Source organism: Cornus florida, unplaced genomic scaffold, assembly GCF_030987335.1.
Source record: "Cornus florida cultivar Cherokee Brave unplaced genomic scaffold, ASM3098733v1 CherokeeBrave_3.0.0_Hap2_Chr08, whole genome shotgun sequence".
In the NCBI taxonomy this organism is placed as follows: Eukaryota; Viridiplantae; Streptophyta; class Magnoliopsida; order Cornales; family Cornaceae; genus Cornus; species Cornus florida.
Window position 1 is genome coordinate 16,964,243 of NW_026775578.1, and position 61,660 is coordinate 17,025,902.

General features: G+C 33.2%; 6 protein-coding genes across 7 annotated transcripts; 2 read left to right on the forward strand and 4 right to left on the reverse strand.

The window, feature by feature from the left end:
• The first annotated feature begins 8,561 nt into the window (after nucleotides 1–8,561).
• Nucleotides 8,562–9,729, forward strand: LOC132269697 (zinc finger protein ZAT5). The gene has a single exon (XM_059770954.1). The coding sequence runs from the start codon at nucleotides 8,750–8,752 to the stop codon at nucleotides 9,653–9,655; it is 906 nt and encodes a 301-aa protein (XP_059626937.1). The 5' UTR covers nucleotides 8,562–8,749; the 3' UTR covers nucleotides 9,656–9,729.
• Nucleotides 9,730–14,960: 5,231 nt separating this feature from the next.
• Nucleotides 14,961–18,859, reverse strand: LOC132269699 (large ribosomal subunit protein bL9c). Its single transcript, XM_059770956.1, has 6 exons — nucleotides 18,598–18,859; nucleotides 18,341–18,468; nucleotides 17,075–17,120; nucleotides 16,137–16,234; nucleotides 16,007–16,054; nucleotides 14,961–15,322 (listed from the first exon to the last, which is right to left on the reverse strand). The coding sequence occupies exons 1-6, from the start codon at nucleotides 18,751–18,753 to the stop codon at nucleotides 15,202–15,204; spliced, it is 597 nt and encodes a 198-aa protein (XP_059626939.1). The 5' UTR covers nucleotides 18,754–18,859; the 3' UTR covers nucleotides 14,961–15,201.
• Nucleotides 18,860–23,326: 4,467 nt separating this feature from the next.
• On the forward strand, nucleotides 23,327–24,993 carry LOC132269707 (protein SENSITIVE TO PROTON RHIZOTOXICITY 2). Its single transcript, XM_059770963.1, has one exon. It carries the CDS (start codon nucleotides 23,372–23,374, stop codon nucleotides 24,701–24,703), a length of 1,332 nt encoding a protein of 443 aa, XP_059626946.1. The 5' UTR covers nucleotides 23,327–23,371; the 3' UTR covers nucleotides 24,704–24,993.
• A 123-nt stretch (nucleotides 24,994–25,116) lies between these two features.
• LOC132269706 (pheophorbide a oxygenase, chloroplastic) lies at nucleotides 25,117–30,748 on the reverse strand. Its single transcript, XM_059770962.1, has 7 exons — nucleotides 30,080–30,748; nucleotides 29,747–29,982; nucleotides 29,448–29,574; nucleotides 27,891–28,027; nucleotides 27,288–27,447; nucleotides 26,034–26,312; nucleotides 25,117–25,580 (listed from the first exon to the last, which is right to left on the reverse strand). Exons 1-7 carry the CDS (start codon nucleotides 30,509–30,511, stop codon nucleotides 25,326–25,328), a joined length of 1,626 nt encoding a protein of 541 aa, XP_059626945.1. The 5' UTR covers nucleotides 30,512–30,748; the 3' UTR covers nucleotides 25,117–25,325.
• Nucleotides 30,749–33,580: 2,832 nt separating this feature from the next.
• Nucleotides 33,581–34,968, reverse strand: LOC132269710 (cyclin-dependent kinases regulatory subunit 1). 2 transcript variants are annotated; one of them, XM_059770966.1, is made up of 4 exons: nucleotides 34,896–34,968; nucleotides 34,652–34,781; nucleotides 34,455–34,515; nucleotides 33,581–33,997 (listed from the first exon to the last, which is right to left on the reverse strand). In XM_059770966.1, exons 2-4 carry the CDS (start codon nucleotides 34,702–34,704, stop codon nucleotides 33,845–33,847), a joined length of 267 nt encoding a protein of 88 aa, XP_059626949.1. In that variant the 5' UTR covers nucleotides 34,705–34,781; nucleotides 34,896–34,968; the 3' UTR covers nucleotides 33,581–33,844. The 2 variants fall into 2 exon arrangements, with proteins under 2 accessions (XP_059626949.1, XP_059626950.1); XM_059770967.1 differs by lacking the exon at nucleotides 34,896–34,968 and adding an exon at nucleotides 34,864–34,885.
• Nucleotides 34,969–35,734: 766 nt separating this feature from the next.
• On the reverse strand, nucleotides 35,735–45,311 carry LOC132269709 (uncharacterized). Its single transcript, XM_059770965.1, has 18 exons — nucleotides 43,999–45,311; nucleotides 43,814–43,900; nucleotides 43,488–43,692; nucleotides 43,285–43,393; nucleotides 40,803–40,889; nucleotides 40,583–40,664; nucleotides 40,154–40,213; nucleotides 40,022–40,074; nucleotides 39,709–39,875; nucleotides 39,085–39,298; nucleotides 38,499–38,556; nucleotides 38,326–38,382; nucleotides 37,960–38,211; nucleotides 37,031–37,098; nucleotides 36,870–36,926; nucleotides 36,667–36,760; nucleotides 36,383–36,523; nucleotides 35,735–36,306 (listed from the first exon to the last, which is right to left on the reverse strand). Exons 1-18 carry the CDS (start codon nucleotides 44,983–44,985, stop codon nucleotides 36,208–36,210), a joined length of 2,877 nt encoding a protein of 958 aa, XP_059626948.1. The 5' UTR covers nucleotides 44,986–45,311; the 3' UTR covers nucleotides 35,735–36,207.
• Nucleotides 45,312–61,660: the final 16,349 nt, after the last annotated feature.

Sequence of the window (61,660 nt, forward strand, 5' to 3'; positions counted from 1 at the left end):
CAGACAAGAGAAAAAACCTAACAATGTAGACAACACGGCAATTGTAGTGTAATACGATTAGATAGTTAATTATTAGTTACATTTATAGAGACAAAAAAATGTAAGTATAAAATTAGGGCAGATGAAAACTTCACTAAAGGCCTAAAATGGTTTTTTAATCACATGACAAGGAAGTAACCATGGTTTTGCCATAGCTTCTCTGGTGTGGTTTAGTCTAGTGATTAATGAATATGAAAATCAAATCATCAACAACATTCTGAGTCATTTGATTCAAATGACTACTAAATGTTATGCTTTGAATTTGAATTAAAAAAAGGTGACTTGCACAATACCTCTTATATGCCATCTAAAAAGATGGGAAACTTCTTTGAGTGAATGATAAATTGAGTAAGATGAAAGACAAATGAGTGTGTCAAGAATGCTATGAAGTGTAAATACGTACCGAGAAAAGGTGGAATTAGAGAGAGCATCAAGAAGATCTTAGATTAATATATATATATGTGTGTGTGTGAAGTAACTATAGAATAAGGAGCTCAACAGTCGAATTGTTATTACAATGATCGATCTATACTGACTGTCTTACTCTAAATCATTTTTTATTGTATAATTTATAAATGTTTGGGAACTAAATTTTCACAGTAGGCACTGCATATATATAGAGAAACAAATCTGAGTAAAAAGTTAATGAAATTCAATCAGAAGAATGTATATATATTCATGTCAAACAAGCTTTGCATGGTATGTTAGCTAAGAGTTTCAGATATTTTTATATTAAAAAAGAAAAAGAAAAAAGAAAGTATATATTGGCAGATTGGTCACGTGTTAAATGAAAACCAAATTATCCCTATCATCAATTGTTGGGTCATCCACTGGGCCTTTATAGATCTGATAAAGACTAGCAGAAACAATACTTAACAGGAAAGAAAAAGGAAAAAAGAAAAAAAGAAAAGAAATCATCAAACAGAATTTTGTTAGTCTATTATGAATGCTCAAAGCTGATTACATAATTCCTGCTGGACCCCGCATTGGCGGGAATTTTTGTGCATTAGATTTGCCCTTTACCGCACATATGGTTTCATTAAAGAGCGTTTTTACGGATAGAACCTCCACAAAAAATATAAGGTTTGTTAAGAAAAGATCTTTTACAGAAAAGTTAGATATTTCTTATAAATACACTAGCCCTACTCAGTTCATAATGAGAATATTTTCATTATGCACGGGAAAAAAAGGAGACGTATGAAATGATAATTCCACGTTCGCATATAGTAATATTTTGTAATGCAATTTCTCAAAACCATTTAAGTCGAATTAAATTAAAACACATTGACCAAAATTGAGAAATGTGAAGGACAAACTAAGAAGCTAATTGAACATATGTGTCGCATAATATCATTATAGACTTTTTTTTTTTTTTTTTTTGAAAAGCTTTTTTTTTTTTTTTTTTTTGAAAAACTTGGAAAATAGAGTTTCATCATAGACTACTTTTTTTGTATACGTTTATCATTTTCTGATTTGTTTGGAGTAAGTAATCTGCCCTTTTGTGAAAATCAAACACTATTTATATGTTGTTGACTTTTGAATAGAGCATCAACATTCCAAATGAATCAGTACTCTTAACAATCCTTTTCAAAGTTAGTTACAGTTAGCTCAAGTGAACAACCATGAAGGGAAAAAAAACTAAGAAAGGTGATTGTTTGTTACTAAAAGTAGTTGCAAGTTGCAACAAACATGTTATTCGTATGAGTGGCTCCGAAGCTTCTCTATGCCTCCTTCCGTGGGAGTGGCACAAGTATCAAAAGCTCATATAGCTTTAACAAAAGTCATAGACAGATACATCATTCTATTTCCTCCTAAACATGAAGATGCATCGCAAAAATTAATAGAAAAAGGGAATAATAATGCGCCAATTTACGTAATTAACTAAAAATTTAGGATCCGTTTGATTTACAATTCTGAAATAGTTCTCAATAATTTAGAAATTAAAAGACTGTTTTCAAAATTAATAGAAAAAAGCAAGTAATGTGAGGATTTACGTAGTTAACTAAAAATTTGGGATATGCTTGGTGAAATAGTTCTCAATAATTTAGAAACAAAAATTTTTGTACATCTTTTTATTTTCAAAAAATTTAAAATAAAAAACAGTTTCCAAAGATACAAAAAAAGGTCAAAGGGCACATAATGATAATATAGGGCTGTCCCTATTATATCTATAGAATTAGAGCTAAATCACAAGTGAGAAAATACAATAATACACCCCAAAAATTTAAAAGTCAAACTAAAATGTACATTATTATCAGGCATACATATGTAGCACAATATTCTATATATATATACACACACACACACACATATGTAGTAAAGTCTCATAGGGACAGCTGCTAATTTTATTTATTTATTTATAAAATTACTTATAAATTTTGTGAGAATTTTAAAAATATTTCAAACTTTGGTGTGCAGTTCTTAAAAATGCTACACTAAATTTCTAATGATACTTCATTATATATTATTGTTGTTGTTTAAGACCGCGGACTCTCTTACAATTCTCTAGTCCATCATTATATATATATATATAGGTGCGGGGCGGGGTAGAGGACTTGAAATTTGTTAGTCGACCCTTCACTCTGCTTCTCAACACAGCCATCAACTTAGAGAAGTGGTTGTTGGTTTTTTTAGTTATTTTGTTTGGGAGAGGTTACTTTTGTCATTTTGTTACCAAATATATATATATATATATATATATATAGGGTGCTGAATATGGACAATGATAGTGGAGGAAGAAAATAGAGCCATGGCATAATTTAGTTGTCCAACCACCGAAACAACAACGGCGTAACGGTGGCGTAGCAGTGCCACCCAACCTTACGTGCCTCCCACAACCAACCCAATTATTTTGTTACGCCACCAACAATATATCTGCCCTTTCTCATCAACTCCACTCCTCTTCACTTTTTGCTCTGCCATTTCTTACCGCTCTTTAACACTTGGTTCTCAATTAATTTCTTAGTAATTAAACTATTCCTACTATCACCTCACTACTCATCTGGGTACATAAATTATTTATTAATTATGACAAAAATGTAATATATTTTATTACTTATTAGATTAATATTATATTATTTGGTCAACTAAAAAATTATCTTTTTGGTAAGAGTGAGTGATACTTACAGTGAATATTATAATTTTTAATTGATTATTTATACTAAATACAATAAAGTGGAAGGTTCTACTTCCTTATTTGTTACATAATTGACCAATTAAAAAAAATAGGTCTACCAATTCACTGCAAGTATTTGGTGCAAGAATCATTTTCCTTTTGGTAATTAATTATTAGGGAAATGCTTTTCTATTTGTTCCTTATTTTGATGGAAAGCAAAATTAGGATTATTAAAGGAAATTGATTCTCTCTCTGTCTTTATATTATATAAAGTGCATATTTCTCATTAATTATACAGACTAATGAAACACCACTTATGCGTGCAAAAGATTAAGAGAGAGAAATCGATTTCTATACAACATTTGACTTTATCTCTATAAAGTTTGATCTCTATTTATTTAATTTATTGAAATTATGATTTGTGTTTAATATTCTCATACAAATATTATTGTATGTTTATTTATAAGTAATATTTGACACGAATAATTATACAGAGTAGTTTACAATCATGACCCATAATTTGTGTTTTAATGCCTAACTATGTCTAACTTGACTTGTTTGATTCATTTGATTTGCTTAGTCTCCCCTTTATTTTAGTTATTTATATTTAAAGATTTGACCATGACATTATAGATGATAGTTGGAGTGCTAAAACGAAATGGATAGCCGGACGACTTTCCATCTGTTGAATGTGCTTCGTTATGTGAATTCGAGATGAACATATTCAACGGATGATGAGTTCTTAATTCCTCATTTCGTTTTAACTAGTTGATTGTAATATCATTATTTTTTTAAAAAAAATTGGTTGAGAAATAATAATAATAAAATCATCTACAATCTTTGTGTATATATATATATTTTTTGTAAATATGATATGTCATAATAAATTTATACAAAAATTTTGAATTATTTATTTTTAGTTTGAGCAATTGTTTTATACATTTTGTGTAAAAATAAATCCCTAAATAATAACCAATAAGTGTTGTGTATAGATTTTACATAATTTTTATGGTTGATTCGTTATGGAAAGAGAAAGAGGGAGATTAGTTAATGGAAAGAGAAAGAGGGGGGAGAAAGAAAATATGCTTGAATGTGTAAAAAGGTTATGTGTGTCATGTTTGGACTTCACATAATTTTTACAAATCTACTTAATATATAATTTAATTCGTTAATGGAATGAGAAAGAGGAAGGATAAATGAAATATGCTCATATGGCGTAAAAAGGTTGTATGTGTCATGCTTGGACCCCACATAATTTTTACAAACTTATTTAATATAGGGTTGATTCGTTAATATAGGGTTGGAGGAGGGGAACAGGTGGAGAAGGAAATATGCTGATGTGGCTTTGTAAAAAGATTGTGTGCGTTATGTATATAATTTTTACAAACTTATTTAATATAAGGTTGTTTTGTTAATGGAATGAGAGAAGGAGGAGAAAGAAATATAATAATGTGGCTGTATAAAAAGTTTGCGTAAAATGTACAACAATTTTACACATGTCAATAAAAAAAATTTACACAATCATACGTGACCGTGTATATTTTACAAAAAAAAAAAGTATTTTAAACTAAGAGCATCTCCTGTCTATATATATATATATATATATATATATATATATATATATTTTTTTTTTTGTGCACAAAAAATTTGAATTATCTATTTTTAACTCCATTAGTTGTTTTATGCCTAAACCCTATATAATATTTAGTTGATTCTTTAATGGAATGAGAAATAAAGAGGAGAAATGAAATGTGTAAAATACATAATAATTCATTGGTGACGTTACAGTATATCTTAATATATTATTGAAGATAAAAAAAAAAAAAAAAAAAAAAAAATTATACATCATACATTGCCGTTACACAAAAGAACAAAAGACAAATTTTGTTACCAATAAAAAAAAAAAAAAAAAAAGACCAAATCATATCCATGACTTTTGCTTAAACATAACAATTTTTTACGGTTTCTTTTCACATGAAAAGGACTCGCCCCATGCGAGAGGTTGTGAGTGCAAACAAAATATACATATTGATTAGAATTGAGATGGGTTAATTGTGTGGTTCCTCTGCGTTTCTTTGACTTTTTAATTTTTTATATATTCTCATATTTGTGCGTTGATGATGATGTGTATATATATACCTACTTTTCTATTAATTAAAAATTTTGAAGTTGTTAAATATATATATTCAACCAAAGTGACTGCTTTGGTAAACCCCTCGTTACATGGGGATTGCGGAGTTGCTGAAACAGCCATTTAGGCTCTGTTTGGACACATTTAAAATAATTTAAATATATATATATATATATATATATATATATATATATATATATATAGTTATCCTAAAATATTTGAAAAGAAAAATATTAAAAATATAAATTTATAAAAATAATTTACCAATCAATTTTCAACAAATTATTTTACACATCCCACTCAATGGAATTGACCTGAATCTCGACGTAAATATTTATTCAATACTAGAAATTTATATATATATATATATATATTTTATAAAAATATTTTAAGGGAACTTAATGTAATGAAATTATTGTCCCTATAAAATTGTAATTAAATTACTTTTTAAGTAGGAGGGCTGTCGTGTATAAAAAAATCTGGCGGCTTGGTAATAAACAAATTGTACTAAATTGTAACTAGCAGAGGGAATATGTGAAGTTCACTTTAGCATGTAAAAAGATTCCGAAAGCTCGACATTGCTTTAGAGTAAATATTAAGCATATTATGTGTGCTTAGGTTCCATTTACACCACTTTACGTGACTATGCTTTCTCAGTTTCTCAATTATTTGGCATGAATAGTTAATTTTAAGTCACACAAGAAAACCAAGGACAATTGTGACCGTTCATTTTCGGCCGTTTGATTACATATATGAAGTTCACGTAAAAACTACATTATGCATCCGTTAAGGATAAAAAATTATAACTAGCGAATGTCCTTAACACTCCTCTAACCACTTGTATCCATTATTAATGTGAGAGAGCAAGCTCAAATTTTAATTATTATTATTATTATTATTATTTTTATTTTTTTTTATTTATTTTTTTTTCTGGTTAAAACTTTTTCTTTTTTCTTTGTTGCTGAGTTATGAACGTTTTTGTAACTGGTCTTTGAAAATTGATTGATGCATGTACCTAATACCATGTTCTCACACACACATTGAGAGAGAGATAATATACTATCACAGAAAAATCAGATCATCAATTAATCTCTCCCCCTTCCGGTTAGATGCTATTTATCTTTGTATGTTATGTTGGAAGTTTAACAATGTGGTGTGTGTGTGTGTGTGTATATATATATAGAAGTCTATATGTGTATATATATATACACATATAGATAAGACATTAACATGCTCTTCCAACATCCTTACCCACCCACTAAAATTCCTATTAGCCATCTCTCCATTGGAATGAAGAAGAGATATCACCTGAAGATTGATGAATGTTTCATTGAATATATTGAGATAAATATATATAATACTAGTCACTATCATTAACAACCTTTATATTAAATAAATTAATATGATTCAGGAAACAATATATATAAATTTAAATGGAGTTAGACATATAAATTCCCTCCTTTAGTCCATAGTTTTATCACGAGTCATTTCTTTTATTATATTATATTTTTAAGAATTATTTATAATTACTTCATTTCATGTTACTTTTAGTTGATTTTTAAATTGATCTTCATACACCTGCTTTCTCTTTCTATTTTGTCACTAAGAAACACCACTCTAATTTCTCAGCCACATATTAAATTAATATTAATTATGCTATTATTTTTTGGATTTATAATGCAATTGTCCAATAAAAGCTATGCTATTTATTCAAATAAGTATGAGGCCAGATTTGCATTCTCTAGTAGATAAATACAGCTGTGTACCTAAGTTCGGGTTGCAACCACTAAAGTATGAGGCCAATTTTGCATTTTGTAGTGTCACACCTAAGTTTAGGTAATTACTTAGGAAGCAGGAAAATGATCTTAACTAAATAAGGTGTGATTTAAAATAGGTTTTTTTTTTTTCTTTTTTTTTTTTTTTAGTTATCAATAAATCAAATGGAATGAAGTTAATATATGGAGAAAAAATCAATTAAGCGACTTAGAACACTCATAAAACAATGGTCACTAATCACCATGTGTCCTTATATGACAGGTACATGTGTGGTGGGTACACTCCTCACCTCACGGCTGAAAACCCACTTGACGTGGGCACTCATCTGTGTCGCCCTACCCTACTACCCCCTTATTCTCTCACCAGATTTGGATCAGAGAGAGACACTGTGTGTTTTAGAGAGAGAAAGGGAGAGAGTTTTAGAGAGAGAGAGAGAGTCTCGTGGCAGGCACCAGGCTTGCAATACAATACAATTTCAATTAGATTAAGAGAATCGTTGAGGAAAAAAAAAGAAAGTAATGGGCTTGCTTGAAAGCCAACCGAATCTCAGTGATTTCTCACACAGTCACACACCACCTCATAGTAGCTTGCATCTCTCTCTCTCTCTCTCTCTCTCTAAATTGGTACTTTTCTTTAAGAGGACATGGAGTGAATGAGGGGCAGCATGTCTTTAACGTGCAATCCCTTTGCTTTAATGGTTGTTTTATTCGTGACTTGCTTGCCTAACTGTGATAAAGAGATTGTGAAATCGACCTAAAACGATATCTCCAACCTTTCTTCACACCTATTCTTACCCTAACTTCACCTTCGTTTACCTTCCTCTCCAACCAACTATACTTTCAATAATCGTAACCGTCCAATTTCATCTATTAAATAAGTCAAGTCCCAATAAACTGTTCATAGCTCACAAATTGAAAATTATGAATATTGAGATGAATCCAACAATTTACAAATCAATCTAAATATTAGAAAACTTCGAGTCTTTTTAGACTTCTACCAAAATTCCGAAATATTCAACAATTCAGAAAAATGTGAGTTTAGGGTTTTGAATGTGAAAATTCAATCCTCAACAGTGAAGATATTTACCAAGTTTTTCGTTTCTGATCGAAAATGATTCTTCCGGATCAAAATGAACTTGTCAAAACTGTTTCGAAAAAAAAGTGTCAGCCCACCTATTTGACCTTTTAACAATTTAAATTGATAGTATAGATTTCGACAATTAATTCATCATTAATAGTACTGCACTCTATAAACAAACAAGTCGTTCATTTCAATTTTTTAACCATATAGTTTGTCAATTAATTGTGGAATTTGTAGGAGTAACTTAGCAGTTGCGAGAATAACATTAATTAAAAGCTAGTGTAATTAACATTCTAGGCACATTAAAAATGCGTAAAAAGGAAAACAAAGTCATGTTAAAAGCGCTTGTTTTAATTAAGTTAGAAACGCAAGGAAGATACATTACATAATATTGGTGGCAGACTAGTTCACGGTAACTGTTCACAGGGGCGGCTTTTTGACTCCAAACACTTGCCTACCCATTCACTATATATATATATATATATAAACAACACCACCCACTATCTCACCACTCTCTTCCTCTTCACTATATATATTAGCCCTCTGTGCTTTCTCACTTTGCTTGTCTTCTCAATTCATCAATTTTCCATTTCCATTTCTCTAAGCTTATGGAAGCCATAGAAGAATTCACAGGTTCCAATGATCACACCATCGTCGTTAAAGGTAAGCGTACCAAGCGTTCAAGGCCTTTGTCCCCATTTGGCATGGCTGTCACGAGCTCTAGCTCATCTGGAGGCGGCGGCGGCGGCGGCGGTGGAGGAGGCGGAGATGTTTGTTATTCAACTCCTTCTCCTACAACCTCTGGAGAGTTTTCTACAACCACGGATGAAGAGGAAGACATGGCGAATTGCCTAATTCTCTTAGCACAAGGTGTTGGTCCAAGGCAAGTGGAGAAGAAGGCCAAGATTGAGAAGTTTAGTAGTACTGATCATCATCCAAGATTAGCCATGGCCACCGCGACAACTGGCGGCACCGGCATCTATGTCTACGAATGCAAGACTTGTAACCGGACTTTTCCATCGTTCCAAGCTCTAGGCGGTCACAGGGCGAGTCACAAGAAGCCCAAAGCCATGGCGGCGGAAGAGAAGAAAGTCATGTCCATGCCACCATTTGATCATGATGATCATCACAACAATATTATCGAAGAGGGACATTTCATTAACATCAGCCCACCTCTCCCTCTTCAAATCGTCAATAAACCCTCTCAGCACCAACAACACATGAATAGCAACAAGGCCAAGGTTCACGAGTGCTCCATTTGTGGCGCGGAATTCTCATCAGGGCAAGCTTTGGGTGGTCACATGAGGCGACACAGGACTCATACAAACACTCGACTCGACACAAACACTACTATCCAGTCTCATGAAGATGAGAAGCCAATTAGGCATGTACTGTCACTGGATCTTAACCTTCCTGCACCAGAAGACGATCACCGGGACTCCAAGTTTCAGTTTGCATCCAACCAGCAACATCTAGTCTTCTCCTCCCCGGCCTTGGTGGATTGCCATTACTAAGAATAAAGGGTCATCAAATTGGATCAATGTGAATTATTATCATTATATATTAAGTTTTAGTACTATTATTCATAGTTTCCAATTCTTTGAATAGTTTTTTATTGGGTTCCATATTGGTGATCTACTTGTTGAAGTTGAATTCTTTGAGTAAGTGGTTAGTGTTGTTGGTTGCCTTTGATTCACGAAAAGTGAGTACTGATGAGGCATCTTTATTTTTTAACCTTTAAAATTTTGGTTTTTGTTCTTTGTTAGTGGGAGAGCGATGCGTAACATTGTGTGAGTGTGTGTGTGTGAGAGAGTGATGGGGAATGGGGAATGGGGAATGGGTAGGGGTTTTTTGGCATCACCAGCACCACAACTAAAAGTCGTGGATTAGGTTCCTCTTGCTTTTGATTACTGCAATAAAGCTATAAAAAAAAACTCACTCTACGTTTGTTCCATTAAATGACAAGAATAAATGGTTAGGAACATGAATTGGTAACTGCCTTTCCCATATTTATCCATCTCTACTTATTTTTCATTCATACATATAAAGACATCTGTGTGTGTAGATAAGCTCAAAAGCATTTGTATTCATGTGTCATGTGTGTGTAGATATATATATATATATAAAATAATGTGTCACTTCTGTTTTTTTCCTTCTTATTATTAATCAATGGTTCACCTCACTTGTACTTAGTTACTCAAAGGTAGCCCATCCATTGTACCTAATTACTCAAATCAACTGAAGCATCCCTTACTTCTAAAGTTACTCAACTAATTTGAAATGATATCTTAGTATATTAGTTGGGTCCAACCTCACAGTGTTAATTGTCCATTCATATACCAAAATTAGGGTTTATTCTCTTATCTACAAAAACAGTTGGGTATGATGTATATAGAAGGACAATCCTGAATACCCATTTTTTCTCTTTCTCTTTTATTTATTTGGGGGTTTTGGTAGGTCAGGATTAGGTCACTAACTTTTGTATTAAGTGTAGATTAAATGTTAGCAGGTGTTTTAGTGTTGAGAGAGAGAGAGAGAGAGAGAGAGAGAGAGAGTCTCTTATGTGTTTGTGCACGTTTTAGTGAAAATTGGTAAGCTAAGCATGTGAACGCACATTGTGTGAGATGTCCAAATACAATGAGAGAGAGAGAGAGAGAGAGAGAGAGGGGTCATTGACATTGGCACATGGCTAGCTACCTTGTCAATATAATCTTCTATATTCTCTATGATTATTCAATTCTTATCTAATAACAACTAATATATATATATATATATATACATGAAATAATCTCTTACAAGAAAAAATTTATTCACATTATGCATTATGATAGTTGATAGTTGGATGTGATTGTTATCTTATTTTGGTAACAATCTTTTTAACATTATGTATAGTGCGAATGAATTTTTTAAGTAAACAAGAGAACATTACTAGATATATATATATACACATAATTATGTGTGTATATATATATATAAAGGTTTCCTTATTTGTCACACTTTTACTAGCCAGCTGCTATCGCCAGTGAATGTGAATATTTGACAACTACTCAAATGCGAATGGGTTCCAGGGGTAATTCAGTAAATTAACATCCTATTGGTGCCACTACACAATCTTGAGGTGGCATGTTTTGACGATTTGACAACTGGTTGGTCATCAATACTGCAGGTTTTCAAATTGGAGAAGAAAATTAATAACCACAAATTTATTTATTTATTTTCCCTTAATATGTCAAAACAGAATAAAAGAAATGCCCATCTATCAACAGATATGCCCTAATTCCTCACCGTAACATTGACTAAAAATAATTTGACCATATCCTATGGAAACTACTCCTTATAATCGAGTCATGATCCTCTAGTGTAAAACACCATACATTAAAATTAGATTTAATTATGTTAAAAATTATTTTAATATTATAATTTGAAATAATGTGTTGAAACATGATTTAATTAGAATAATTAAGTTCACATGCATAATTGAAAGTGTGTGTATGTGTTATGTGGTATCTAATTTTATAAATAAATATGTCTGTGTCTATATAAATAAATATATGTGCGTGTTATGTGGTATCTAATCTTACTTAGGATTATTTTTTTAAAAAAATGAGAGAATGAAAAGACAAGAATATAGTTATCTCTTCGGGCTTGGGATATGAAAAGCTATTTTAGCACAGCGATGGCCGGTGGCAATACTGACATGACCTATGATCATCAATCCCATAAAACAAAAGGCCCAAATGACCGACAAAAATTACTCAACAATTTAATAACTAGATTGGGCCTGCCAATAGCACAATAGAAGTTGATTGCTGTTTAGAAAATGTCAAATGGGCCCACCAAGTTGAACTGAAGTATTATCTTTTCTTCTAATCTCTCCTTTTAATTAATTAATTTATTTATGTTTTTTGGTCTTCTAATAATTTTATTACAATGCTTTCCACATGATTTTTATTTTTATTTTTTGTTAATTTTTATTTATAATTATTGAAGTGTTTATATCATCTCAAAACTGCGTGTATCGAATAAATTCATGACGGAAAACTTTATGTTAATTTAACAATTTCATAAGATTGTCTTTTTAAGATACAATACTTACCTCCTGATGTGACACAATAATAGAATGATGTATTTTTAAAATGAATACGTATGATTCTATCATTATGCCACACTCATAGTGAGTTTTTTTAAGTCTTCCTAAATAAATTATTTTCTGATATAAAATGATTTAGTCCAGTTCCATGACGAAAAATAAAGTTGCAATCCTTTACCACCTCTTTCTTTCAGATGCAACAGATTCGATGAATGGTATCCCTTTCCAATCACAACAGAGAATCATGCTTTTCCCACTCTTTTCCAATTTCCACACCATATTGTAGTGGTCAATTCATTTTAGGAATGTTCTATTTTTGGATCTCAAATTCCTTTCTGATTCAAGAAAATGGCCCCAACTATTCAGAGTCAGAGTTTCATTATTCTTCTCTCTCTCTCTCGTGATGTGGAAATAATGAATAAATAAATAATTTTTGTTTGCAAAGAATGCGATTATGTTTAGATCAGAGTAAACATAATTTTATTTACTTAATCCTATGAATGAAATCTGCCATATGAATTCTCTCTCCGTATTTTCTATTACATGTTTTTCTTTTTTTCCTAAATTCTATTACATGTTATTTCACCTACCATAAATATAGCTCACTCCATTCTATTTTTGCTTGCCCTTTCAGTCTCTTACCTTCTATTTCAACTAATCTTTCTCGCGGGTCTTAAGTTTATATATGTGTCTACTAATGGGTACTAAACCTAATTTTCGTCTCATTTATAACAAACACCTTTCGTCATATTTGCCTCACTGCTCAGATTTTGAAAAGCCAATTCTCAATATAAATAAAAAAAAACTATGACCAAGGAAAAGGAAAATCTATTCTGGTGAGGAGCTTCTATGCATTTAGGTGGGCATCAAATTCATGACCAGATATACTAGTCGCAAGTGCCGTGTTGTCTGAGTAATTTGTGTTCAAACCTTGCACCCTTCCCTCTCTAAAAACTAACTCCTAACATTCTTGCCATGATCCAAAAAAAAAAAAAAAATACTAGTAGATAGTACAGAGGATGTTCAAATAACCTCACCCCTCACCAACAAAGTTTTCACAAGACAAAGCACCCTGCATTCAACTAATTGCAGTCACTTCTTAATTTCTTATACTGCTCACTACCTGGGGATCCTAGTTTGCTAGATTGGATGACATTAGGTATCCACAACTGTTTCCTATCATCCATCTTTAAGTCTCACTGCAACTTTGAATCGTCACTTGACCATGTCAATCATACGAGGTGGCCACAACGATATAACAAACCAAACCGGATAGCAACCACAAAAGGAATTTCTATAAAATGCTTAGGGGGGTTGCATTTTGCACTGCTTCGACGGTCCCTGTCCAGTCAGGAGAATTCATGGGGCAACAGGCAGTTGAGACAGAACGGACAGGTGAGAGTTTTACATCACTTCAAAACAGCAATGCTGTCACTCAACTGAACACAAAATTGCTTTCATTCATTATGAAAATAAGACAGATGAAAGACGGCTTAATCAATGAGCAGAAGCTAAAACTACACCAATAGAAGTAAGAAGATCACGAAAGTAGTGAGATAGTTGATCACCAGCAGGCGAAAACTACAAAATTGAATCACAACACCCTTCTTCAATTATCAATTCTCGCAACAAAGTTAAGCAGAGGGGGCAAAAATCAAGCAGAAAAGCATCATATCAGATTGACCATTTACTTCTATGTGAGATTATCTTGTGATTATATAAGATAATTTTTCATGTTGAAGTTATTAACAACAATAAAGCTCTCAATAATCATAAAAGGTTGCACTAGAATAAATTTAGTGAATCTGCATTTCTTAAAGAATACTACAATCAGTAGATGGTGTAGAAGGATAAACAAAAGAACACAAAAATGACATGGCCAAGGACAGGTAAACCTAATATTATACCTCCTCACAGATAAAAATAAAAAATAAAATAAAAAAACACACACACACGCACACTTAAATATTGGTGGCCTCCAGAGCGCATTTATGTGAATTTTGGTAATGACAACGTTCCTCCTGCAAGGGAGGAACCTCCTTAATATAGAGACAACTCCATGAATTCTTTACCATGAATATCTCACCCCATAAGTCCTTTTATTTGGATAGTCCTATAAATAACAGTCCAATGGTAAGGTGAAGAACATTTTGAAGGGATGAAAATTTTGCGGGTTGTTTTTAAATTAAACATATTATGCTTTCATCATTTTTGACTTAATTGAAGAACAATATCAGAATGAACTCACAAAAGCTTCTTGTTAGAAACAAAATCACAACTTTGTTTGAAATCTTGAACAAGCATCTATGTCACTTAAACTTCTCATATGAAGCTATTTAGGCTAAAGTTATCACATCTAAACAAAACTGAAAAATAACTGGAATCAGCCCAATACTTTTCTTCAACCAAATTGAACCTAGACACAAATTAGGCAACATTTCGTTTTTCCTTTCCTTTCCCAGCTAACAATAATCCACTGTTTCTATTACCCTAAAATAAACCGAGAAGCTAAGCAACCCATTAGTTCATTTCATTTCTGTTTTTTAGGGTGGGTTGAGAAAAATCATTTGATAGCTCTGGTCAAATGTTTTAGAGGTCAAATGGATTTAAGGTATGTTTTGTCTCCCACTAACAGTGTTGGAAGCTATGGTATAAAACATAGTTCACTATCAAAGACATCATAGAGAAAATGCCATGAGATCAGAGAACCATAACAAAAGAGAAAAATCTGAAGTCAAAGGACGGTGTGGCAATAACTGTGAGTCATCATGATCCAAAAGTTCCCAAACTACACATTTTGTTAATTAAGCAACCCAGCGAACACCTTTCATCAGTTAATTCAAATGTGAGTACAAATATGCTTTCCCTACAGTGTGAATCCATTTATCAAAAGATCGTGTACCTTCTCTGACAAGAGCCGCTTAAAAAAATTTTTAATCCACATAGTGGAGCTCCAAAAGGTGCCTATCCTTAGTTGGCATATACATTCAACCTTACTCGAGCATCGACTTCTGGATGAAGTTTCAACTCCGCAATATATTCACCTGTTTCCCGGATCTCCGGAAGAGAAACAATTCGTTTGTCCACATCCCTGCGAATAAAGGAAAGAGCAGGAAAGAAGATATGAGAATGAGACCTACTCAGCACAAAGACATTTATTATTAATTATCTACACTTCAACCGGTATCATGTTGAAAGATGTATAATATCCAGCTGCTCGATAAAAAGCCGAAATTTGGGTGGCAGAAATGAGATTAAATATTCTTTTCAAGGTCCTGAATATGTCAAATGCCAAAAAAATTGAAAAAACAGTCCTTATCTACTTGTTGGCTGACAGACTGGATTAGTCATCTAGAAGGATCTAAGTGAGGGGCATCAGAATGAATGCCGATATAATTTCTCCATAATCTTTCATGTTCATGAAATCAAGATATAATACAGAACAATATCATCATCTTCACAGTATCTCATCTATTAATAATATATCCGACCAACTGTAAGTAGACTTGCTTGTCCATCGTGGTTGTTTGCATCAGTGTGCTGGGCCTGCTGTCAACTTGTAACCGTGAATGCAAATACAGGTTTTTAAGATTATTTGGCAATAGAAATGCAAAAATTGGGAATCCAATGGAAATAACACTAAAAGGAAAAAATGAAAAAAAGAAAAGAAAAGAAAAGTCAGGTACAATTAAGCAATTTTTAAAAATTCAGAAATATTATTAAAAGTATTAAAACATTGAAAATTTGAAAGCTTGAAAAGAGAGTACAAAAGCACCTCTGAAGCTGTGCCTTGATTATGTCAACAAGATCTTGAGCAGTAACACTGCAAGAATACATATACATCAGAAACGATATGCAAACAATGGTTAAACTAACTGCTCAACATTGTGTTACATCATACTCACGTTCCAAAGATCTGTTTTCCTTTCCCACCCTTGCGCTTCACCTTGAAAGCTCCAACAGTTTCAAAAATTCTAGCAAGTTGTTGTGCCTCTTCTTTTACCTGCACACAAGATGATATTATCAAATCCCAATCAATCTAATAAAGCCATTACACTAAATCAAATGGATTATAGTGGCAAGGAAAATGACAGAAACATAAGTATTAACATATGAGGCATTCAAGACCATTTGAAAGAAAAATCACTGCATTTATGTTTTTAATCATTTAGAGGCACATAGCAATGCTCTAGATGGGTCACACTGGGGGCAGGGGAGCCAGTATATTTGAATTCTAAATTTCATTTTGATGTGTAATGGAATCATTTTCTCAAAAAAAAAATAATAATAAATAAAAGAAAAAGAAAAAAAGAAAAAGTAGTTCATCACGTGGACATTAAAAATAAAGAAGCCAAAGCTAAAAGTGTGTCTTGGAAGGATCCTATTGCAGGACAAATCATGTAGGCACTTTAGTGTAGTAAGTTCACAAATACTAAATGTCAGAGAATATAAATAAGGGATCAGACTTTGGCGATACCAACCCAGCAGCTTACTAAGAATAATGTCCAGAACCATATCTATCACCATCGAACACTATATATATATATTTTCTTTGGATAATGGAGTGGCCTTACTCCCATTGGGAGCGGGAATGTTCCCTTTGGATACATGCAATTATCTCAAGCCACACACATTGGCTAAGCGTAGGACGATTCGAACTCCAGACTTCTTGGTGTAGCCAACCCATTGCCCCACTGGGGTTGTTGAAATATTATATCAAAAGCATCTCTCAAAACTGATTTTTTTTTCCTCGGGGAGAGGGGGGATGATTTCCGTATGAGGAGAAGGGGGAAAGAGGGGCACTTGTTTTAGTGATGTATAAATCCATGTAGTACTTGATTACCCGTTTTTTCTCAGCCTCTATTCTCTCCTCTTCCATCCGCATTTCCCTGGAAGAAAAGAATAAGAGAATGAAGTAAGCACTGGATCACCACCACTAGATATTGGACATATATATATATATATATATATATATATATATATATATATATATATATATAAAATCTTTCTTAAAAAAAAAATAAGATTAATATTTTTGCTTTTATTTTTATTTTTTCATTAAACAATAGTGTGATAGGTGATGTTATTGTTCTTTAAGGGAATTCTCAACTAGAATTTAAATTAAATTGGATGTGATGACTGATGAGAAAAGGAGGTGGTTCCATCTATTTTCTATGCTGTCAACTTTAAGCTTCTCCTTTCATAGTCATAAATATAGAGTACAAAGAATAAATGACACTTCTAAAAGGGTATCACATTCATATTGAAAATCGACAATTCATTCCTGGAGACATGTCTGACACTTGTGGGATGTATCCATAATTTAAAATTAAATTTCATTATTTCGGACACATGGTCGATGCATTCTAGACATTTCGAACACAAGTCTTTTCAAACACAAACTGTCTAATGATAGCCACGCCTGACAACGTTGTAAACAATATAACACCTTAAAGTTCCAACTTTTTTTCCTGTAAGAAAAACTGACATTATTCGCATAGTCTACACAAGTCAAGCATGCAATGGATCTTTTCATATAGGAAAAAAATATAATTGTAATCATAAAGCAGCGGAGTAGTAGCATATATTATATAATAATCTTTACGATATTCGCATAACTTGATCTTCTAAATTATCTAATTCTTAGTATATAAATTGAAATTTTAATTTAACTTCTACAGTTGCCTTATTCGAGCAATGCATATAAATAAAAGCTTATAATTATATATAGCTGTGTTCGTATTGTATCATGTGTTTGTCTCAATGGCCTAGGGTGTCCAATTTGGTTCATATTTTGGAGAAATATCCTATATCATGCTCATGTTATGAAATTTAAATTCAAATAATTCACATTTCATCATTAACCTACTGGCCACCAAAGTCCCATTAAATAACCCTAGGCAGCATCCCTTCCAATGTATGCTGTGAATACAAACATTTCACAAAATTATCGCAGAGTCATTTTAGCAAACAGCTTACGTACCCATGAACACAATATATATATATATATATATATATATATATATATATATATATATATATATAACAAGAATGAACAAAAGAAAATAAACACAATTTGTAGCTGAAAATGGTCAAATGGTAACATTACTTGAGAAGAATGGGAGTGACAATCTGGGCCTTGCCCATTGGCAGGAGATAGTTTCTGTAATACCCAGCTTTGACGTCCAAAAGTTCACCTTTCTTGCCCAAATCTGCTACATCCTCCTTCAGAATGATCTGACCCAGTGACCCACCCACCACCAGAAAGAAACCCATTGAAATTTAGGCATATAAATGATGAATGATACAAATTTGAGCAAAATTAAAACGAACCCATTTGATTTTGTGTAATATATTTGTTGTTACCTTTCTTGCTTTCTTAGCTTTCTTTTGAGCCAACACTACCATGGCTGAGCCTCTACCTGAGATTGGTGTGGTTTCATTGATGTTTTTGGCTAAGCTATGACTATGAAACCATGAGGAACAACTACTCCAAGACAGACTAGCTGCTGTAGACGCCATTGCCACACTCGCTTGCCTCTTGTTCTCTCTTTGAGATCTTATCCAGTGTGTATTTTGTTACTATGCAGGGAAAAGAAAAGCTAGTCTCACTGCGAGGGTTCGCAAATCGCAATACTTGCACAAAACACACACAACGCGGATAAGTGAATTTAAATTTTACTGGATTTTTTTAAAAAACGAGTGTTCTTATTATAAACGGACCTTAATAATGTAAAATTTTAATTCAAAGGGTCATGTGCCCATTTATTAATCAGGTTTCACAATTCGTGTTATATCATATGTTTAATATTTTGTAATTATAATATATTTTTAGTACGAATAATAATAATTAATATAATAAAATATTTATATGATGATTTGAATACAACCCAAAATCATATAACTCTTACCACTAATTTCTTCAGACTTTGCACTAGTGAAAGATTTGGGCATCGTGCTGGACTTGTTTTTTCGGATTAGACATTTACAACGAGCAATGGGAGTCTAAATTAGAGGCTGACATATGTCGATCTTAGTAATGGTATTTTCAATGGTAATAATAGTAACCCGACACGAATTGGAGACTATGTACTCCCTCCGTTTCAATATAAGTGTCACTTATGGGGAGTAGTAATTTTTAAGGGGACACGTGGGATCATGTATTATCTGTCTGAAAAATTACTATGTTGCTCTTTTAAGTTTTAAATATTGAAGTTTGAAATTTAAACTCAAAGGATATTTTTAGAATAATGTAAAATATATTGTCTAAAAAAGAAAAATAGACACTTATTTTGAAACGGACAAAAAAAAAAAACATGACACTTATTTTGAAACGAAGGGACTACTATATAACTTGATACCAAACCAAACTTGAACAACTCATATCTAATCCGACTAATGTGAGTTTAGTTATATGATAAGTTGGGCTTGGGCTCAAGTCGATCTCTTAACTGATCCAACCAGCCGTCCTTAGGCGGACCAAAGTCGTCTGTGATGCCAAGGCTACACCTACACGTATGAGTTTTGTAGTTAATTAGCTATAGGGTATACCAGGTGCCCTCTTTCAGGGAACATAGCTTGCTTGTGCTAAATTTATTTTTGCAAAAAAAAAAAAAAAAAAAAAAAAACAAAGGGTTGAGATAATACTCAGTTTCATAGTCTTGTTGGCTTCGGCATCATAATCAAGACAGACTAAGAATCCTGATCCGATATGAAACAAAAACTCCTAACATAGAAGTAATCCATCAAATATTATTTCATAATCTTGACTTTTGAACTCTGCCCCTTTGTGCACTTGGCAGTGGATAGGGAACAAATTTAGATAATCTTTTAACCTAGTTAACCTCAAACAAAATATATGTATATATATATGAGCATGACATATTCGAAACTCAATAAATTATGATGGCGACTTAGTCAATGATCATGTTATCTGCAAATTAAATTCACAAAAATGAAAATGGAGGAGTTCGGACGGCTTGATTTGTAACTGTTTTCATAGAATTGAATTGAAAAAAAATAAAAAATAAAAAATAAAAAATTGTTCAAAAATTCTACTTGATTCAGTTCTTTTGAGAACTCAGCTGTAAAAATACATATTTTTAGATAACTGTCTTTTATACCTTTCTAAAAATATATATATATATATATATATTTGAATTATTGAGAACTTTTTTCGAAATTACAAACCAAACACATCATATACTATGTTAACGAGAGTGAGCATGTGAGATTACAACATTTATTTTAGGACCAAAACATACTTTGGAGTCAATTGTATGTTTGTTAAATTGAAGTTAAAATAAAATTTTTTTTTTTAAAACATAATAATTAGTGTTGCGAAATTAAATAGAAAACACAAGAAAGATCAAAACACACACAAAACAAGAACACACTGATTTTACTTAGTTCACCCAAAAGTCCAAAGGTTGCATGAATTTCAATATGATGATCAAAAACTGCAACGGATACAGAGAGTTCAGATTGAATAAATGCCATCCCATTAGAGCTACATAACAAGTTCGAAAATAGTTGAATCCGCGGAGTTGTGCCTTAGTGTATAGTATTCATCAGGCTCCACACTATGCATCACTTAGGTGCTGAGGTAATTTAGCATAAAAAATAATTTACTTTATTATATCAAAATTGTACATTGACATGGTATAAAGTTGCAGTGTTGTGAGCCATCCGAGTTACTTCCCCTTTGTACAACACATACCACATTACAGATGATTCGTGTTGATCAAGTGCATGTATATTCAAGTAAGTCACCAAACCCTTTAAATTACATGCTGTCAAGCCCATTATTGTCTACTATTATTTAGTGAAATTCGTCAATTATTCGTCTGTTAACCACGCGCCTATTTAGGGTGGAAATATTTAAAAAATGAGTAATGCTATGAAACATGAAACCTAACCCATCAAAGTTTTAAAAGGCTTCTATTGGTCATCTTTGAGATTTTATTTATTATTTAGAAAAAGAAAACGAAAAAAGGGTTTAGATACATAGTTTAAGTAGCCTTCGTGGACAGCCAGAAACGAAAGCTCACAAGTCACGCCTCACGTGACGTGGGTAATCTCTCATATTGGCTTCTGTGTGCATATAATAACCATTCTTGTCTTTTGATCCATTCAACTATTGCACGTAAAGAAACTCAAAGAGCAGAGGGGAAATAAATAAATGAGAAATTATTGTTAAAAAATACAATTATAAATAATAAATATAAATTTGTTTGAATTTTCGAGATAAGTAATAATGATACATTTTTCGAATTCGAAAAATGTCAAATGAAAGATATTACATGGCTCTCACACAGCATATAATCTACATCCTCAAAATTTGAAGAATGTATCATATTTTTATTTTGGCTCGGATCCCTGAATCATCTGTCCGATACAAGTGGACTTGGGCAGCAATGTTCTGACCCCCTGAACTTGGATTTGGGCCTTGATATTGTATATTGGTAGATTAACTAACTCGCACAATAATAATGGTGTGCAATTAGATATTATTCGGCCCCAGGAATCTATGAATGGTGTCACTTGTAGGATTAGAACGGCTTTGGAATAATTTAATTCATTTCATTTATTGGATTTTGTATGGGCTAATGAGGGAAGAGTGGTTAAGCTTCACGGTTCATCCCAACAACAGAACGGCTCTTATAATAATAACAATAATGTTACTTGGACGGCGTGGTCCAAAACCATTCTGAGCTGCCATTGAAAACTTGTAATTAATAAATTCGCCACGGATCAGCTTGAAAAGGTCGTCGTTATCTTAACTGAGGATGGCCCATTTGAAATTTTCAACTCATGTTTTACATTATATAGAATAAATAAATAAAATTAACCCAGTTTCGAGACTCTTACTATTGCATATCCAAGAATGATTTGATGTATGCGAGGCCACACACATATATATGGATACATATATGAAAAACGGTTTGGTAAATGTTTTGTTTTAACTTGAAACAAAACAAATGTCTTGTTACAAAGAGTGTTTTGAATAATAATAAAAAATATCTATTTGTTCTAAGAATTTCGGAAGTTAAAACATAAAACATATTTGGTAAAAAAATATTGTAAGTTTAAAAAATATAATGATTAGTTAAAAAATTCATTTAAGAGTTTCTTGTTTTTAAAAAAAAAAATCATTGTTCATTTTTATACTGTGCAAAACAAAATAGTTTCTACCAAACAAGTTTTTTTAATGTTCACAGCTATAATATACTATAAAAATAAAAATACCAAAAACATATCACATACCAAAATGGCCCTTAGAATTCTTGGACAACTTTGATGTAAGTGGAAGGCATGAGATCCACCACTCACATCCATACTCTCCACTCACACCAAAAACAAAACGCATACCAAAAAAAATTCTTAGAGTGTTTTGAATAGTAATCAAAAGCATATTTAGTAATATCTATTTGTTTCAAAAAATTTAAAAGCAAAAGCATGAAACATATTCGGTAAAAAAAGTATTTGCAAGTTTGAAAAATATAATGATTAGTTTAAAAATATTATTTAAGAATTTTTTTTTTTTTTTTTTTTTAAATAATTATTGTTCATTGCTACATTACCAAACGATACAGTTCTATTTACTGTGCAAAACAAAACAGATTTTACCAACCTGGTTTTTTTCACTGTTCACTGCTACAGTACCTACCCAAAAAAAAAAAAATTGAAAAAAATGAAAAAAAACAACCAAAAACAAAATAAGTCCACTCTCCACTCACATTAAATAAGTCGGAATTGCCGCCTTTCAGACTCCCCACTCATATAAAAAAAATTACCTCACTGCACAAGACTTCCACCATTACTGGTAGACACGCAAAGATACATACATGCATACATACGCACACAGGGATAGATTAAATACCATATCGGATGTCCAACGTTGAAGAAAATAATATGGTAGGAATAAATGGGTAAGCATTATTAGTTTAATCAATGTGAGTTTCGTCAAAATCCCTTTCTCCACTTCAGGTTTGTCCCAATGTGAGACTGGTGGTACTCAAGGGAGGTCTTAAGTGGGGATGAGTTGATGAAGCTCATAGTTGACTTGTATATCTCTCTTACTAAATCTCCTGTGTTCTGTTTGTTGCTACGTTATCAGAAAGCAAATTAATTACTTGCTATGATTTCCTATATAAACACTTCAAACTTTTCAGAGAAGAGATCAAAAAACAATCTACAAAAAAGAAGAATAGCAAATAGAGAGAAAGCCACATTGGAGGAAGAGGAAGAAAACTTCTTGAAGATGCTTAATTCAGGAGGCACTTCTTGTTTCCAAAATGGGTCACAAGGGTTGCAGACCTATGGAGATGTCACCCAAGATGTTCTTTCATCGGCTCTTGAAGCATGCTCGGTCTCCGAAGCACACTCAAGCAATCTCCTCTACAATCTCTCATCTCTCAAAGCCAAAGTTCATCAAGTGCAGTCATTGATCAGCATCTTTATCTTTCCTGATCAAAGCCAACCAACAGTATCAACAACCTTAACCATGGCTACCGTTGCCACTTTAATCCAAGAAATTATTGCCACCGCGTCATCCATTATGTTCACCTGCCAACAGATAGCTCTTGGTGCAACTCCGGCCACCAATAACAACGATGAATCGCACCATCAAAGCGTTAATAAGCTTCCCAGTGGCATATTATCTGATCAACCAAGCTGCGATGGAGACCACCAGGTTATTATACAGGAAGGAGATGAAAGAGAGCAAGGCTTTTATTCTGGTGAGACCACCCTTGATTGGTTTGGTGATAACTATAATACATCATGTAATACGAATGACGATAATAATCAAAATATGGTTGTTAGCAGCAGTAATGGAATGGAAAGGAGCTTGGGATTGCGTCAAAAGAGCAAAATTGGTGAAGGGATTTCGCCAAAGAATTATGACATCATCGAGTTGGACGCTGCAGAATTGTTGGCCAAGTACACACATTTTTGCAGAGTTTGTGGGAAAGGGTTCAAGCGCGATGCAAATTTGAGAATGCACATGAGGGCTCATGGTGACGAGTACAAGTCTAATGCTGCTTTGATCAATCCCATGAAGAGCAATAAAGTAGGTTTGATGGAAAACAATGGAGGCCCGATGAAATTGCCTAGAAAATATTCATGTCCACAAGAAGGGTGCAGGTGGAATCGAAAGCACGAGAAGTTTCAGCCACTGAAATCCATGGTTTGTGTGAAGAATCACTACAAGAGGAGTCACTGCCCGAAGATGTATGTCTGCAATCGCTGCAACCGGAAGCAGTTCTCGGTGGTATCGGATCTACGGACACATGAGAAGCACTGTGGTGATCATGTCAAGTGGAAGTGCTCATGTGGTACCACATTTTCTAGGAAAGATAAGCTTATGGGTCATGTTGCTTTGTTCTTGGGGCACACTCCAGCTATGGATTCTTCGATGATCGGAAAAGTTGAACAACGTGGAGAACAAATGCAATCATGTATGCAATAGATAAGTTCCAAGTCCTCATGCGTGTGTCCCTAACAAAAACATGTATGCGATATGTAACGATGGGTCATCAACTGTTTCCTATTGTATTTAGTCAATGTAACGTATTAGCAAATCTTAGTTTGATTAGTTAGCTGGGTTGCTGGAATGACTTCGTAATTTTGATCTTTGTCTAAGTTCATAGGGCTATAAGTATCTTTTAGTCTCTAAACTCTTTTCCTTCAGTGACATATTATGCTATTTTATAAATGACAGCTTATGTTGTAAATCTTTGCACAGGACCTTTTGCTTTGTTGGAGTTTCAATTTCTATATTGTATATGTGTTTGTTTTTACCTCCTACTGAATTATTTCCCACCGAAACAGCACCTAATTGTTTGTGATAGTATTTCAAATTGAAAAACCTCATCTCATAAATTGTGAGTCCAAAGTTCAATAATCTCCATTTCATCTATTCTTCATTATTCTACAAGTATGCACTGAATTCTACAGATTGAAAACAGTTAATTGTGCTTACAATTTCAGCATTTACATAATCAACATGTTTAATGTTGTAGACAACAGTTTATAATTCCTAGTATGATGGATGTACCATTACTGGTAGCCTCTAGACCCTGTTCTTTTATTTATTCAATATCAGCATGGACGTAATCAACAAAAACAAAATTTTTCTGGAGTTCATGCAAAGCATAAGCCAAGCCAGCACTTACAATTGCAAGTCCACCCAAAATAGTCCGCAACTGCAATTCTGAAGGAATCCCAGCTGTTGCAGAACAAATAACAGCTGCGGCAATTAGGAACTTTTGGAACGCCTGGAATTTTGTGTAAGCTCTTCTACATGATGAACACTTAAGAGTGTGCTGCTCGTATCTATCCAACATCTGTGGCATCCAAAATGCATATCTTTATAAATATTATACTACAAACAAGCACAATAAAAACATGAAAACTTTATAAAATGCTTTCTGAACAACAAATGTCTAAAAACCCCACAGAAAAGAAATAATTCCAAAACATTCATAATGATTTATACTGTCCTGTAATGATGGCCTGATGGAGAAAGAATACCCGAAATCTTATAAAACAATCCCTAATTCAATTAGCTAATATAATTGTATCGCCCTATAACCCTCCCTCAGAAACCTCCACTTCATCTCCACAACTAAACACAGTCATCTACTTCATTTTTGTCAGTATTTTATTTCATTAAGCATGCTGTTCAGCATTTCAACAAACAAAAAAAAAAAATTTATTTCAACTCTTACTTTTATATAGCCAGTGGCAGTGAAGAGCAATGGGTGGCATAATGCCCATAAATGAATCAGATACAATACCTGATGTTTGGATAGGACTATTGAAGGCAACGGTTGTTGGTGGTTAGGGCCGAACCACTCAGGTTGGCTGTTGCCATGTCGCCTCAGCCAATTTCGAAATGCCAAGACAAAACGATCAGCTTGTGTAGGTGTAAATGTGATTTTCGAGTACTGCTTGTTCACATCACCAGAACCTTCCATCGACTTTGAAAGAAAAACTTTCTCTTGACCCTGAAGCACAATCATGTCTCCGTCATACACCTTGTTTGAAGTCCAATGCTCATGCCATCTAGGAACCACCTGACACAAAAAGGTACAAGGCAAGCTTATGAAATTGAGAGAACAACAACATGAGTTCCAGTGTCAGTCTGCAAGCTCCTTAAATGAGAAGATGTCTTCAAGCAGAAAGTTCACTTCGATTTCTAAAGAATAAAAACTATATAATTTAAATTTTTTATGGAAATTAGGAAGAATGACAAAAGGAAGGAGATAATCTTGCTTTTGAGCATCCACATGCAAGTTTAAATTCAAGTGATTTGACTTATCTAACCAAATATTGTCTCAGTGGGTCAATAAATCCTATCCTATCCCAGCAGACACGGAGAAGATTTGATGAATGTATAGTTGACATTACTGTTGGAGTAATATTCGGAAGAAGGTTACCACATCCAGACCCTTTTAGGAATAAAAATATTTCAAGCTTCAAATTTCATACAAATTGCTATCATCAAAGAACTGCTAAACAAGCCATGACATAAGAGAGGTTATTACAAAACTTCAGTTTAATACTTATTATAAGAATTTCTTAAAAGGATCTAACATGCATCATTATTACCATGAAAAAAGTGTTTCAACCCCCCCGCCCCGCGGTTTTGTCTTTAAAAACTACTGCCCAACTCTCTTTTTTTTAAATTAATAATATTGTATTAGAAAGCAATCAAATGGGAACACATCCCACAAAAGCTACCAAAGACCAAAAAGGGGCCCTAAACTCTCAACATGTCCAAAAAAACCAACTATCTCCCCCATTGCAACTCTTTAGGCCAAAAAGTTCCTAAGAATTTACCTCTTTTAATATAGCACTACAAGCCAACATAGATAAGGTGCATTTTCTTAAAAGAGTGCAACCAACAATAATTTAAATGGAAAACAAATGAAAAGGCTGAAGGTAGATCATGATTAAGAGAAAGACCATCTAGGTTAGTCTGAACTTTGCACCTATGAGATACTACAATCAAACAATCACATTTGAAGGAACAGCTAAAGAGTCTTCACCTGCCACCATGCAGGACCTGGCATTGTGAACTGGAAGAAATTTCGAGCACTACAAACAATTGACCGGGTCTTCCCAGGTGCCATTGGTACATTGAAGGAACAAATCCATATTATCCATTTTTGATCACCCACAATGGGAAGCTTTGTGTCAATCTCTATTCTGAATATAAATAAATAATAATTAAAAAAAAATAGAGCAATGATAAATGCAAGTATACATCCAACATGTACTGACGCCTATGCACCATGTTCAGTGAAAAATTACAAATTTTTCAGTGTCTAAGATGAGAATAGTTAATCTAATATATAGAGGAAACCAAAGTACTACATAAATAAAACTTACATATATGACGTCAATTGATTTGAACAATAGAAATGTAAGGATAGTTTAGACGGCTGGATGAAATTCTGCTTATTAACGTGTACATCACATGCACATGAACCAGACAAATCTTAGGCATGTGCCATGAGGTGCACAATTTATATTCATCAAACACTTTTATAAGCTGTTAATTACTTTAGCAATGTAAACAAAACTTTGTAAGCTGGGATGAAACAGGTGATGTATGCAAGTTGTAGTACTTTATTGAGTGATGAACTTACTTATTAATGTAATAACAAGGTGCAACAAATTTAGCACTGATTTTGGGAATATCATCATTTGACCCAGCAAAGCCCCAGTGGCCAGTAGACTCCATCTTAAATGGCAAAGGCTTGGCTCTGTCTCTCCTCCCTGTAACCTGTAGAGTGATTCCCCATTATTAACAGTCTAAAAGACTTAGTTTATGGTACATTCAGTAGCTCGGCATGTGTAACCAAAAATATACAAAATAAAGAATTTACGAATTATTATTCATTTTGCAGGAGAAAAAGAGGATATAAAAACACACTATCTATAAATTGTTTCTACACATGAAGTCATTATACCATGATCAGAGGTTCCCATCAATATGAAGCCCCAAACGCCAGCCATTCTCTTAAGGGTTTGTGATGTAATGAAAAATAAGAAACTCGCTAGAAGTTGAAGATTTACATGCAGACGAGAGAGAGAGAGAGAAGGGGGGGGGGGGGGGGGGGGGGGGGGGGGAAGGAAATTTTGCTTTATAATCCTTGTGTAATCTGGCAGTTTTTTTTTTTTTTTTTTTTTTTCGTAAGTGGTGTTAATATGCCAGTTTCTATTCATGAAAAAATAATAATAACAATTCTGCCAGTTTCTATGCCAACTTCAACACCACTTTGTCTTACTGAGCGAAAGGTATGGAGTAATATTGTATACCAACTTCAACACCACTATCTATATTCAATTGACAACCTTTTCCCCTTTATTAAATCAACCATGTCCTGAAATATTACATGTCTAACATTCAAGCTACATAGAACTTTAATAGCCAAATATTTGGTAGAGGTCATCAATTTCCTATACTGAATTGTGCATTGTAGACTACTGGGAGCTTTCTTTCTGCCGGCTCTCCAAGCAGTATCTAATGACCAGCTCAAACAATTGCAGGAACATAGTAATTCAAGCTTTTAGATGCCATGTAAGTTACTATGATACTAAGCCTTGAGAACAAAAATGTGATCCGGAAATATAACGTCCATGGACCATGGAGACATCATATAGATTTGCTTGTTATTAGTGACAGATTGCAGCGTTGCAAAGGTACAATGGACCCAAAACTTATTTAGTAAGTATGTCTTTATGAGTCTAAAAACGGCCTCAGAAATGAATTTCTACCATCACTTCATAAAGTACTATAAGGAGTCTGCTTATTTTTATTATTTGGTATCTGACATCTTTTATAGTATCTTAGAAATTTCTTGGACTTTTTTCACCTTAAAAGGTATCTTCCTTCGGATACGGATCCTCTCCTTGGGACATCTCTCTCCTGCTCTCTCCAAAACTAATCTGAAGGCTACTATTAAAACACTTCATTCATAAAGACACATCATTTGCCACATCTCTCTTTCCCTCTTTCTCTCTCCTCTCAACCTCTCTCTAAATCTTAGATACTAAGACCAAAATTTTCTCTTCCCTTTTCAGTAATTTTCATACCTTTATAGTATTATGCATAAAATAGGGACCAAGCTATGAACATTTGATTCCTAAATAGTGACTGATGGGATTTTATAAGCATATATAAGTTTAAAATCAAGTATTACCTTGTGATGAGCAAAATCAATGTGGGAAGGATCGGAGACATTTTCCATGAGAGTATCGTAGCCGTAGAACAAATCACGCTGAATCGTCACCGTTGAAAATTCAGGATTATTAAAGTCATCAGGCAACCTAAACAATCCCCAAAAGAACAATAACACTTCAATAAAATACTCAGAACTCAAGCATTCATGTTCTATGAGAAAAATAAAAAAATAAACATAAGGGAACCATTACTTCATTAAACTATATCCAATATATATAAATATAATGTGCGTGGGGAGGCTTGGTAAGAATGAATTACATAGGAGGCTTGGTAACACGAGCTCGTTCCAAACCGTTCTCATCAGGCCAAACGAAGAGCAAACCCTGAGAGACCATGGTGGGAAACTTGGTGGCACAGGCTCTCGGAGATCGAACAGCCCGAGCTTCAGGCCCCTCCGTCGCCGCCTGAGGGATCCGAACACAAGATCCGCACCGATCAAAAGACCAACCGTGGTACGAACACTGCAAGTCCCCATTTTCATCTATTCGTCCTTCCTACAAGAAAACCAAAACCAATCTTCAAAATTCCCAAAGATTACCAAAAACCCTAAACTCACAATTTCGTGGGGAGGACTTCAATTGAGGGGCATACAGAGAGAGGGGCGAGTCGATGAGGGCATTTGTCGTCGAAGGCGACCCATTCGGAGGTGGATCGGTCGAACCAGAGGACGAGGTCGCGGTTGAGAAGCTGGTATGGGGTCGGGGAATTGGGGTCGAGGTCTTCGATGAGAGAGACTGGGTACCAATGGTCTCTCCAAGAGAACTTGGATGAGGAAGTGTCGTCTTTGTCTTCATCTTCGACTTGGAGTTCAATTTCCTGGTATTGATCTTGTTCTTGGGAAAGTGTGGTGGTGGTTGGTGATGGTGGGGTTGGAGGAGCAGCGACTCGGGTAGGAGGGAGAATTGTTCGTCTGGTTGATGTGGAATGGATTAGGGTTTTGGTGGAACGAGGAGAAAGAGAGGTACGGAATGATGGTGTTGAAATAGCTGTAGCAAAAGGTGTTGTTGAGAGTAGTGAAGCCATTTTCAGCTGAGAATTCAGTACACTTGTCAAGTAAATTTTGTACGGTTAGCTTTATTCATTCAAAATGTATGCACGTACGAACTATGTAGTATGTAGGGGTTTGTGTGTTTTAGAGAGAGAAAGGTGCGTGGTAGAGAGAGAGAGAGGGGAATAAAGAAAAAGAAGGCGGCTTTGCGTGCAAGTTTGCAATGGCTCTCTAGAACCATCGCAGAGAGGACAGACCAGAAAGCGAACCATATGTTGAATGATTTTTTGTTCATGTACAGTTGAGCTCATGGTGGTGTTAGTTAAAATTCAACAAACGAAAATCTGCCACACAGGAGATTGAGGTCGGGGCATAAACGTCATTCCAGTGAATCTATCCCACTAAGTCAAGAACTGCTACACCTTCCACACTGACCACAGCTGATGTGTCGTGAGGCTAGTGGTAGCAAAGTTTGCTGTAATGAAGTGCCGACCATCTTTGCCAAATAAGAGACTCAGATCACGTCCACTTGTTTGTACTTTGAAGATGTAGAGATGATATTAGTCATTGTCACGACTGACTCTTGGGCCTCCTTTCATTTTTGATCATTTTTCAATTTCGCAACTTGAGTATCATACCAATTACATTTTATTATAAATTCAAATAAATAATGAGTGAGGAGTCGCGATAATTACAATGAAGATTTGTACTGAATAATCAAATTATTTTTAATTAGTTATTTATGTAAAAAAATAAATAAGCACAAATCATGTTTACTAAATATAATTTTACATTTCAATTTTAAGAAAGTCCTCTTTTAATGAAAAAAAGAGAAAGTGAGTATTTATTACTTTTTACAGTATAGACAAAAAGAAACTGCAACCCTTTTCTTATACTCACTCATAATCTTCATTTTACTTTTTGTTTCATCCTAAGAAATTAGAATCGTTATTTTATTTTCTTAGAAAGTAAAAGTAGAATTAATTCTTACTAGTGAACAGACCATTATTGTTGTATAAATGATCAATTAAAATAATAAGTTTAATAATTCACCACAACTACTTGATACAAAATCATTTTTCATAAATAATATATTTCTGGAAACCAAAAAATTGAGTCATTTAGGGGCTTAGATTGTGTCATTTAATGGTTGGTTTGAATTTCTAAACTTCTCTCTCCCAACATTTCCTTCCTTTGCAGCACAATCTTCTTTTAAGTGTTTGTATTGTATTCTTTAATGAGTAACAGGTTCAAGTGTAAAGTGTTTGTTCGATTCAATCTCTATGAATAAGGATATACACTTTTAATAGTAAATGACCTTTTATGTACTACAATGACGATAACACTGATGTAGCACAGAGACACTGAGCCAGCCGACCAATGTTCAGATCAAAAAAATGAAGAACGAAGGAGAGAATCTTGCGTTTTTTCAGATAATATGTCACATTCAATCCATACAAACAGATATCATGGGAAAATAACAAATTCAATAGGATGAAGCCCAACCCTATACCTCATTAAAGGAAGAGTTTCACATCATTCGTTGATGCAGATTAGTTTTGTGCTATGAACAGAATGTTCCCATGGAAAATGACCCGGCTTAGTTTTGTGCTATGAACAGAATGTTCCCATGGAAAATGACCCGGCAGGGTCAAACTCTTTTTTTTTTAGCTCTACTCAGGGATCCACGGATCATTACTGCAGTAGAAATTGTCAGTTCATTTGTTAGGGCGAATGCTACCTGTAACATGACAAACATGGATAGATAGGGTTCAACAACACATCTATAGGAAAGTAAGGGAGATTATGTCTAATCCCATGTCACGTTTAGCAAAAGAGCAAATCAGAATTTCAAGCAGTTCGTTTGAGTAAAGAAGAGTTGTAACTTCTTAACCACATGCACAACAGAGTGAAAGATACTCGGTCAATTCAAATAATCACATCTCAAAAACACAGTTAGCGCCATGCAACTTGTAACATGACAAATATGGATCTGATCAGGTTCAACAACACATCTGTAGCAGGGTAAGGGAATATCTCTAATCCATTTCACATTCATTAAATGGCAAATCAGAATATTAATCAGTCCGTTTCTGTAAAGATGAGTTCTAACTTCTTATCCACATGCAGAACAGAGTGCAAGACACTCGGTCAATGCAAATAATCATATCTCAAAGAAAACAGTCAGAGACATGCTGCCTGTAACGTGACAAATATGGATATCATTGGGTTCAAACTACACACCAGTGTAACTGTAGAAGAGTAAGGGAGATCTCTCTAATCCATGTCACGTTAATCAAAGTGCAAATCAGAAAATTAAGCAGTTCATTTGTGTAAAGATCCACATGCAGAATAGAGTGCAAGACACTCGATCAATGCACACAATCATATCTAAAAAAATAAAAACAGTTAGCACCATGCCTACCTAGCAAATTCTAAATTACTGTACTAAATTGTGACGACAAATGGCACAAACAAATGAGAATTTCAGGCCCTTGACAGATTTCCCAACAAACTTGACATTGGACAATTATGCAGCTAGAGTAACAAGCACAGTAAGTGTGAACTAAATGCATAAAAAGAATTAATCAAACGGACCAAAATAATTATGATAGATGTGTTCCAAAATACAACACAAATAAACATGCAAGAGGAAGGACTTTGAAGAGCAACCCACTCAAATTCACTGTAACTAGATCAATGCTTGAGAAATGGAGATTGTGGACTTTGCATCAAGTAAGTTATGCCATGAAAGTTCTGTCACTGTCATTTAAGGGCTAACACATCACACAAATTATGGTTCGTCCTAATACTCCAATCACAACCCATTCCTTAGCATAACATAATACCTCAGATTGAGGATTTGGAAGACAGTTCAACTACTATCTCAGTAAACAAACTCAGCCTAAAAAAATTTACAATTTATCTAATCTGTTATAATCAAGCAAGATTATCCCATACTTTAGCATAATAGTACCAACAAATTTGACTCAAAGTGAGATCATCCAATAGTGTCTCCCTCTGATCTTCAAAAGCAGAAAAACCAGAAACAAAAAATACAATTACAAAGCAAAGCATTATAGAGACGCAATCAACACCAAATGAAAACATTAAACAAAAGCATATCCCTTATATAAGTTCGTTGAAATAATTCCCCTAAAACACAAGTTTACTACCAAGCACCAATGACATCAGTGTCATCAAACAAAAGTTTTAACCTGAAATTCTCCAAGGCAAAGAGAATCAAACAGTACAGTACCAAGCATTTCATAACATCGCAATCTTGAACCCTAAGTATCATATCATGTGTTCATTTCTAGAGGAAATGAAAAGGCTATTACAGAGAATTTATAGAAGGGTAACAATTTTCACTTGACAAGCATGTTTTGCTGAGCTTGGCTCTCCTGTTGCTGCTGAAAGTTCAGAGGCCTCCTGAAGAGCATGATGTGAGGCTCTGGTCGATGAATCGCATAGTGCACCCAACCTCGGCTCTGCTGAACTCCAATTGCACGCCACTCATTCTGTAATACCAAATCAAAACAAAGGAGCAATTTTAATATCAAAAAGGATATAGCATGTACGTACTTTTCTAGGTCCAAAAAAAAAATAGCAATTTGTTTTTGTTTGGTTATTCAAAGAATTGAAACAAAATAAATGATATTCTTTCAATTCTTAAATTTCAACTCTCTAAATACAAAACAAAGAAAGAGTAAGAGTTGTAAAAAATAGAAATGTGAGTATTCTAACAACCACATAAAAAGTACATGTAAAACCTCCGTTGGGGAACTCAAACTGCTTAAACAAAATGAATTGATTTTGACTTCCGCTGGTACCACATAATAATAGGAATATTAACAAATATATTTTCCTTTCCTTCATTTTCTTAGAAACCGAACAGATAAAGGTGTTGTAGGAAAAAATAAACCAAACGAAATTCGGTAAAACCCTAATTCAATTGCCAATTACTAAATACATTACTTCAGAGAGAAGCCGATTCTTTGGGAGCAATTTGGCCACTTCAGGAGGAAGAACCACATGCCTGAATCAACAATCGGAAGACGAGCCTCATGTGAGAAAAACGAAGTTCACAAGAAATCGAAGAACCAAAGCCAAATCAAGAAATCGAAGAACCAAAGCCAAATCAGAAAAAAAAAAAACTAAGGAAGAGAAATTACCTGTACTCGAAGGTATCGTCAAAGTACTTCTCGGAGTACTGGATCTGACCCATCTCTGGCTGTTCTCGTTTCGATTTTCGAATTCAATCGCTTTGAAGAGAGTAGAGTGGTGTTCGAATCGCCACTTGATCTGAGAAATGAAACAAAAGAAAGGCAATGACTATTAACAAAAATTACGAAACCCTAATTTTGATTTAAGAAAAGAGCGATACTCTGAGCAACCAACAGAGATGCGGTGATGTACCTTTTAGAGAGAATAACAAAATAAAAAGATGAGAGAATGATGATATATAAAAAGGGTGAGAAGACGGAATATAAAAGTTTACAGGGGTCAGATAGTAAAACTATTATTTCTTGAAATGTTCTAGTAGTATTATAGGCAAAAAGAAAATGCTTGGTTTGAATTTTAAATTTTGAATATGTTCCCGCTCAATTGGAGCCCTAGTGACTTCATAACGGCACACTTGGTAATAACGGTGCATTGTTTCAAATCTGACTAAACGATAATATTTGACTTCTTTTATTATTTTTTTCCCCGCAAGGAGCGTGATAATTACATTGTCTTAAAAAACTAATTAGCTGGCTGATTTATTAATTTGAAATATAACTTACAAATCAAATTTAACTTTAATTTACATAGAGTTTGGAGAGTAGGCTCATTAAAACCATTAATTATCATCAAACAAGAAGACATACATCAACTGTTTTCTTTCTTTAATGTGGGTGCATTGTACCAAAAAAAAAAAAAAAAATTACACAAATAAAATAGAAAGCTAAGGGATATTAAAAATTCGAGTTTCTAGTCTTTGTGTTACAAATGATAAATGTACAAAGCATATAATAGTAAAAAATGATAAATACGGTATTGCATTTTATGTGAGTGACTAATAACAAAATCGTGACATCATCAATCATGATAGTCCGAAAATCCGACCATGTATCATAACTCTAGAAATCAAACTCCCTATCACAATTCTAAAATAATGCATCACACTTCTAAAATAACGTTAATTTGATTTGCAAGGCTTTAGACTAGAATGATAATGCTATAATATTCACCAACAAATGCGGTTCTGTCTATAATACAAAAAGTGAATAAAACTTAAAACCACAAAACATACAGCAATTTATAGCTCCCCACAAAAGATAGACGTTAAACAGAAGGCGTATTAAATTTGCTATAGGTTTTAATTCAAAACCAGATCATCATCATCATCATCATCATACTTGCATTGATTCAGAACCAGATCCAATTTCAGAATTCAAAAGAATGATTAGTTGCGGTAGAAGCGGGAAAACACTGAATAAAAGAATTTGAATCCCCTACTCAAAAAACAAAAAATGACAGCTCTGCTATCTGATCTCCAGCTTCATGGTTAGTCCCTCCAGTAACAGCTGCAACTACTACTGTGTATATTCATCTACGGGCTGAGATTTCTTCTCTCTTCTACCTTTTTCTATTTGCTACCAAAAAACATATGGGTAATGCCCCTTTCTCCTTTACATAAAAGACGGCGACCCCTGTACACTTCACAAAAAGACGGTGACCCTTCTATTTACAAATTCTTTATCTCATCGACCTGTGCAACTGGTTTATGAAGCATAGATGTCCCTTGAAATACCATCATCTGGTAATCTTTTCTATACTTATTCAGCTGCAGGACAAAAAAACATGCATATTAGACTTAAATTCATGTGCTCGAGACGAAACCACAAAAAAATTGCACGTACCTCATCTTCTGCCAACTTTGCAAATCCAAACTTTTTTGTCCAAATGGACTCTGCTTCGTCAGCAGCAGGGAGCACAAGGTTTTTGATGTGCAGGGATCCAAGTAGGTTTTCAATACAAGAGAATAACGACTGAAAATACCCCTACAAGCACAGTAAATTCTAAAGATCAGAATAGCTGTTCGTCTAAATTTTTGGCATATTTAATACAACATAAAAAACTAGAAGCAATGAAGAATTCCAAAGCACATAAAAAGGTCATCAGCTCAACAGCCCATTACTCTCACCTGTCCTTGACAATCAATAGTAGTTGCAACTAAAGGAAGTTCGGCTACTTCCTGTCCAAAAATACGAAAAATTCCAGCGGAAACAACTGACGAACTGCATAGAAAATGGAGGATATCATTCCAAGAAAAAAATACTTCTCAAAAAAATAAAAGATAAAGAAAAGGCAAAGAATATCAACTAAGCATTTAGTAATGATTCTCACTTCGCTGTTAGTATTGCACAGTACATCCCTCCAAACTCTTGGTCCCTCAAGTTCCTACTGCAGGAAGATTGAAATTTTTTTGTTGAAATTCCATATGACACTTACTTATAATTGAACAATAATATTACTAAATATTGGTATAAATGAACATCATTGCTCACCCATAAACCATGTGCGGAATGAGATCAAGATGGCTTGTGTTTGAATCCGCAATTGGATCAAACCGATCCTAAGCATAACAAAGAGATTAAAAATCTGTTAGTACAAAAGATTGCTAAAAAATAAACATTGAAGGTTCACAGGCACTAAAACATTATAACTGATGACAACAAACTATTAGAGAGAGTTCAACACAGTGTACATATGAATCGGGAAAGGGGAACAAAAAGGGTGTTCAAGGATCAAGGTGACTGGAAATAACTCAAATTTTGAGAGAGATAACAAATAAAACATTTTCCATTAATCCATTTGGTATTCTTCAATTTAAAAATCCATTTAAACATTCTCCATCCAAAAAGACATGTACTGAAAAATTCTATCAGGAAAGCCCATCTCCCAAGTTCCCTGTATTTTGGAATATTGCTATAGCGAATTGATGGAGCTCTTTAACATGCCATGGAAGTCCTAAGGCTACCATCCATAGGCCATATTCAAAATCTCAATCATGCAACGAGCACATAGGTGTTTGCCTATACAAGTACAATGGAAGGAGATAAAAAAGAGGTTACAATAATTAGTTTTAGAAAATGATTTCTGCTTATTTGGACGATTTTGGACTAGGATGTTTCACTCTCCAGCTTTCTTGGCCAGATAAATAATCTTGTAGTTGTTCTGGGCCTCTGCCTCCTTTAAGGGAGCTACCGATAATCAGATAGTCTTCAATACAATGCCTTTCACATATCATTAACTTCACGAATTAAAAAAATAAAATAACAACAAAAGCATAAACAAAAGCAGAACATCAAAATAGAACCTGAATGGGAATTTTTTCAGTGAAACCATTTACATAATCTAATCAAATCCAAGCAATAAAACCAACAATAAAAAATAGAAAGGAGCCTCAGAAATATAACAATCAACAATTACTCACATGGAAGATAGCAACAGCCTTCGAAAGCAACACTCTTGTTTCATCAGAAGTTGTTTTCCCACTGAGAAGCCTCCATCTTAAATCAAGATCAGCACTAGCACTATTCTCCGAGCTTTTTTCCTCATGCTTCTTCTTTATAACATTTAGCAGAGTCTCCGGAAGTTTCTCTTCCCCACTAACTACCAGCTTTTGCAAAGCATAATGAATCCTACTGCATTCCATGCAACAAAACCATTTCCCTTCTGGTAAACCCTGTCATATGTATGGATCAACACATTATCAACAAATAGTTTTGCGTATGCGCCGGGTATACAACAATTGAAGAAAAAATTTAAAATTTAAAAATAACATAACATGTTCAAATACCTTTAGGTCATCCATTTTGTGCTCCTTTAAACAGCCAACATGATATTCCTTCTCACACTGGAGAGAGAGAGAGAGAGAGAGCACTTGTTACAAACTTAAGCAATGTAAAATTGAGGGCACTTGGAAAGCCAAACGTGCAAAGCACACTGCCATCATGACAGAATAGTAAATACCTGATCACAAATGATAACTGTGCGAGGACTAAATCCTGATTTGCTGAAATCGTGTTGCCTGCATGTATCAAGAATGTGTAAGAACAAAAAGTTCTTCAAATGATGAAGACGACAAAATTGAGGCAAAAGTTAACTGCTTAATGCATCTAAAGATGACATATACAAGCACAGAAATCATCAGACAAAAGAAGATTAAAGCTGTACTGACTCATAGAGAAATACAAAAGAAATTAATCCCTAAATTGCAATTAAATTTCATAATAACAACTATACACTACCATCAAAATTCTGAGATGAGAAGATCTGTAGTAGTAGTAGTAGTAGTAGAATGATGCTATAGGCATAAAAGAATTTTTGGCTGATATATTCAAGAATGTTTCACTAAGGGCTATAATTGACTATTTGTTCCAACTAGAGAACCCACTTCCAAGTGGTATTCAATCCAAATGCACATTTATCAATATTCATTAATTGATCAGGAGGGTATCCAAAAGTGGAGGGATGGGGAAATATGTAAATAATAATGATAACAGGCCATTTAAGCTTTTAATATGAAGACTCCAACTTAAAACACTTTGAATACAACCTGCACAGCAGACATCCACCAACTTCAGCAGCATCTGGAGTTTCCACAATACGAATGCACCTCTTTGTTATTTGCTCTATAGGATCAATTCCTGCGATCCTTCCAGCCGCAACAGCATTGGCGTTATGCTCCACAAATTTCTCTTTTTGGAACGTATTCTGACAATATTTACAGTACCAAGTACCGTTGGGGATGCTAGGTAGAGAAACACACTCTGCAGATCACAAAAGCAGCAACAATCATCATTTATCGCATGTATAAATTTGTTGTTGATATACATTAATTCAAATAACAACACACCCTTGTATTATTACAAATCAGGAACGAAACAACACACAGTAGTAGTATGGGAAAAAAACAAAAGTGCTTATAGAAAAGAGAACAAGAAGAGACAAAACATTGCATGAGAAGGTGGTAACACATACTGGCATGTTTTTAATTTTTTTTTTATGCCCAATTATCCTTAATACTTTTACAACTTAAGCAGTACTTGCTCCATGATCCGTAGTATGAATGTAAATAACAAGAGCTAAATAACAACACAACCGCCATACAACAAGAGCTATAAAAACTAAAAAAAAAAATCACAAAAACAAAAGCGAATTACACAAGAGTAATTTTCACCTGTGTGAAATGCTCGTGGGCAAGTATCACAAAGCAAAAGATCTCCTCCATCTGCACAGATGGAGCAGAGATCATCATTTTCTTCAGCAGAAAACTTCCGATTTTTTGATAAACTTATTGACAATTCATGAAGGGAAACCCCGTTTGATGTATAAATGTGCAGGTACCTGCAAAAACAAATAATCCCAAGTCAAAAGGAAAAGGACAAAAGCAAAAAGAATAAAGGGTAAATAACTTATCATTACACATGGCAGCATAAAATTATAGGTCATGATTTCCAACCAATTTCCAAAATATTAAAAAAGACACTTACGGCTTCCGGCGTGACGCAAAACCAGCATGAGATTCAAACTGTGAGGGGCTGACCTGTTCAGGCACGTAAAGGAGGTCAACATCTCAAATAGATTACTTAGTAAGGCCGTAATCCAAATCATAACAGAACTACCTCACTGCGGCAACAAGTGCAATAAATTCCAGCACCCATCTTGTAACCAGCAAGCAATTTCTAACAAACAATGAGAGAAGATTCAGAAAATAGTAATAATAATAATAAATAAATAAATACTCCCTCAGTCCCATATTAGTTGTCCCTTTTGTAGGGTAGAACTTTTTAAGGAGACATGCAATTAATGCATTGTCCCATTTCAAAATTACCAAATTATCCTTTCAAGTTTGAATATATATAGGAAATTTTTTAAAACTTCAAGGGTATTTATCAAAAGATGCGTTTATCTTACTTGGACATTTTAAGTGGGGCAAGTACATTGGGATAACCCAAAAAGGAAAGATGGACAATTAAAATGGGACGGAGGGAGTATTACATATAGAAATGCTATTGCCAAAACATTTCATGTAGCTTCATGAGATAAACAACCTGTCCACGAGCATAATAACCAAGCTCAGTTCCATCAGGCAGCACATCTTCCTCAAATACCAACCTATGCATCCGCAAATCTCTTGAAAAAAGACAAAACAAAAAAGATTTAGAGCACTAAATCAAACAGACAAAAAGAAACATGCAATAAATGCTGGTGGCAATATATGCGTCTACTTATAAAAGATTAATTAAGAGATCAGGCAGAAAAAATACTAACTTTCGAGTTAACCTCCCATGACTCTTACTCCTTGACGAGCTACTATAGGACACTTTGTCAGATGACTTTGGAATAGACATCGGTGACCTGAAAATATTAAAATAAAAGTATTTCAAAAACACATCAATGACACATGGGAAAACACATACATTACCAAATGGTAATCTTCCAACAGCACTATGTTGATTGTTAAAAGACAGTAGAGTCCAAAGCAATGCTAAAAAAAATAAAATAATAGCAAATTCCTATAACACCAAGGAGTGAGACAGACAAGTGATGGGAATTTGGTATGATAATGAAAGAATTTAACATATCCATGTCATTAATACATTACAATGTCACACACAGAATTGTGCTGGTAACAATTTATACATTGCAATGTCACACACAGAATTGTGCTGGTAACATGGGTATGATTCGTTTTATAAATGAGGATGGGCACATGATATTTGAAGAATTCCATCTTCCACTTACTGTGTTAAATGAGATAGAGAACCAGCAGCATAGAATTAGAATACAATTCACTGTTTCAGGATCATAAAAAAATCTCCCACAACAAAACATACCTAAATGTAAATGATGCTATAGGCCACATGGATCCTACTATATGTGACAAAGCTGTTACACATTTTAATGTGAGTCAATATTAAGCTATTCCATTGAAAGAAAGTAAATGCTAAGTCCAAAATTTGCACCAAAAGATAAGATTGTAGGGTATAGACTAATCCAGCAATAGTCAAAAACCTTCGTCACTGGGACTCTGGAACCCCTTCCTCAAGAAAGTATGGCATTGAGTTTGATGGTGGGGCCCTTAATTGTCCGGTTGTCCCATCCAAATTTGGGTAGGCTATCAAATGTTACTAACGGAAGACTAGCATTTCCTAAACTAAGCCTATAAATTGACATAATGTGGCGAAAATAGGTCCGTCCAGCACTTCAAGTTCTTAGAGATAATATTGCTCATTCAAGTGTATCTTTTAGTGCACCGCAATCTAAGGCTATAAACCATACTCTCATCTTGCAACTCAAATTCATGCATTAGCTTTTCTTTTTTGAATGCCTTTCAATTTATATATTTAAAATTTCTAAAAGCAAACGCTTTGATCAACGATAGAGGAAACTTTTGTTAAGTGAATTCTTTAAGTGGAACTACTTTCCACGTTGAAACATTTAAGTGAGCTTCGTCATGGGGTTGATGCAACTTCATCTTGTCTTTTTCTACTTCACTTCTTTTTGTCAACTCTTGTCCTTTAAACCACCTTTTGTAACCCCTGGTTTCATTCAACGTCTCATTTTCTAAAATAAAAATGTTGCACTAGCAGACACATGATACCTAGGCATACAGTGGTTCTGAAAAACTCAGTTTTCTCACAAGAAATTGTGACTTCACAAAATGTATATCCACAATCGAAGTATCCGCACTGAATTAGGAAAGACATAAGTTGATTTGCCAACTTCAAAATTGATTCATAACTACCAAAGGGTTTTCATATGTACAAGGAAACCCTAATAGTGCAAATAGGGGGAAAATTTTGATTTGTTGTATTAAGCTTATATGGCTTGCCAATACCATGGTTTACAAATTTTGAAAGCTTAATTCATTTTTATTCCCACCAGTGGCATTGTTTCAACCCGCCAAGTCATCTATGTGCTTGCCACTAACAGAATGTCTTAAAGGCTATCATCAAACTCTGCAACATGAATGGTGGGCACGGTTTTGTAAAACTCAAGGACATAACCATTTGTAACTTGGTAGACGCCTCTTAAACTTTTCTTTTCTTTTACTTGTAAATAAAATTACACTATATTAATTGATGAGATAATCTTAAATGAATGAGCAAAAAAGCGGACATGGCATAATGCATTTGATACTATGTCTTTAACTTCAACATTGATCCCTTAATAAACTCTACTTCCCTCACCCTCTAAGGACCTAACTAAAGAAACATATAACTGTAATTTGTATCTAATTATTGCTGTTTTGTATGTTTTGCTGTGTGCATCTACTAGTGATATTCAAGGAAAAGTACATTTTCATAACAGAAGCATGCAGAGGAGGCTGCCGACATAGTGGATTTTGCTTCATAGAATCCTTCTAATAGATAAGCAGATAAATAGATCTTTCTAATAGATAAGCAGATAAATAGATCCTTCTAATAGATAAGCAAATAAATAGGTCTTTCCAATAGATAAGCAGATAAATAGACTTTTAGTATTTTCAAAGCATATAATTGTTTTTCCACAAAACCAAGTAACTGCTAATATGTCACGACATCAATTTGCTTCTAAGTCCAAGAAATGTTAGAGTGAAAGGACAATAACCCAGCTAACACATCATTTAATGTTCATATCAAAATAGCTAGGAGTTTTATCACAGTAAATTCGCAACTGTTGAACATCCAATCATGATACCCTTGAAATTACCAAAAGTAAATAATTAAGATGATCGCAATTCATTAAATTAAATTCTAACCATCAATACCTATCACTAGTATCACTCATTTGAGTAGGGCTAGGTTGACACTCTTTTAAAGCCATACACGAATCACAAAACAGAACTGTTTTACAAGTGCCAGCTTCAGGAATGGACCCTGAAATCATGAAAGGCAAACAAAATACAATCACTATTAAAATTTAAAAATATATATATATGTCTGATATAACAAAAGAGACAAGTAAAAAAACCTTTGCAATTCAGACAAATTGTGGGTTTATTTCCAGATGAACAACCAATGGTATTCTGGATAGTTACTTCCAACATATCCATTGGAGCATCTTTGCATGCATTCAACACATCGCGGAGGGTGTTACCATTCTCCAAATATATGTATTCTGGTGGACGTTTATTTGAACTACTCGCATGCAACTCAAATTGATTGGGAGTCACAACCTACATGAACCAAAACAAAAGAAAAGTAAATTAATTATGCAAAACTTCAACTTACTGCCAACTATAGGAAATAAAATAACGTGTTAACAGGCTGATATATTGAATTGGGATACAAAACTACCTCAGCTCCCCCACACATCTCACAAGAGCACAATATCCCAGAACCTTTGATTATTCCTCTAAGCCCTGTTTCCTTTGGTGCTCTCACCTATATCGAGAAATGTAATAATAACAGTAACTAAAACATCAGGACAAGCTTCTAAGTTAAACATCGCAAAAATTGTAGAAACTGAATGTAGAATTTACCTTCGAGCCTCGGATATACCGCACAGGTAAACCCTCAAGCAAACCCGTGTCGAGAAGTTCCTTTAACTTGGGGGGAAATCTCTTCAATGAAATCTTTTTTGACATTTTCATTTCAAGCTTATTCGCTGGTGTAACTAGTGAGCTTACTGTTTCACTTTCTGCAACTTCTTCGGTCTTTACATCTTCCGTCAAAGATACCTCTGCTGATTCCACCAATTCCACATTTGATTTCGACGCAGAACCAGCAGCCCAACTCACAGGTTTGCCAGGCATAGCATTCTCTGCAATTCCATTCCCAGTCAGAATAGCTGGTTCCACGGAGTATTTCCCATTGCATGGCGGATCAACCTTTTCCAAATTTGCATCTGTTGGAGGTTTATCTGCAAAATTCTTCACTTGATACTCCGGCTCAGCTGCTTCTTTGCACATTTGTTCCACTAAATCATTCTTGGGTTCCTTCTCACTCATGGCTTCAACCAGATTGGTCTTTGCCTCATCAATGCTTCCAGCTTCCACCGGTATCTTCATCTCATCCTTTGGTTCTTCCGCTGTGATCAGTGATTCCACCAAAGTACTCTTTGGCTCATCATCGCTTATTAGATCCACAACATCACTCTCCGGCTCATCCTCATCACTAAGAGATATCACCCTCTCGCCAATATCACCAATCATATCACTCACCTTACTGCCATTTATCGCCTCATTATTCATCGATATCTCCATATCTGTAACTGAATCATCTTTGATTGAGTGTTTCTCTGTATCATTCTTTGTTTCCTTCGAAACGGAGCTCTTTAATCTCTTAGTGCTCGAATTCTTTAAAACTCCATTGTCCAGAGACCCATTCTGAGGCCTCCTCGACCGTGTCCGACCAATTGAACCGGCGTATTCGGATTGAGACTTCAACGCAAAAGCGAATTCGCGTTTCAAACCCGGACGAACGCGAGACAACACCACATAATCCTCTGTATCGGTACCGTTCGCCATTTAAACACAAATCAACCAATAGATCTATCAGAATACAAACATATGATATCGCAAATCAAACCTCCACGATCCGCAAAAACCCTAGAAATCAATGAGAAACCTAGAATTTAGTATTGAAATTTAGGTTCAAAACAAACGATAAAGATGCCTAATGGGTTGATTTGAATCGATTATCAATTCTGAAATTATAGCATATCACCAAATCTGAACAAAAGGGGAAAAGTTAGGGTTTCCTCAAGATTTGGTGTGTTGGATATGGGAAGCGACGAAGGATGTAGAAACAGAGGAGAGAGAAACGTAGAAAGAGAAAGATGGAAACAGAGAGGACAGAGAAACTCGTCTTAAATTTTATCCATTGTCCAAGACTACCCCTTCGTAACAAACCCAATCCTTCAAATTATTTCTATTCTCTCTATTGCCCATCTAATTGAAAGTATTACAAGTATTCCCTCTTTCTTCTAGTATTTTATATCTTTCCCATCTATAATTTTAAAAAGTAAAGCAAACAATTTCTGTAAATTTATATAACTATTTAACAATAAAAAATAAAAAATTACACCTTTCACAAGTACAACATAATTTAGAGTCGTGCTATTTAGCCCGACAAATAAAAACCTACTATTTCAGCGAGTTTATGTAAAAGTATGTGTCAAATATAATGAGACCTATTTTAAAATATAAAGTAATTAATTATTTAAAAAGTTGTCTATCTTTCTATATGTTGTAAAAAATAAAAGTCAAAAATCTTATTAACGCCCTAGGATTTCATCTTAATATTCTTTGTTAGCAATTAAAGTTTTAACCACTATAAACCTTATATATATATATATATATATAAGATTGTTATGTCAATGATTTATCTAACTCTTATAAACAAAAATTAGGAGATAAATTTAAAGAAGAAAAATTGTAAAGCATTGCAGCCTTTGGCAGCGGAAATTACAATTTTGTATAAATAAAATTCTTATATTTCAGTACCATGAAAACAAAGAAGAAGATGAGGAAAGATGTAGCGCCACACAAACACTCTCTACTTATTGAAAATTGTAAATTGCCTTTATCTGCCAACCGGAAGTTAGAATTCTGTTGTTAAAGTCATTACGTCCAACGCACTCGATATATGGACTAATTGATTTAGTGAAATTATTCTTACGCATGGCCAAAAATACTCTCAACTTCTCATTTATGAAATCAATTGTGAAGGGTAAAATAGATAGGTGTAAGGGTATGTTCATCAAAACAATCGATTCATATGTCGCGTGCATTACACGTGACCACTTTAACACCAAAATTTCAATACCCAGCTATTTGAGGCTGTAATTTGTAACTTTTGATAGTTTGATGGTATTTATTGTAAATAAGAAGAAAAAAATAATATATGGGATATCTTGTAACTTTTTATAGTATATGGGGGATTTAGTGCAATTTGGTATATTTTAAATTTTAAATGGCTAAATTGATATCTATTTAATTAGGCAAAAGAGCAAAAAAAAAAAAAAAAATCCTAAACTATATCGTTGCATAATGCTTTCCTGAACTATTTTTTGGAGCAACTCATTCCTTCAACTATAGAAATGTTGCATATTACCTCCCTTGACAACACTTTCCCGCTATAGGAAACTAATTTTCAACCAAGGGAGGGGCACAATTACTAATTTTTCCCTTATTAATCTATTATAAAAGATATAAAATATCATGGTGTAAAATTTTGATAATGCCCTCAGTTTTTTTTTTCCCTCCATTATCTTCCCTGAGGCCGGCGACTGTTCGCTGATTCGAGCTGTGGCACATGTCCCTTAGCGATGAGAATGCGAACAAAGGGAGATCGATGGCGAAGTGCTTGAGTGGTATCACGGATGGCGATGTCGAGATCCCTTTGAATTTTTTCTATTCAGGTTTCTAATTTTCTCAAATGTGTATGTCTTTGATTTACTTGATTTTTGTAGCCGGTGATGGCGGCGGCAACATATCAATAGAGAGAATGACATATTCTTGTTCTTGCTCTGTAACTTTTTATTGAAACAATCCATTGAAATAACAACCCGGTTCATCCTATTTCTAATGAAGCATCAACGCTTCCAGATCGGCTAAACTGTTCGCCTCAAACCCTTTGAATTCGAACTTCACATTAATCGTCTCTGCCAATTGCGCCAATTTCCAACCCACCTCCTGCAACTGGCCTTTCCTCTATTTCTCTCTCTACTCTCTCTCTCTTCCTACAGATCCATTTTTGGGGCAGTGCTTGAAACTTAACAATCTTCACAGTTTTCAAGTGCCCAAGCAATGACGAAAACCCACTGGAGTGTCGGCGAAGCTCAAGATCAGAAGATGCCAGACGGCGAACTTGTTCTCCCACTATAACGGTGACCTTTTGTTAGCAACCTGATGGTTTAGGAGAGGTGGGTGGCCGTCAATGGGGTTTAGGTCACGATTGAGGGAGAAAGCGACGTCGAATAACTACTGTGGCCGAGCGGTGGACTCAAATACACTGACCGGATCCTCATTGTCGCTGGCAGACCAGATCCTCGCCGTCGCTAACACACTCCTTGCTGCCGAGAATCGTTTCAATAACCAAACATTGGAGACGAGCTTAAGGGTCGATTTGATGCGGCGAGGCAATCTGTATTAACACCTGAGTGGCGACCGTATGGTCACAGTTAAGAGAGAATACCACTATATGGTCACCGGACGGTTGTCAGAATCCCTCACAAGCTCCATCAATGGCTTCTTTAGGAGCTCTCACCATCGGTCTTATGAAATTCCTCCGCTCACACCTCTCACCTCTATTCATGCAATAATCACCGGCGTCACTGCCGGCAATGGTAGCCTTATTGGCTGTGACTTTCAGTTGTAGGGAAAATTGAAGAGTAAGTTAAAATAAAAATATAAGAGCATTATTGTTATTTCATATTCATGAATTTTATATTTTTATAATAAATTAATAAGTAAGGGGTCAAGCATCTCCAATGACCTCTCAAATAGGCTCTCAAACTCAAAGTATGGCATATGGATGAAAATAAAACACTCAAATCATTTCTCAAAAGACCTCTCATATTTTGAGATTTTCAAATATAGTAGCTCTTAAATGGTCTCTCAAACTCAAAATATAGCAAGTGGATGAAAATAGGCACTCCAATGAGCTCTCTCAAAAGACCCCTCATATTTTGAAATTGTCAAAAGTAGCTAAAATAAAAATAAGGTACTCCAATAGGTTCTCAAAATATGGAATGATTGTTGTGTCAAAAAATAGCATTTTGGATGAAATGCATCATTGGAGCAAAATTGCAAAAATATAGCATTTTGACACTGTAACTCTTCTCTAAATATATATTTGGTATGGAAATATAGCATTTTGCATTTGAGATGCTTTAAATTAGTAATTATGTCATTCAGTTGGTCGGAAATTAGCTTCTGGTGGCCAAAAAATGTTATCAATGGGGCAATATGCAACATTTATATAGTTAAGGGGCTGAGTTGCTCCTAATAATAGTTCAGGGTGGCATTATGCAACAATGATACAGTTTAGGGGGGTTTTTGCTCTTTAGCCATTTAATTATATATTAGTAAAGCTTACATGCAAATGCATTTGAAGTGCAATTATAATAAAAAATAAATTAGTAATCATAAAATAAATAATATGATCGATAATTTTGAAATGCATCCATTTAAAAGTTTTTTTTTTTTTGGGGACATCATTTTGTTCGAAACTTAAAAAACGTGTTATTAAATTATAAATTAGACATCATTTTCTTTTTATCATTTAGAATTCTAAATTGGATTAAAGGTTTTTATTCATATGTCTTAGCACATTCGAGTTAGAAGTTTTTAAAAATATACCTTTTATATTTCGATCTTAAAGTAAATTGGAACTTATTTCATTTTTTTATTTAGTGAGAAATTTCTTAGTGGTTAATGAGCAATTCCAATATGTGTATATAGAAAGTTTAAAATCTACACAATTTGAGTAGTAGTATGATATGATATAGACATAGATCGATTTTATTTTCATCTTACTAAATGTTATCATTATTTTCATTAAGGTAGTACTAATAGAATTGTATAAGTGATGCATGAGGCAAGGAGCAAAAAATCCTAACTTGATCTCTATAGAGATTCTCATAAAAAAAATGTCCACAAGAGACAATGAAAACAACAAATCAATTATGCATAAGTTAGGCAATGTTGTGTTGTTCTCTTCATGTCTGAAGGACATCATTATTTCATCATTTTTCACTAATTTCTTTCGTTAACTAGTTTTGCTTAATAAGGACAGCATGGAAACATCATTTTGTTTTCAAATATTCAAACATATGATGTTCAAAGAGAAAGAACACCAAGAGCTATAGCTTAGCGGTATTTTTTTTACCATCCAAATTAGAAGGTCGAAGGTTAAAGTCCTTATAGGGGCAAAATAGGTGTATGAATGTGTTTTTTATCAATGAGAAAAAATATAAAAATATAACATAGAGTATAAGAGAGTAATCGGTAATGCTCGTATTATGGAAGTGGTTTGTAATTATTGGGAAAATTTTAAAAGGTGTAAGATGGAACTGGTTCGTAACTGTTGGGAAAAATTCAAAAGGTGTAAGATCTCTAAAAAAAATTATTAAATACAAAAAAAATTATTTAATAAAAAGTATAAAAATGTATATAAATAATCAAAATTGTTTACACTTTTAATAATTGTATGTCTAGATTAGTTACATTATGGACGATCACGATTGTAAAACCTTATATTGTCACGACAATCTCTTAGATGAAGTTAGCCAATCACGTTGTCAAATTGCTCAAGGCATGGTCAATTATTTATATTTATCAAATAAATAAGGTTGGACAATCATATAATCATAATCAGGAAGGCTCTCACACGGTCCAAAAGAGCGAATTTTCCAACGGACAAATAGTCAAATAGTCAATTACACGTTATTACTTTATGAGACCTAACCATAGTTAATATTTATTACTTTAATAGTCAATTTACCATAGTTACCTTAAATTTCTTTTAAATTTTATGCACAAATACAATTAAATATCCAATCTCATCATTTCAATTTTGGAAATATTTTATGGTATTAGAAAATCCACGTTCAAAATTTTAAAATATCTCAAAAACTATTTTTTTATATTTTTCGGTCGTTGAAAATAATCATGCAGAAACATTTTGGCAAGACCATGTCAAGTGGACATAACACACACACCTCCTATTTACCATTTCACAGTTTCTCCAATTTAGATCGTCATTAACAAGAACTTTAATACTACATGTCTAGCAATTCATGGTATTACTTACACAGGTATATAAAACTAAACCTTATTTATTAATTTGCAATGTAAATTGGAAACTCCTGCTCATGCCATTAACCTATCATATGCTTCCAATATGTCAATTGGTTCCCTGTACTCTAGATACATGTGGGACAATTCTTAAATTAGTTTCCAAATGATGCTCAATTTCTCATCGAAAATAACTAAGATCGCATTACTGGGTTAAAAGAACAAATTGAGAACGAAGTGTGGAATAATTACTAAATAAGCTTTTTTCATGGGTTCAAAGGATGCCAATTTTTTAGGGTTCCTGAATAAGCTTTTTTAATTTTTTTGCTCTTTTAATTTTTTTTTTCTTTTCAATTTAGGGGGATTTTTTCACAAGCAATGGTTACAAATTTATAAACAAATTGACTGGTGGAGATTGCAAGGAAAACGGAAAAGATTAAGGAGGAGAGAGATTGAATAAAAGTAGTATTGACTAAATATGGTAAATTGACTATTAAGGTAACAAATATTAACTATAGTTAGGTCTGATAAAGTATTATGTGTAATTGACTATTTGACTGCTGATCCCCTAAAAAATTCATTCTTTTGGACCGCATGAGAGCCTACCCGTAATCATAATTATCCAAAGCATTCTTGTGTCAGGTTCACATTTGCCATTGTTTCAATTATAATTTTGTTAAATTATCTAATTATTATAATAAAATTTCATGCTAATTAATAACTTACTTTTTATAAGAATGTTGGCTTTTTCAGTTACAGCAAGTGTTCGTTATTCTAACATATGAAATGACCTGTTATTTTGGATTTTATATATTTAGTATATGTAAAAATTTAAATATAATATGTGGTAAACATAAGAGTGCACGTGACTATCAGTATATCACAGTTAATAATGATGTAGACTTAGTTGGGGAATCGACTAAAGAGGAAAATGTATTATTCCTTGTTTTCTAATGAAAATAACGTGATGAAATTAGATAGGGCAAAAAATATTTTTTAAAAAATTACAAATATATATTGAAACACAAACTAAAACAACAAATATAATATAGAGAGAAATTAGATATAGTGAGAACTATTGTTTTCTTTTAGTCCAAGTGTACTTAGCAATTCAAGGATGAACCCATATTTATAGCCTCAGATTAAGCTTGCTTTACAAATTGAATATATGCAACTTGAACAAGTGGTAGAATGCATTTAATGCATTCACGCTGCTATAATCCCTTAGGCACTAAGCTTATATATTATAAATGCATTGTATAGATAATGCATTAAACTTGTGGACCCCATATATATATAATATTCTCCCTTGGGATCCACAATGTTACATTAAGAACATGTCTCGTTAAAATCTTATTAGGAAAAACCCAGTGAGAAAAAACCATACCGAAGGAAAATGAGTACAATATTCTTGTGTGTCTGAAAAATAGTATTGCATGGGTTAGAGCTGCCTTGTTACAACCTTGCCAGGAAAACCAGTGGGATAAAACCTTAGCGAAGGAAAAAAAATATTATATATGTCAGTACTTTTTTAATTAATTGATCCCTCCCATCAGCATGAAAGATTTTTTAGTTGTCGCATCCTAATGGTGTGTGCACTAACTTTTTAAGCGTTGTAGTTGGCAGTGCTTTAGTGAACAAGTATGCTAAATTTTTACATGAACATATCTGCTAAATATCAATATCACTATTTTTCTGGCATTCATATGTGTAAAATAATTTCGGTGAGATGTGTCTGGTCCTGTCACTTTTGATATAACCATCTTTCATCTGTACAATGTATGCCACAATATATATAATATTGTTGGGCTATCTTTGATTGATAAGAGACCACATGTTATTCGAATATTTTGATCATGGATCTCAACCAAATTCATTATCTGCTTACCTCATGAATTGCGAGTATTTCTGAATGATTTGAAGAAGTTGCAGGCATTGTATGTTTCATAGATTGCAGCGATATAACAGTGTCACCACAAGTAAACGTATATCCTATTTATGAACGAGCTTTATGTGGGTCAGAGAGATAGTCAGCATCTGCATATCCAATTAATTGGGAGTTTGATTCTTTAAAATAAAATAATTCCATATTAATTGTATGACGAAGATATCGCAATATGTGTTTGATTCTACTACAATGTTTGTGGGTTGGTGCAGAACTATATCTTACTAATAAGTTGACTGAAAAAACAATGTCAGGTTGTTTGCAATTTGTAAGATACATAAGGACACCGATTGCACCGAGACATAATACTTCAGGACCAATAATTTATTCATCATCCTCATAAGGACGAAAAATATTTTTCTTTATATCAAATGATTGGACAACCATTGGGGAGCTCAATGGATGGGCTTTGTTTATATATAATCACTTAAATGTTAAATCTGCAAGCTAAGACAAAATTTTGTTTTTCTAAGATTTTTCATCTCGAATTCTTTTTTTCAATAAGTGGCTGTATTTTCATAAAGTCCAATGTTCCCACATGATTCACATCATCAACATATACTGTAACAATAGCAAAATCAGATTTTGATATGTTAATAAAAATGCATGGACAAAGATGATGATTTACATATCCTTCTTTCAGCAAGTACTCGTTAAGGCGACTGTACCACGTGCGCCCAGATTGCTTTAATCCATATAAGGATCATTGTAATTTTATTGAGTATATACTACTTGATTTTGTTTCAGCAATTTTGAATCTTTCTGGGATTTTTATATAAATATTACGATCTAGTGATCCATATAAATATGTCGTTACCAAGTCCATTAGATACATATGCAATATTTTTGTGTAATACTCTTAGTTTTTAGAGCATTTAATTTATTATTTTAATTGTTTATTTGGCTATTTGTTGATTACTTGATTTAAATGGCTATTTGATTTAAATTGGTTAATTATATTAGTTTAAATTATTTAATGTACTTTACTTGTCATTACTTGTTTATATGCAATTTACTTGTTTCATTAATTGGCTTATTTTGTTTTAAATTAATCATGGTTTGGGCTTGGAGTTACTTGGCTCAAAGAAATGGGTTTAGGCTTATTGGAGAAGGACTAGTTAAGTCATATGGAATTATGGCCCATGGGAAGGTGTATATATTAATATATATATATGTGTGTGTGTGTGTGTGTGTGTGTGTATGTGTGTGTGTTATTTATAATATATATGTATATATCATGTGGATATTAATTTGGTAACTTATTACATTTAGATATTATTATTTTAGTTAGTCTTAGGTTAGGATTTGTGGGTTAGTGTATATATGTATGTAGTAGTCAGAAGAAGAGGGTTTTACATATATGTGAGTTACAAAAGAAGCAGAGATCTAGAAAGAGAAAGAGAGATTGAGAAGAGGGAGAAGAATGTGAGTGGAAAGAGTTTGGAAGTTGCCAGAATTAGAGAAGAAGACCAGAGAGTTTATATAGTTGATTGAAAATCATAAGGCAAGTTCTTTATTTATCTATTCCCCTTTAAATCTATGATCTCTCCATCACATACTAGACTTTAATGATTAAATCAAAGAATTAAATGGATCAATTAATTGCTATGCATGAATCGAATTGATGGATTTAATGTTTATATGTATTTATTCTTTAACTTGATAGATTATTTGATTTGATGTATTAAACTTGTTATAAATTGTTAGATCTTGTGTATATTCATTGTTTAAATCATTATTGATCATATAGGACTTAGAAATTATGTTTTAGGACTCGAACTTTGGATTTACAGGCCAAAATCATATCTACAAATTCTGTCCAGCGATTTTTGTGTTCGTACATAACGTTGTTCTGACGCAAAGTGCTCGAGCACTTGGCTGTGCTCGAGCATAGGTAGTTATGCTCTAGCACTGGGAACCTGTTTTCTCTAAAAGTGTTTCAAATGACCCCGTTTTAAGTATAAATGATCCTGAACATGTTTATAGGTATTGGGAATAGTGACATAGGTCTAAAATATATAGATTGGTATTAGACCCTCGTGTTTTGATGTTGGATGGAAATGATTGAATTAATTAAATAAATATGATTTAATCTTTCGTAATATTTAATTTTTGTAATTAAATATAATTGTTGGATTCATTATTATAATCATTGCTGTTGATATACTCATGATTTATGAGCATGACATATGGTTGTAATTATTTGTTTTACCATGATTAATTATGAGTAAATAGTATTATGATTTTAATCATGCTTATATCATATTTATTATTCTAGATTTGAACTATTATGATTTATAATTGTTGTGCTATTGTTATGTGGTTATGATGAGATTTATTCCTGTATGTGTTGTGATCATTGAGATAACTAATAAGTTAGACTCCTTGATATTTTATACCATTGTTAGATTTAGTTTTGTTGGATTAATCTGTAGGTGGGCTGGCTATTAAAATAATGACACTCTACTTATGCCATTAGATGGAATAAGAAATGTGTGTACCCTGGTAAAAGGGGACTTTGGACCACCTCATCTGTAATTGGAATCCAAGAGATAACCACTACACAGTTGAGACTGCCCTATTGTCTAGACATGATATCAGTTCAGAATATTTTACAAATATACGCATCGATATTGTTGTTGTAATAGTACATTAGAGGCGTGAAAATTAGTAAATGTATTTTTCAGCATATTTTCAACAGTGACAGTGTCTTCATATAATTTCATTGTAGAGATAATTTTAAATAAGGCAGAGCTATATTTGTTGACGAAATTATAATCTTACAATCGTATATTGTGCCAATCAGACCAAGCTTTTGAGAGGATAACAATTTTCTGATGATCATATCGCTCTTTCAAAAATTTACAAACTTAGTGGATTTCTTTTAGTGAGGTATTCAGTTTTTAGTTCTTCACTAATTTGGCGAAGAAAGAAAATTATTGTCTTCGCTTTATCTTGGAAGGATGCTTTATTTTCTTCTGTGATTGTGTCTCCCAAATTCATAGCATCTAAATGAATATATGCATCTAGGATCCAGAATAAATAATTTTTTTTTTTCTGAAATGTCTAGTGCAACAAATTCTAACTTTGTCAAATTTGACATTTTTTAGAATAACTAGATATAAGAAAAATATAATAACATATTTTAGAATGGTATAAAAGACATGAATAATACTATTCATTATTATCATTAAACAATAAAGGCGGTAAGACCAGCACCGTTGAATGAATCATTAAATAATAAAAACGGTAAGACCATTCATAGTGAATAAATCATTAAACAATAAAGGTGGTAAAATCAATCATATTTACTATGCATACAAATATTATATGCACATATATATATCAATATATTATGTGAGTACACATATATCACTTAGGTGAACAAATCATGAGTTCTTGTAACAGTGAATACTATTTGTACAATAACAGTGACCATTAGAAATAAACATGTACACAATAGGCACACTAAATGCATAAAATAATTATCACTCCACATATATCTAATGAAATAAAAGTAATATATGCATGTATATATGATGCACAATAGTAATATATCAATAAAGAATTAAAAATCATAATCTCTTACTCTTATACTTAATCTACTTTTGATCACCTCAGATGGCTAGAGTCGCGTTGATAATGTGTTACAAATATATATTGAAACATAAACTAAAACAACAAATATGATAGAGAAATAAACTAAAAAGAGTGAAAACTGTTGTATTCTTTTAGTTCAAGTGTACACAACAATTCAATATTATAGCCTCAGATTGAGCTTGCTCTACAAGTTGAATGGATGCAACTTGCACAAGGAGTATGGTGCATTTAATGCATACACGCTGTTATGATCCCTTAGGCACTAAGCTTATATATTGTAAATTTATTGTACTGACAATGCATTTTTAAACTTGTGGGCCCCATATATATAACAAATTATTTAAACTATCTTATAGTTGTAGATAACATTTGAATTATTAATTGAACAAAAAAAAAATTCTTAAAATTTTCAAAATATTGCAATTACCCCTTAACATTAGTTATCTTTGAAAAATTGTCCCGTGCGATGCATGTGCCATATTTTTTTTTTATCTTTTTATGAATATTCTACAATTATACACAAATTATGAAACCACATATGAATCATCTTCATTTCAAAAGTACCTTTATTGTCACATTTACGTAAAAGAAGGATGGAAATATAATATGACATGTATGTAAGGGTGACAATGGGGCGAGTTCAAGTAAGATACATTTCCTCGCCCTCATCAATGCCCCCATTTAAGATTTCTCGTCCAAAAACATTAGTAAAGCCCTTTTCCCACTTATCCTTACCCCCGTTTAAATATTCAAAACCCCAAAAGTAAATGTAATTAATTGTTACTAGCCAAAATTGCTAAATCTCAAGAAAACTAGACAACAATAGAGCAATATACAAAATTTTAACTCAATCAAACATGAAAATAACATATCAATTGAATCGTGGAAAGAGATGTAATTAAGAATTAAAGTAATAAGTGGGAAAAAGAAAACACTAGATCAACAAACAAAGTGGGTATGGCTCATAGATTTAGTATATAATTACTATGTACATATATATAAATATAGATAAAGACTCGATCATAAACCATATATCTGATTTAATTTTGAAGAAGAATAAAAAGGAGAAGAAAAGGAAAAAAAAAAAAAAAAAAAAAAAAGAAGCAAAAAACCAAAAAAAAAAAACCAAAAAACTAACTGGAGCGCGACGATGGTCGGTGATCCTAGCGAAGCTATAGTGGTAGGAGTAACAACTAATAGTGAATCATCTAGGGTTTTGTGAGTGTCTCAAACTCGACGACTGAATAAGTATTAGAAGATAATAAATGTTTAAGTCTAGGAGATTAGGGTATTTATGTGTTGTATATATAATAAAGGATATGCGGATGGCCTTTCCTATGTCATCGCCTTGCACTTGCACAAGTTTTCACCTCTAAAATAAGTACTTGCATAAATTTCTTAAACGGGCCTCAAAAATTGTTTTAAATGAGGTGGATATTCACTGGGATGGGGTAAATTGCAACCCCTACATACATAATTCATTATTTGATGAGTTTATCATTTTGAATATAGCTTTATTTTTTCTTTGTTCTTGTTGTGTCCTTTTCACCCTAAATGTGATGGTAATGGAGGCGGGTTTGAGTAGGGTGCCTACCGCGCCCCCATTTAAGTTTACCTACCCAGATCTTGCCCAAAACCATTTAACATAACCCCCTTCCCACACCATCCCCCAAATAGAATTTAGTTAACTGTTATCGACTAAATATTGCTAAATCTAAAGAAAAATTAACAATAGAGTAATATGCAAATTTATAATGTAATCTTACTTGAAATAACAGAGCAAATGAATCATGGAAAGATAATATAACAATCAATAATTAAGAATTAAAATAACGGGTGGAAAAAAAAAAAAAAACCCTCTAATTAACGAATGAAGTGGATTTGGATCATAGATCTGGTATATACATACTATGTACAAATATATAGATATAGATAGAAGGATATAAAGAGAGGTCGTCTACATATCTACTTTGATTTTAAACAAGAATAAAAACAAGGACAAGAAAAAAGAAATAAAGAACTGACTGGAATGCGACAGTGGTCGATGAGACTAATGGAGCTGTGGTGGCAAAGGGTAACAATTGAGAATGAATGAGTTTGAAGCTTTAGGAGTGTCTCGAACTCGAGAGCTGAATGAGTATTAGGTGATATAAATGTTCTAGATTATTAATATATAGAGCTTAGTTTTAGTAATTTGTAATAAAAGTAAGAGTAAATTTTATTACTATATAATCAAGGCAGGTTAAACAAAAAACCTGAACCCGCCCAGAACTTCACTTGGTTTTAAATATAAAATCACAAACTTGTTCTTACAAGGTGACGTGTTTTTCATACCCATCCCATTAAGGGGATGGTGAGGCGAAAACATACATTAAAAAATTGTCATCGTACATGTCAACATTTAACCATTGTTGCAATTACAGTTTTGTCAATTTGTCCAATTACAAGAGCAAAATTTCATGCTAATTAATAACTTACTTTTTATAATAATGATTTTTTTTGTAATACCAACAAGTCTTCATGATGCTAACATGTGAAAATAGCCTATTATTTTGGATTTTTATATTTAATATATGTAAAATTTAAAATTAAATATATCGTTAATATAAGACGACGATGGTAATTGTGCAGACTTAGATAGAGAATCATCAAAAGAGGAAAATGCACAATTTTTATTTTTAATTGTAATATAGTGATGATAATAAATATGGCAAAACTACAAAGTAAAATCCCTAAACTATGTTTTATTTGTAAATAACCATTGAATTATTAACTTAACAAAAAAATATATTTGAATTTACTCTCGTTATCGTAAGAACAATACTTAGGTCTTCACTAGTGAAAATCAATATCATATTGACCGCTGATGTACACCAATAATAAATGAACACATTATATTTTAATTACGAAATCATAGATAGTAATCAAATCACCATTTCTGATTTGATAAGTGGGTATCTACCCACCATATTGAATTTGGTAATTAAATATGATATGTTCATTTATTTTTAGTTCACATCAACGGTGAGATGGTACAGATCCTCACTAATGATGACCTAAGTATTGTTCTTATCATAATATCACCTTAATATTAAATTGTCTTTCAAAATTGAACGAAAATGTTGTCATGTGCGGTGCACGTGCCATCTTTGAATCTTTTTCTGAATATTTTACACTAAAATTAGAAAATCACCTACAAATTATCCTAAAGAGTAATCTCTATTCAAGCTTGCATTTATAACTACTAAATAATTAAAATCCTCTAACATAAAAGAAAGAAAGAATGGGGGAGAGATAGACGAAGATAGTATACACTAAAGAAGTGAAAAAAGAACTCCAATTGTTGTGTATAATTTTGAAATTGGTCATTGGCAACAAATGGGTAACTGGAGAGAATGACAGGGAAACTGTATTTATATCTCAGGATATATATATATATATATATATATATATATGGATATCTTTAGTAATTTGCTAAGAAACACGAACATGGACACGAGTACAATATAACAAAGACACGGCGATACGGCAATAAAATAATATTGTATATTTTTATTACATTTAAAATTTTAATTTTTATGTACTTCTAATTTATATTCATAAATACAATTAATTTAAATTGGATTCACTTAAAACCCAAGTTTTTTCTTGCAAAATATAGAAATGCATTAGCCCAAGTTCTTTTATATATCAATATATCAAAGAGTTAGCATTCTATTCAAACGTCGTGGAAAAAAAAAAAAAAAAAAAAAAAAAAAAAAAACAGAAGATAAGATTTTGATCTCTCTATTCCTCACTCTCCTTCTTATGACCTCTGTGGGTTGTACTTTATGGTTATTCCTATTTTTTTCTTCACCTCCATCTTCTTCACTATCTCTTTCTTTCACGACTCGCTCAAATTTATCTATTTACATATTTAGAATATCTATTTTATCTCCATCTTTGTACATCTCTTTATATATATATATATATATATATATATATAACATCTCCATCTTGGGTCTGAAAAAGAACTTTAAATGGTAGTAGACGTATCCGTCGATGAATCCCAGACGTATCGCACGGCGCGTCGAACTTGAAAAAAAAGAAAAAAATAGTAGACATTTCCAGTAATGTGTCAGATACATGTCCAAGCCTTAGACACGCGTGTCCGACACTGGTACAATAGGCTTGTTGCACGCATCGATGCTTTGTAGCTAATTTGTAATAAAGATAAAAGCAAATTTTACTATTATATAATGGGGGCGGGTTGAACGAAAATATGATTTCGCTACGAATCCGATTTAGGTTTAAATTTAAAATTACATATCCACCCCTACAGTATAAAAATGTTTTCCATACCCATCCCATTAGGGACAAGACGAGGCAAAAACCCACCGGATGAGAAAAAATTGTTATCTCTACGTGTCAACATTTAACCATTGTTACAATTACAGTTTGTTCAAATTATTCAATTATTATAGAAAAAAATTGTACTAAATAATAACTTACTTTTTATAACAATACTATTTTTTTTTTTCAATACCGACAAGTCTTCATGATACTAACATGTGAAAATAACTCGTTATTTTGAATTATATATATATATATATAATATGTACAAAATTAAATATAATATTGGACGTGAACATCACTGATAGTAATAATGTAAACTTAGAGAGACAATTGTCTAGAGAGGGCCTAGTGGTATATTTTCTACCTTCTAAAATGAATGGTGAAAGTTCGAGTCTCCAAAAAAGTAAAATGGGTGTGTGTGAGTTTCTTGTCAATGACAAAAAAATAAATAAAAAATTATCGAGAAAAATGTATTATTCTATTTTTTTTTATTATAATATAGCAATAATAATAAATAGGAAAAAATGTAATGAAAAATTCAAGAATTATTTTACATTCGTAAATAACCTTTGAACTATTAAATTAATAAAAAAAATCCTTGAATTTACTCAAATTATTGCAAGACTCACTTAACATTAGTTTGTCTTTGAAAATTGAACGAAAATATTGTTGCGTGCAGTGCATGTGCCAAAATAAATTTTTATTTTTATTTTTATTTTTAATATTCTACATTTTTGCACATATATTAGTAAATCAGCAATGAACCATCTTGAAGAGTATTATTCTCTATTCAAGATTGTATTTGTAACCATTAGATAATTAAACACCTTTAACATAAGAAATAAAGAATGGGGAAAGAAATATTTTAAAAAATAAAGAAGGAGAGAGACGATAAGAGTACATACTAAAGAATGAGACGAAAAGTCCCGGTACGAATAACCTTGACAATTGTTCCTAAGGGATTTTTAGCACAAGAAATAGCCATGAACAACATTCTTTGCAAATATGAGAAAATATATGCGTATCAAATTACATATTCATAACCACTTAGCTTTCATCAGGTTAAAGACAAATAGCTCAATAGTGATGGTTAGAGGTAAGAAATATTCTCAAGAATTAGGAAAATATCATGCAATTCAATATAAAGATCATATTCATGGCAACAAGATAAGAATAAAAAACCAATATCACAAAACAACCCAAGTTAGAAAAAACCTACCTCAATTGAGTATGAAAATGAAAATGAAATAATGAAAGGGTGATGATGATGGTGGATGAATGTGAGATAATAGCGAGAATAGAGTAATCCTACAGCTCTCATTTTGGTTTCCCTTTATTTCCAACTCTATATCTTCCTCGCTCTCTCTTTCTCCTTAAACCCTCACAATTAGGTTGTCCTCCTCATCTTTATTGCAAGTAAATGTAAAATTTCTACTACATGTACGATATGAGAGAGCTAAAGATATGTGCTTTATAGGTTGCATGTAGAAAAACACATGTCAATGAGGATTTCCCAAAGAC

What these genes read in the sequence shown, in the direction of transcription:
- LOC132269706 (XM_059770962.1), bottom strand. Translation starts at nt 30,511, where the DNA reads ATGGCTTCACTACTCTCAACAACACCTTTTGCTACAGCTATTTCAACA. An exon ending in TTGATTTTGCTCATCACAAG is followed by an intron (nt 28,028 to 29,447) that starts GTAATACTTGAT and finishes ATCACTCTACAG; the next exon opens with GTTACAGGGAGGAGAGACAG. An exon ending in CCTTGTTATTACATTAATAA is followed by an intron (nt 27,448 to 27,890) that starts GTAAGTTCATCA and finishes ATTTATATTCAG; the next exon opens with AATAGAGATTGACACAAAGC.
- LOC132269710 (XM_059770966.1), bottom strand. Translation starts at nt 34,704, where the DNA reads ATGGGTCAGATCCAGTACTCCGAGAAGTACTTTGACGATACCTTCGAG. An exon ending in GACGATACCTTCGAGTACAG is followed by an intron (nt 34,516 to 34,651) that starts GTAATTTCTCTT and finishes TTGTTGATTCAG; the next exon opens with GCATGTGGTTCTTCCTCCTG. An exon ending in AGAATCGGCTTCTCTCTGAA is followed by an intron (nt 33,998 to 34,454) that starts GTAATGTATTTA and finishes TTGGTATTACAG; the next exon opens with AATGAGTGGCGTGCAATTGG.
- LOC132269699 (XM_059770956.1), bottom strand. Translation starts at nt 18,753, where the DNA reads ATGGCGTCTACAGCAGCTAGTCTGTCTTGGAGTAGTTGTTCCTCATGG. An exon ending in AAGCTAAGAAAGCAAGAAAG is followed by an intron (nt 18,469 to 18,597) that starts GTAACAACAAAT and finishes TCACTGGGTCAG; the next exon opens with ATCATTCTGAAGGAGGATGT. An exon ending in TAGAGGCTGAGAAAAAACGG is followed by an intron (nt 16,235 to 17,074) that starts GTAATCAAGTAC and finishes TCTTGTGTGCAG; the next exon opens with GTAAAAGAAGAGGCACAACA.
- LOC132269707 (XM_059770963.1), top strand. Translation starts at nt 23,372, where the DNA reads ATGATTTCCTATATAAACACTTCAAACTTTTCAGAGAAGAGATCAAAA.
- LOC132269709 (XM_059770965.1), bottom strand. Translation starts at nt 44,985, where the DNA reads ATGGCGAACGGTACCGATACAGAGGATTATGTGGTGTTGTCTCGCGTT. An exon ending in CCCACGAGCATTTCACACAG is followed by an intron (nt 39,299 to 39,708) that starts GTGAAAATTACT and finishes TGTGATCTGCAG; the next exon opens with AGTGTGTTTCTCTACCTAGC. An exon ending in ACAAAATGGATGACCTAAAG is followed by an intron (nt 38,212 to 38,325) that starts GTATTTGAACAT and finishes TACATATGACAG; the next exon opens with GGTTTACCAGAAGGGAAATG.
- LOC132269697 (XM_059770954.1), top strand. Translation starts at nt 8,750, where the DNA reads ATGGAAGCCATAGAAGAATTCACAGGTTCCAATGATCACACCATCGTC.